Genomic DNA, 72089 nt, shown 5'->3' with positions numbered 1-72089 from the left:
CGAGATGTCTGAAATGCATAAGGCCTGGATAATGTGTAAAGAATTCTTTGAATGTTACTGGCTTTGCTGCTTTCCAAAATAAACTGCAACCTATTGAGAGTGCACTTTGTTTTGAATGTATATATATATATATATATATATATATATTACCTACTAGCAGCCGCCATGTTTCCATAGAAAAATTGTTTTTTGACTTGTCTATATCTTTAGCACCATTTAACAAATGTCTGTCAAAGAGCTCTCACTTGCTGGGAGCGGAGTTTTCTTCTGTTTTCCTGCTTGCCGATATGCAGAAATGATTGCTCTCACAGACAGAGAGCTGTATGTTTAGCAGTTCCCTGTCTGTGACAGCAATGCTAGCTCCCGCAGGAGGTGGGAAGATGGCTGGAATGGTAGGGGCCTTCATGCTCCCACACAGTCCTATTACACACTGGGTGCTCTGGAGAGTACACAGGACAGATGGCCAGGCCCCAGGGAAAGGGGCCCCATGGGCCAAAATCAGCCTGAGAAGGGGGAATCATGGCTCCTCCTTATAAAATATGTTAAGGCCCGGACCTAGGGGATGGGGTCCCCTCCTCCGAAAAGTAAATATTATATGACTGGGCCCTATGGGATGTGGTCCCCAGGGCCAAAATCAGCCTGAGGAAGGGCGCTGTGTGTCCCTTTTTCCATTTACTGAAGATCAGGCCACAGGGGATATGGTCACTGGGGCTGAATCAGTCGGAGACTGGGGCCACGTGGCCCACTTCCCAAAAAACAATATTTTAGAAGGCTTGGGCCCCCCATTGAATTGTAGTGGGCCTTGGGGGATGGGGTCCCTAGGACTGAAATTATCCTGTGGAGGCGGGACAGTGCAACCCTCCTCCCCACAGTGGCCGTTCACCAACTAAGGTAGCACTTACTAACTAGCCAGTAGAAAGTGCTCCAGTTGGATAGCCTTTTTGTGTGAAACTGTGGACTCTTGTTGGATAAACAAGCAGGTGAGCTTCTGTTCTGGCCATGATGCTCATTTCACAGAAATTAAACCTCGACAGGAAGAACTTACATATATAAATGCTGCACTTACCCCAGTTGAAGCTCCATTTCTTGAAAGGACACATGATCCTAACTCCTGGCTTGGCGAAGGCAAAGCAAGTGTGTTTACTCCATGATTCCATATTGAAAAATGATCTAAAACCCTTCTTAGTGGTGATTGCATCTTTCATCTATTGAAGTGCAATCAGACACTCTCACATCCCCTCTCACACCCACGTAGACCCTCTAACACCCACTCTCTCACACAGGCAGACACTCTCACTGGCACCCGCCCACCCAGAGACAACCTCTCACACCTATTCACACACCCAGAGAAGTAGGCTCTGTGCTCTTTGGCCGTGCACAGAGTGGGGTTGGGTGGTTAGAAGTGTGGCCGCAGGGGCTGGCCACAGGCAAGGCCCTGCAGCCAACCCCAGCCACGCACGGCCTTCAACAGTGGTTAGATTAACATGGTATTGTAAATTTCTTTCTGTAAAAAAAAATACAAAGTCACAGAAAAAACAAAGGTTATAGGGATATTATAGTTAGAAACTAGAATGAAAAAAACATAGAAATTCAATTAAAAAGTCAATTGTTACAGGGATGTTATAGTTAGGTCCTGAATTTACTCCCACAAAACCAGAGAAATTCATGAGATATAGTTAGAGTTATTTGAAGTAACTATAACTTGCAGCCTAAGGTAACTATAACTCAAGCCCTCACCACGAGCTGCTAATTACCCCAGGGATTACAGTACTCATGACAACTTTTATAATGTGAATACAATTAAATGGTAGAAGTGAAATTATTTAAAATAAAAATAAAAACTGTGCATGGCGGGGGCAGGATTTATAGTTTACACAGTAATTAATTTGAATCAACCCAGGATGCTTGTTTCTGGTTGAGCGAGGACCTAGCCTGGCAGTTCGGGCTGGACTCTTCCCATAGGGAGCATGGTTAAGACTGATTTGTATATGGATGGGTCCAAACTAGGTTTTTATGGTTGACAAAAAAATCAATGGATTAAACCCAGATCTTTGTGACTGGGGGTTAATGTGTGCATTGTTCAGCATTCCGTCCATCATCTGTTCTTTTTACCCTTGTAACCCTAAAAGGGAAGGGTATGCCCAGATGTGTGTCCCATGCTCACTGCACCACTGGATTCAAGCTAGCCTGGCTGATGAGTGGTGATACCCCAAACCCGGTCCGACGATGCTTGGTTCTGGTACAGGGTGGACCTGACCTGGCAATTCAGGCTGGATTGTTCCCATAGGGGGCAGGGTCAAGACTAAGTTGCATATGGATGGATTCAAACTGGGGTGGTGTGGTGGGCAAAAAAACTATGGATTATACCCAGATCCTTGTGACAGGGGGAGGAGGATTTTTGCATTGTGCACCATTCTGTCCATTAACTGTTTTTTTTTTTTGTTTTACTCATTGTCTCCTCACCCTTCGGAACAGGGAAGAAAAATGAATCTGATCCTGAAATTTAGAATTAGGGCCCAGACCTGGAGCAGATGGTAGCAAACAAAGATGGTTCTCTTTCCAGAAAGAGGAGAACTGAAATTAGGTTCTAGAATAGTTAGTTTCCAGTGCCCAATTTAGATGCTCATATCCAAACTTGGAAGATTGGATGAATCGTGAAGATTTGAAGGAGAGTTGTACATAGAAGTGTATGAGTGAGTATTAACAGAATTGCGGCAGCTGTGTTTAAGTTGGGGTAACTGTGTAAAAAAGTGTTGTCTTGCAGAAATGTCTTTTCATGTTGTGTGAGTCTGAAGATTTGTAAAGAAGTTGAAGAGATTATGGTGTTTTATGGGGCCTAAGATCTTGGGATAGTTTAAAAGGTGTAGAAGACACCATATTATATTCTCTGCTCAGAGGTTGTGTCGTTGTGAGACGTCATCAATGGCATAGTTTAGATAAGGACTTAATCTATGTAAACTTGAGGCGATTGGTATAGTGAATATTAATGTGCAAAGTGAAGCTATACTGGTGTTGGTGACACTCCATAGGTGAAGATGTCATCAGAAGTGGCTTTGAATGCTCTTGTGTGTTTGAAACTATTCATTTTAGTAGAGCAGAGATAGGTTTTGTATTCTGTGTGTGACTGCAGAGTAAACTCTTGCAGATTGTAAAGGAAGGGGAGGCTGCCACGAGCAGCGAGGTCTATGTCACAGTGTACTGCACTGGTAAAGGTCGGCAGGTGTAGTGCTGCGCTGCTATTGGTGGGCAACATCATATGGTGCCACACTGCAATTGGGAGTTACGTTAAATCAAGGAATTGTAGATGCAATATTGTCCTAATTCAACTGAAGTCTTGTGAAAATTGTTTAAAAATAAAATGTTTTAAAGTTTTGCGAGTCCTGTTCAAAGGTGATGTTCATATTCATAGTAGAGAGGGTGAAGTGGCCTCTACAGAATGTACTCCTGGTCATTATATGGTGATTAATGTAGGGCGTCATACATGTGTTTGGCTTGGTCATTTGTACAAGATCACGTAAAAAGATGGCCCATTGAGATTTCCACAATATGACATATTTAGAATGAGAATTATTGAAAATTTGAGGAGGGTGTTGTACCGAATGAAGCCACCTCCTTGACCTGCACAATATGAAACACATAATGCTTGTGAGCATGCTGCCCACAGGAAAAGAAAGCTATGCATCCTTAAGCAGATGCTGAATGGGATGTTGAACAGAAAAGTTGGAGAACAGATATGATACAGGGTGTTAAGCTGTATCCAGCTTTGACCACAGATGTGACTGAGGGAGAAGGGGAAAGTATGACGATTAGAAAGCAAAAGGAGAATAAACAAAAAGAGCATGAAGGCATGAGAGTAGATGATGACAATGATTCTGGAGATAGCCTTTTGGAGGTGCTATTATCTGAACATCCACCCCCATATGATGAAGATAGAGGTGAGGGCAGGAACAATGGTATTGGAGGAAGTGCGTTGATTACCGTTCTTACTACATGGGCAAGGAAGCTCTTAGTCCTGTGGGATCTATTCCTACTAACATTCACTGTGAACTAGGAAGTGAGGTTCTGAAAGAATGTGTCTCATTTGACCCCGCCATGAGTACTATTGATGCTCTTCAAGTTCCAGTAACTACTGAACCAGTAGTTCCTATGTGTAAATCAGAAGGCTCTAGGAGAATTGCAAACAATGTAGCAGTAACCAATAGAGTTGTGGGATCAACAAATGCTCCAAAAGATTAAAGTACTAGAAATAGTATTCCTTTAATCCCCACACATACAAGCACTCCATGTGCAGCAAGCACAGATACAACTCTGAATATGTCAGGATGCACCACCATAGGTTCATATCAGATGATGCCCACTCATGCCATTCCTGTATGGGAGCTGCCTTTGAATTTGGGAAATGGTGCTCGGGGAAATCATTCCACACCTAAGATTTGTGTCGTAACTTGATCTATTAGTACCAAAGAGATAGACGAATGGGTATGATTTCTCAATGGAAACACTCCATATAAAGAAAGCACAGAAGTGAGCCAGAGAATATTTCCCCTGACACTGAGAGTGAGAATTCTCGATGTGGAAAAGTTGACAGAAGAATTAGATGCAATGATCATTGGTAAGTTTGGTTTAGAACAGTTGTAGACTTACCAAGAGGATGAGCATGCATATATGTGTAGGGACATCACCAAGCGAGGAGCTCAAGTTCATGATAAATTGGCAGAATTGGTTAAAAAATATCAGGTTGATTTGAATAAAACTAAGGCTCTGCAAAGGAGCTATCGAATGTGCTTTAGTGAAGATGACCTTGAAGAGGTGAGAACTCCAGTGTTGAAAACTCAAATTAAAGAATTAATTCAGAATATTAGAAAATATAATTAATTAGATAAATGGGAGACTAAATGGGTTAAAAAGAAGGAGATAAAGAAACCTTCAGGTGTACCGCCACCGGTTGGAGCAGAGGGAGGCGTTGCAAACTTCCTTTTGAGAGAGTTACTTGGTGGAGGTTTTGTGCATATACCATGGAGCAGAAGTGATCTTGCATCATTTACCAATGATTTCCCTAAATTGGGAGGGAAGCCAATGAAATGGTATTGATAGGTTGAAAGGCTTGTGAAAATCTCACAGGATTGATTTGAATTCATTGTTTGACATTGTTGTTCCTAGTGACCTGTGGATGGAATGTAAGGTAGCTGTTAGATAGTCTGAGGTGGAACCGACTAGAAACACATTGACAAAGGGTCCTTATCCTTTGGTAATAAAGAAATATCAGGAGGTCGTGGCATTCCCGAAAGGGAAGGTGCCTACTCAGGATGTTGATTAGGTGAAAATGTATAGAACTACTCAATAATCAGAAGGGTTGATCCATGCCTACTATGAGAGGTTGTTGCAGGCATTCAAACAGTACAGTGGTATGGAGAATTTGTAGGCAACGAATATGGGACATTGTGTGTCGAGGTTTGTGACAAGGTTGAGGACAGAAATAAGTATGATGATCCAACAACATTTGATTTGTTGTCAGAATAACTCTATTGATGAGATCTTGCATTACACAAAATATTGCCATGAAAAGATAGAGATGAAACAGAAGAAGCTGAAGGAAAAAGTGATGGTTGCTCAAATGAAAGCTCTACAAAGGAATAACCAGTTGCCCCTAGCTGTAAATAATGTGAGCACTATGCAAGGTGTATACCAGCTACCAGAAAATACCATGCAAGTCAGAGGTCAAGGATTTACTATAGATCGGGGTACAGGAATAGATGTAAATAGTCTGAAATGATTAACACAGTGTCACATCTCCAAGAGAGTGGGACATTGGAAGTGGGAATGTCGTTTGAATCCAGCTAATCAAGATCAAAATACTGGGTTTCTACCTTCCAGAATACTAATTCCAATCATATGCAGGGTGTGCAGAGACCTAGAAGTCAAATGTGCCCCAAGCTCCCATAATGCAAGTTCCTCAACCTTTGATTCCACAGCAAAATTCTGTTGGATCACATCAGCATATGAATCAGGGTTTGAGAATAAATTTGAATCAGACATAGAGTAATAATCCCTTTTCAACATTCTCCCCTATTTAATTGAGCTGAAGGAAACAGCCCCGGTCATTCAGCCTGAGGGTGCCTGAGAGGGGAGGAAAACTGTGTACTTGGCGCAGCCTTAGAGGTGGACCAGAATGGACCATTTATAGACAGTGAGGTGGATGGCTGTCCAGTGTCATTCTTGGGGATACTGGTGCTACGCTTCTACTCTGAGAACAGTAGAAGTCCCAAACCTACCCCTCTCAGGGAAACAAATCCAAGTTGTTGGTGTAGGGAATAAATAAATGACTGCTGAAGAAACTGCCCCAGATAAAGTATAAAAAGGATCTTTTGAGGACAAACACAAGTTTATCAAATGTGATCGCAGTCCAGTGACCCTCTTGGGAAGAGATTTACTTACAAAATTAAACTGTGTTACGTTTTGCACTCCAGCAGAAATAAAAGTGCACACCCATAATGAGGATGCTGTTTTTAAGCTAATAAAAAAGAATCGAAATGAACTGTATTGCATGATGCTGACACTGCTAACATTTGATGATTTCCCTCCCCCCCCCAATTGATTGAAGTTGTTAAACATGAAGTTTGGGATTTTACAGCGAAATCAGACTGATCAATGGTGTAGAACCTGTCCAAATTTCCACCAACCCTAATGCTGAATTCACAAGAACCCCACAATGCAATTTGACACCAGAACCAATTGCTGGGATAACTCCTGTGATTGAATCTATGATACAGCATGGAATTCTGAAGAAGATAAGGGGAAGTTGTTAGAAATGGGGTCTCTAGTTGGCAGAGGTATTCACCTTTGCCGAAATAGGGACCACATTCCTAGTCAGGGTAAGTCACACACAATTCCAAATTATCCTGTGCCCACCCTCCAATTGCTTGGCACTGAGCAGTCAGGCTTAACTTAGAAGGCAATGTGTAAAGTATTTGTGCAATAAACCATGCAATAATACAGTAAAAACACCACACAAATACATCACACAGTTTTAGACAAATATGAGATATTTATCTGATTAAATTAAGTTAAAAACCATAAAGACTGGATAAGCACAAGTTGAAATATCACTTTTGCAATGTCAAGAAGAGTTTTGAGGTCTTAAAAATCAACAATTGTCTCTTGTGTGCACAAAGTACCTGGTTTGTGTCAAAATTACATGCACGGAAACTCCAGAGGAGGAGATGCGTGGAAAAAGGAATGTGTGCGTCGGATATTCTGATGAGGCACAGATGATGAGTCATTTCCCCCATGCTGCAAGGGCTGTGCGATGATTTCCGCTGCACAGTCTTGGGTTCTCACTGCGATGTAGGCTTCTTTCGATGCCGAAGGAAATCCTACGTGTGTAGGATGAACTCACAGTTGCTGCATCGATCTGGTGGGCGATCCGTCGGAGTTTCTGTCGCACGGCAGGCACTGCATCGATCCTTCACTTAGGAAGTCAGGCTGCATTGTTCCGGCTCGGCTGTGCTTCGATCCAGTAGGGCTGTGCATCGAAGTTCTGGTTGCAATGCAGGCTCTGAGTCGATCTTCACTCTGGAAGTTGGGCTGCGTCGTTCCAGTTCCTCGGTGCAGTGATTTTTTAATCGCAGGGCAGGTTGTGCATAGTTTCTGGCACGCTGTGCATCAATTATCAGCGCACAAGGAGTTTCCTTGAAGAGATGAAATGATGAGGTAAGCTTGATTGAAGCCCTTAGAGAGCACTTCTCAGCAGATTCAGAGGCCAGCAAGGCAGCAGGGCAAGAGCAAGGCAGCAGTCCTTCACAGCAAAGCAGTCCAGGTGAGTCCTTTGGGCAGCCAGGCAGTTCCTCTTGACAGGCTGCAGGGTCTGGTCCAGAAGTGTCTGATTTGGTGGGGTCAGGGACCCAGTTTATATACCCAAGCATGCCTTTGAAGTGGGGGAGACTTCAAAGAGTGGTTTTGAAGTGCACAAGGTCCCCTTTCAGAACAGGTTTGTCTCCAGGGTCCCATTATGGGATTTGGTAGTCCATTGTATGAGGGCAGGCAACTAGCCTTTGAAATGTAAGTGTGAGGCCCCTCCACCCTTCCAGCCCAGGAAGACCCATTCAGTATGCTGATGACTGCAGGTGTGACTGAGGATCCTGTGTTTGTGGTTGTCTGTGTGAGATGCACAAGGAAACTGTCAACCAGCCCAGCCCAGACGTTGATTGGAGACAGGCTGTAAGGCACACGTGGATTTCTAAAAGTGGCATTTTTAAAATAGTAATATAAAATCCAACCTCACCAATAAGCAGGATTTTCTATTACCATTCCGGTCATACTAAACATGACATGTTTATCCCTTTCTGATCAGAATCTACCACTCAAACAGTATATGAGGGTAGCCCTAATGCTAGCATATGAAAGGATCAGGCCTCACTGTAGTGTAAAATGAATTTAGGAGCTTTCCACTACCAGGACAGATAAAAACACACAGGTATATGTCCTGCCTTTTACCTACAAAGCACCCTGAGGTGACTTATATGTAGGAAAAGGGGAGTTTAAGGCTTGGTAATTACTTTTAAATGTCAAGTCAGAGTGGCAGGGAAACTGTACAAACAGGCCTTGCAATGGCAGGCCTGAGACATGGTTAAGCAGCTGCCTATGTGTGTGGCACAATCAGTGCTGCTGGCCAAATAGTAACATTGATTTACAGGCCCTGGCACATGCAGTGCAGTTTACTAGGGACTTACAAGTACATCAAATATGCCAATTGGGAATGAACCAATGTTACCATGTTTAAAGGAGGCAGCATATGTACTTTAGCACTGATTAACAGTGCGCAGAGTCCTAAACCCAGCAAAAACAGTGTCAGAAAAGTGGAGGGAGGCAGAAAAAAATTTGGGGAATGACCGCCCTAAGGCTTTCAGGTCTAACAGAAGTCATTGTAACTGTCCTATTATGGGCCTTCAGAAACCGAGTGGCAAATATAGGATTGAATAGGATTTGTGGACAATAAATAATGCTGTTGTTCCTTGTTGCCTTTTGATACCAGATCCATCTGTAATACTGTTTTAGATTCCATGTGAGGCTGAGTGCTTCACTATCATTGATTTATGTCAGGCCTTCTTTTCAATACCGTTGCATAAGGACTGTGAGTTCCTTTATGCATTCCAGCTGGGAAACAGGGTCTTAATGTGGTGTCGTGTCCCACAAGGGTAAATGGAATGGGCATCTATTTGTAATCAGATTTTAAAGCAGAATTTGGAATCTTTATTCATGCCTTGCAGTTCAGTCTTGATCCAATATATCAGTGACCTAATGATGGCATTGAATACCCAAGAAGCTTGTAAAGAAGACACTATTGCATTGTCACCAGGAAAGTTGCAATATTGACAAAAAACAGTCCAGTATCTAGGATTCCATATTGAAAATGAAAAGAGGAAAGTGTCACAACAGAGGATTTCAGCCATATGGACAATGAGTCTGCCAACCACACAGAGGGAAACCAGGATGTTTTCTGGGAATGATGGGGTACTCTAGACAGTGGATACTCAACTTTTCCCTGATGGCCAAGCCTTTACAGAGTCTGACATACAAGGATGTGTCTGATCCGGTACCATGGGATAACAACTGTCTTGTTGTTTTCTAGAGCTGAGAGAATGTCTCTGTCATGTCCTGGCTCTAGGGATCCTCAATTATAACAAATATTTTGTACTTTTCTGCAGTGAGACGGAAGTCTGTGCTCTCTCAGTGCTAACCCAAATGCATGGAAATGCTAAGAGGCATGTTGCATATTTTACCAGTATATTAGATCCTGTTGTTTCTCCTTTGCCTGGCTGCCTTAAATCTTTAGCCCCAGTCAGCAAAAGTATAGAGGGGTGTGAACATTTTGCTATGGGTCACCCATCAACTGTGTATGTTCACCACTCTGTAGAGCTTTTGTTGACTAGAACTAGGACACAGCATCTTACAAGCATTTGACTCAATAAGTACGAACAGATCATTCTAGCTGCAGAGAACGTAACTATCAAATGTTGTGGGATTTTGAATCCTGCCACCCTGATGCCAGTGCTGAATCAACAAGTTGTTGAAGATTGTGAAGGAGACCACAACTGTCTTGATGTCACTGAACTGTGCACCAAACCAAGACCAGACTTCTGAAATGAACCATTACCTGATTCTGATTATGTACTTTATGTTGATGCTTCATGCTTAAAACAATGGAGGAAGTCTGGGAGCAACCTATGCTGTTTGTACCCTTTCTCGATTCGTTGAAGCTTCTTGGCTGCAAGGAATATTCTCTGCCCAAGTGGTTGAGTTCATTCCTCTTACTCGAGCATGCTGTGTTTCTGATCAATTGAAAGTAACAATTTTAACCAATAGTCAGTACGGCTTTGGAGTCGTTCATGACTTCGGTCAGCTGCTGTCTCAGCGAGGCTTTTAGAAATCCTTTGGATCTATAATATGGAACGGCAAACAAGTGAGAAACCTCCTCGACGCACTACAAATGTCTAAGCAGATTGCAGCGGTTAAGTGCCCTGCACATCGTTCTGAAGATGATTATGTGACTTTGGGCAACAGGTATGCTGACAAGGTTGCACAATATTGTGCACCTAATGTTTGCACATTCAATGGTGAATTAAAAAATTAAGGAATGGATGGGACTAACCTCAACCTTTTTTTGACAACAGTTGATACCTGAGATGAGATAAAGAAGCTTCAGGAAGAAGCGTCTGAGGAAGAACAACTGGGTTGAGTCAAGCCGAATGTTTAACAAGAGATGATGACATTTGGGTTGCAATGGATGGACATCCAGTGTTACCCAATAGTCTGTTATCATCTATGGCTAGACATTCCATGAGTCTGCTCATTAGGATGGATGCCATGGTGAGATTGTTTAGACAGATTTGGTTAAATCCTAAATTAAGGCTGATGGCTGAAGCATTGTTTCATAAATGTGTTGTGTGTCAACAGAAAAATATGGGAAAAAAACTGCAGTTACACTGAATCATAACGGAAGGACAGGAGTACCTTTTAACAGGATAAAAAATGGATTTTATTGAGATGCCTGTTTGCAAGGGACTGAGGTATGTTTTGGTTACAATGCATACCTTTTCCTGTTTGGTCGAGGATTACCCAGCTAGGTAAAATTATAGTCTCACTGTAGCTAAACTGTTACTAGGGGAACTCATTCCTAGGTTTGGCATTCCAACCTCTTTGGAATCAGATTGATGAATTCATTTCAAGAAGTAGGTCCTGAAATTGTTGGGTGTAGCTTTGGAAATGGAGCAGAGACTACATTGCATTTACAGACCTGAGGCTTCTGTCTTGTGGAGAAAGTGAATGGCACGCTGAACTCCAGATTGGCAAACGTGTGTGCTTCCACATTGTTGAAATGGCTTGATTCTTTGCCTCATTTGTTAATAAGTTTGTGGAGTGTGCCTGATCGAAAGACTGGACTGTTTTCCCATGAAATCACAATTGTGAGAGCGATGAGTCTGCCAGTGACTCCTGTGAATGCCCTTATGAATATCACTGATGATAACGTCCTAGACTGTTGCAAAGGACTAGGTGATGTGGTGTGTTCTGTGGCTCATCAGGTTGGAGCAGCCACAACACTTCCACATCAAGACAATGCCATGGCCATAATCTAGGTGATTGGGTCTGAGTGAAGAAACACGTCAGTAAGACATGTTTAGAACCTTGCTGCTGTGGACCGTACCAGGTGATCCTAGTGACGACAACTGCTGTAAAGTGTGGAGGTCTCGCCAACTAGATACACGCTTCCCACATTCACAGAGTTAAGTGTCCGCTCCACACTATACCACCCGTCCCAGAAGTACCAGTTTTGCAAGGGAGATGGAAGAGCAGGATATACAGGCTGTTGGGCACCATACTGAGCCAGAAACAGCACTTGAACAAGCTGAAGGGTGTCTTGAACAAGTCACATCTGAGACTGAAACAGAGACAACTTAATCTTGCCCCATGGTGAGTGAGTTTGACTCAGAACCAGACACCAAAGAAGGAACTAGTGCTGGAAAAAAGTGAGTTGAAGCTGGAGACCGTTGGCCCAGAGGAATAGGAAGAGGGAACATAAGTCTGCCCAAAGAACATGTTCCACCAGTGATTACTGAAGAAGCAAAAAGCTCTGATCTGAGTGAAAGTAATGACAAAGGTATAGAATTGAGGAGATCAAAAAGAACAAGAGTGCCTAGTCATAGGTAGCCATCACCAGAGTGGACTAACTTTGCAAATCACACAGTCACAGATAAAGAGTTCTGGAAATGTTGGAGTGAATTTACTGGTTTGGCTGAAACTCTATGAACTGGTCATCGTGATTGAGTTGTGTTTTGAATTCTCGCTGCCCTCAATTAACTTGATTTCTGTAAATATTAGAGACAATTCTGCTGATTGAGATAGAGATTTTGGAAGATTTCCTAGGTCCCAGTAAAAAGAAGAAAGAGGGTTGCATTTTAGAAGAACACAGAGAGGGCAAGGGAAGTCTCAGGAAGATTTATATGCTGTTTCTCAATGAACTTTGAACTGTGAATTCTATTGTTGTTCACATTGGTGAAATCAACCAAGATATATTTTGCTGCTGCTGTATTTACTCTGTTAGTAGATCTGATTCTTAAGACGTAATGGAGCCAAACAAAAAGAAATAAGAGCAGATATATAATAGGTGCTTCATTGCCTATTTCCATTGTAGTATGAGTAAAGATATTAATAGGTGTGTTTTTTTATTTATCCATATTATCAGAAGATCTTTCATGCATATGGTGTTGACTAGGACAATACTTTTATCAAACTGACGTTCTTTACCCCCAGTGTCTCTTGTTTTGTTCTTTGTGCCACAATACATTGCAGGAGTTTCCTCAGAGTCTTTGCTGTTTTTTTGGGGCTTTTACCTTTCTGTGACTTTGTGTTTTGCCCATTCACAAAGGTCAGCAGTTGTAGGATCAATGACTTCATCACCTTCAGTCTCCTCCTACAAACCACTCAGAAGATCACTAAACACCCTATTGTGAGGTTCACACTCAGGTTGATCCCTTTGAGTATGCAGACCCTCTTTTACTCCCCAACAATCCTACACCCAACCTTCACCTGAGATAAAATACCGAAACAGTAGTGTCCTGTACTAAGCACTACGTTTCTTGCCCCACATAATCAACAATGCAATAGGGACACTCTGCTTGAAATTTGGACCACAAAAAGATCAGCATGAGATAGGCATAAGCTACTATATCCAGCATTCTTAAACAATCATCTTTGCTGATAGCCTAATACAAAGGGGCATTCTACCTGGACTTGAGTAAAATTAAATGACTTTTGCTCCAGGGTCAAAAATGATAGCACTCATTTGAAACCTAGAATTCAAACTCAGCATTGTCACCAATAGCAGCTGCTATGGTTTTTCTTTGTGACCATCCCTTGCGCATAATGCTGTAATGCAAATGCCAATGTTGCTCTAAGAAAATAGTTTTCTAATAGACAGTCAAGTATTCAGCATTTAACACACTGTCCCCAATAACACACATGTTCAACATTAACTAATAAATGTCACATGAGGGTTTAGGTTGTTCATGTGTTTGTCTGCTCATTTATCAGTAAGGTTCACACCTGTGTAGTATATATAACAATGACGTTCAGCTACAAAATCTTCAGTCTGTTTAAATGATTTTAGTGGTGTATTCTACCACCTGGCCTTTGTATTACTCGCACTGTTCCAACCTGCCTTGAAATGCCCCCTTTCGCTGATTAAAGGCCCACAATTGCTCATGTCTCACTTTAAATTATATCCATTGCTCCCCTCACTCTCTGTTTTGTAGATTACCCTGTTTATGGAGGCTTGTACTGTGCATCACTCATTGCTCATCATTGTCTCCGGCCTACGTCTCTATGGAATCAGACAAACTTTACTTATTTAAAGCATATACGTTAGAAAGGAAGCTTATTCAAATACAAATTAAACTTCAAACATCTAAAAAAACTGAATTTCATGCTTTGAATCTCATTTAAAAAAAGAGGCAAATTAAAACATTTATTCATATTTAGATCTGGTAAAAAAGGAGCACTGGTATATAGGGTGGCTAGTGCTAATGAGATAAATATATTGCTTGCGAGCAAAGCGGTATCACATGAAAGAATTCTCGAAGTAGGAGAAATACTCAACCTATTTTCAGTCACTAGTATAGACTGGAGGACGCATCAAAGCCTATTTGTTTTGTTGACCTCCATGCCACATATGACAGGAACCAGCTACACATAAACCAGCATTAATTGTGCTATAATAGGAACTGTGAGCCCTAACTGTTAGACAAGTTCCCCTCTTAACAGGAACACAAACGACCCCAGACCAGTTTGTGCCAACTGAACGTCATCAGTAGAGGGAAGTTGGGTTTCAGTGTCACTATGAGCATGGGACCCATGTATGGGCATACCTATAACTCATATTGCTTTACACTGAGGATTACAAAATAAATTATGGGTAGAATGTTAGAACGAAACTCAGCAACTGGTAATTACTCAGAGATGCATCACAGTCTACTGTTTCTTCCAAACCATGCCAACTCAAAGAAGAGCCTGGCCGTTGCAAATCAGCCTTGGTCATGCTCCAATAGGAATAGTCCAGCCCAAACTACCAAGTCAAGAACTCTCTGGAGTGGAACACAAACAACCCCAGAAAAGTTTCACCATATTTGGACCTCGTTAGTAGAGTACAGCTTGGTTAAGAGGAACAGTGAGTACAGACCTGTATCTAGGCATACCTGTCACATTTAGGGAGTCACACTGAAGAATACAAAAAAGTGATAGAGGAAATGCATTAGTTAATCTCAGCTACAGGCAATTACTCAAGACTGCAGCCAGTCCATGATGTTGTTGCCCACCAAGGTACCTGAGACAGGAACTAGGGTTATGCAAATCAGATGTGGTTGTACTCCAATAGAAACCATTAGTCTGAACTGTCAAACCAGCCAACCTCTTTGCTGGAATACTTGCTTCCCATGTTCCCATGAGCACAGGATGCCCATATAGGGTTACCTGTTACACTTAAGCCACCACACTGAGCAATAAAACAAATGTGATGGGTGGAATGCTTGTGTTAATCTTAGGTCCATGCAAATCAGCCTCGGTCTGGCTCCAATAGCAAGAGTCCATCCCAGGGATGTAATGCAAGCCACTGCAGTGTAGTGTGGGGGCATCCCTTCAGGAGACATCCATTCACCCCAAGGCCAATGAATAGCTTTAAAATATGAGAAACTAAGAGGGGTCTCTTCATATTTTGCAGGTGACGCATCATTTTATGATACGTCACTAGTCCAGCCCGAACTGTCCGACTAGGTTCCTTCAGCAGTAAAACACAAACAAGGCCAGACTGCTTTCAGCTTATTTAATACTGATTGATTCAAGCTTCAGTCCTCACAAATAAGCACCAAAATCATGTATTCTTCTAGTAAAACTTTTCTATCGAGTAGAAAGTAATGTGGAATACTCAGGCGGTACTCCAACTTTAACACGCTTCATTTCTGACATGATAGCGAAATTCTCTCTCCAAGTTTCATCACTGGCATCGACTGTGAAGAAGACCTAACTATGGCATCCCCGAATAGTCATGACACCAAGAACAGGCGGTAGGAAGAAACTTGGCTCTAGCTACAACTAGCTACATGCGTGCTGTTCCTCCGGTCTTTTCCTTCATTATCTCTGGGATGGCCGTGATGGTCCAGATCCTAATGGGCCTGACCTTTTCAATATTCGTGATTGTCCTTGTGATGGCTCGAGCCGGCTTCTTCCTCAGTGACTGCTGAAGTTGCAAACCCGACTGAATGGGAATAGTCAGCAAATTAAATTTCAGAGAAAGGTCAGAAAACAATGATATCGAATACAGCTATTTGTTAGAGACCACATGAAATTAATCTTGTGATTACTGTGACAGTGCTGCAAGTGTAAGGCTGTAATTTGAAATGTTCCAAGTGAGTTTTCTGTAAAATACATGGAGCGGTACCTTTATATCTGCAATCAAAAATCGGTGACTTAGATTCAAGGCGAAAAGTAGTAGTTCTAGCAAATTTCTGACTGCCCGACTGTCAACCAAATTTGCTAATTTGGAAAGGTTTCAGATTTACAGTAGTCACGAAAATGTGTAGACTGTAGAAGGCGAAAGCAAAAAGTAGATTTAAACAAAACTAAATCGCAGAAGCACTAATGAATGGAGTTCCCTGTTTTGGTTCAACAGGAATTGCAAGTTTTCTGGCTATTCGAGCTGCGAATCCAAAAGCTAAACCCTCGTGGATATCCAGCTGGAATCCAAAATCAGGTGGTTCTGTGGCCAGAAATAGGTCCAGAAAAAAGTGCCTAAATCATATCAGTAATACGATTCCTGCATGTCAATGCTCATTATATGGGCCAAGTTGGCGATAACTAATAAAACCAAGAGCCGTGACATTACTAATACAGTCCAGATCTTTTATCATCAACAAGACTTAAGGGACAGCTGCAGTGGGGAACATCAAGGCGGGATTTCATGAAATATATTGTCCAAACTAAAAGGATCGCAGTTCCATTTGTAATAGAAATTTGCCTCAAGCCTGCCACTGTCATGCTTCATAGACGTACATTGCTCTCAACAAAGTCCATCCCAGGTGACAAAAGGCTCAAAAAGCCAACTAACACTAATTACTGACTGGGTCTAGCTGCCAGTTCACAGCTTTCAAACCTGTACCTCGTGCTCAATTTGTTAAAAAAATAAAATAAAATAAAAACAAGAGTGTTGGTGCCCAAAGCTCTACTCCGACATCCTCAGCTAGTGCTAATAAATGTCAGAGCACTGAGTACTAAGGCTGCGTAGCTTTAAATCCACCTCATTCCTCTTTAATCCACTCCCATGTAATCCCTGCCTCTTTACCTCACCCTTCCTGGTTCCAGCTTTCCCCCTTTGTGACAATTTTCCATCTTCCTCATCCTCCGTCTTTCTACTGTGTGTGATTTTCCCTCTCTTGCTCTCTGTAAATGTCTGATTCAGAAAAATAAGAATTGGCCCCCAGAAATGAGTTCTGGAGGGACCCACCAGCTCGAATTAATCACTGCCTGGGCTTCTAGAGTAGTATTTCAAGTGATTTTGAAGAGCTTAGAAAAACTCCAGGGTAAAAGCCACAAGTATGAACCAACTTCCTTTTCCTATCTGGAGAATAATTAGATTTTGAACACTCCTGATGCTGACCTGCTTCTGGCAGACCAACGTCTGCTAATCTCAAGTACCTCAAGCAGAACCAGAAAAGATATCAAGCCACAGCACATGATCTGCCTGACCAGCTCTGCGAGATCCATAGAAAAAAGTTTACCAAAGGACCACCAAACTGTTGAGAAGATTAACCAATTGGACAAAAGATAATGAGCATGTGTGTCATGAGTACTGTTATGAAGGCTTGAGAGCTCATGGCCACCTGCATGAGAGCCAAAGAGTTTCTCACTCCTAGGTTACCAGAAAGGCCTGACAGGAACACCCTTGGTGGAATACTAGTCTGGAAACTCCATTGAGATATGTACTAGGCATCCCTCCCAAGTATTGAGACATAGCTAAGTGCCAATCTTACTGCACAAGTACTTAGCCAGATGGTAATGAAAAATACCTTGAAGTAGTAGCGGTATGAATTCACATAGTACAAGTGCCATGTGGTTCACTTTAAATCATGATTTGAGATGCTCAGACAGCCATCATAGCCAAGCAGTGTTACGAAAGGTAGCCTGACTCAAAATTACCAGAACTACCTAAATATGTATCAAAACATGTCCCCTGCCTTTTATGCAGAGCCTGAGTCACACTATGAGAATCTTGAGATATAATCCTAAGAGCAGAAGTAAAGTCTCAATCACAGACTTCTAGGATGGAGACAGAGACTTAAGGGGAGTCTGGTTACTTATGACCCATGAGTGACACCGCCAGCTGTGAGAAAACCTTGATTGCAATGATCAGGTTTAAGATATGGGGTTATATTCCTCATGAGTGGCTCCTACCTAATGTCTAGACCTATCCAAAGCAGAGGGGACAAAGGTTCTCCATAAACACTTGAAGCCAAAATGCAGAAAGCAAAGTAACAATATGAAAGTGCTTTTCCAGTATCCTATATCTTTACCACAGAGCTGTTGCAACAAGAAGTGCAGGACAGAATGAAAAGCTGGGCAAAGGGGGCAAATTTACACAACCTCCTTCAAGCCACACAAAGTCTTTTTATAAATAATTGCAGCAAAAGGGTAGCTCTATGGCCCACTCCCAGGAAACAGCTGTTTGCTCTGACTTGGTTGGAGCTTTGACAGCTCCCACCAAGTCAAAGTAAACATCCTGTTCCAGCAAGTGAGAACTGTCAAACAGCTCTCACTTGTTGGAGCTGAGGTTTCCTTTTTTCCATAGACATGGAGTTGCATTTTTATCCGCTCCCTCTCTGCGACTGTAACATTTTTATTAAAAAATATGTCCATGGCAGGCGGGTGAGTTATAGTTTCCTTAGGGCACAAGTTATTGTTACTTGCAATAACTATTTTTAAGAGGTGAATTTCTATGTTTTTTTTAATGTTAAAAATGTGAGCCTAACTATAACGTCCTTTTAACCTTTAGCTTTTTAAGTGAATATATTATATATATATTTTCCTCTTACTTCTAGGTAAGTCTGCGCCCTCACGGCCGACAGGGACGGGGTCGCGAATCCCTTAAATATTAGTCCTCGTATTTCCTCCTTTGGAAAAAAACATCTATGTCACTCGATGTAGCCTAACAGAATTAGTTTATTTCGGCAAGTACAAATATCTGATATCTATATATAAACTTCTTCTACTGGTTGGCACCAGTAGGTAGTCATAGTTAGGGCGTAGCTTCCATAAGCGTTTTTTGTTTTGCTAAGAAGATTGGCACAGTTTTACAAATCTTCACAAAATTACCAAAGTAGTGTGCCAGTCACTTGATCTGCTGTGCGGAAAGTTTCTTGGTGATTTGCCAAGTGGGGTTGAGAAAAAGGGGGTTTCTAAAACACATTTTTTCCATGCATTTTCCAAAAGGGATTTTAGACCCAACTAAAGCACGAAACGCTGAACAGAATTACACCAAATTTTAACTTGGTCCAGAAAGATCTCCTTTTGTTATTTAGTGTAAATCTATTCAGTAGTTTTGGAGTTATTAAAGAAAAAAATATTTATGTATATCTAGACATGTGGCAGATCCGCTGATCCATGCACCAATAGCAATTCTGAGAAATTCTGGCCACAACCTGAGAGAAAAGTTGCGTCTACCGTTTTATGAATCGGTGCATGGTTCCCACTGGGGTAGGAAATAAAGTGTAACTAGGATATCAGGGGCCAGGACAGAGGTATCATGACCCCTTGGGACTGATGGAGGGGCCTCTGAGGGATCCCTTATGGGCAAAAAAACTTTTGGGCTACGTGAGGATCCTCTGATCCTCCACATCAATCAGTGCTGCCCCCATGTAAATCAGCTATGGATCCTCTGATCCAGAGTCAAATTAAAAAAAAAAATGCAACCACTCACAGACTCACTCTCACACTCACTCACACACCCATTCAAATACACACACAATCACACACCCACAAAACCACTACCACACCCAGTCACAGACTTACACAGCCACTCACATACCCATTCATGTACTGTAGCAAGGGGTCAGTATGTAGGAGGCTGGCCTGGCATGTAGTGGGTACCTGATGATACTTACACTTTGTGCCAGGCCCAGTTATCCCTTATTAGTAGATTAGTGGTGTTCTAGCACCTTAGACTGATAGAGGTAGCTATAGCAGAGCAGCTTAGGCTGAACTAGGAGACATGCAAAGCTCCTACTATACCACTTATATCATATAGCACTTTGGCCCTCATTACAACATTGGCGGTAAAAGCCACTTACCGCCGTGCAGAAGACCGCCAACACACCGACGCGGCAGCGAAATTCCACCACAGTCATTATGACCCACTGCTCGGAATCCACCAAAATTGAGACACCCACACAAGTCCGCCACACCAAAGGTCAGTGATAAACTGGAGAAAACAAAACCTCCACCGTCATGCCAACAGAAATAACCCCACACTATCACGACCCACGAATCCACGCCGCGGTCTTTCAACCGAGGTATTCCATTGGCGGTACACACCGCCGCGCTCAGAATACACACACTCCTACAAAACACTACCACATTGGACAAATCGAAATACACACACCTGATACACATACACACACCACTCCCACACACCCATTACAATATAAAACACACACCCACATCACCAACAAACCCCTGCGACAAAACTTACAGAGAGAAGGCCAGAGAGAGACACTACAAACTACTACCAAGCATCCACAGGCATACAATACCATCACCCACATAACCTCCACGCACCTCACACAACACACCACTAAATATCATCCCACTTATCACTCCACACACACCACCCCACACATCACACACACAACCCCATGGCACAGAGAAGACACCCCAGGTTCTCTGAGGATGAGCTCAGAGTCATGGTGGAGGAAATCGTCCGGGTAGAGCCACAGCTATTCGGATCACAGGTGCAGCACACCTTCATAGCTAGGAAGATGGAGCTATGGCGCAGAATAGTGGACAGGGTCAATGCAGTGGGACAGCACCCAAGAAATAGGGATGACATCAGGAAGCAGTGGAACGACCTACGGAGGAAGGTGCGTTCCGTGGTCTCAAGACACCACCTTGCGGTTCAGCGGACTGGCGGCGGACCCCCACCTCCTCCCCCACAACTAACAACATGGGAGAAGCAGGTCTTGGCGATTCTGCATCATGAGGGCCTTGCAGGAGTAAATGGAGGAATGGACTCTGGTGAGTCAAATCTTAACTATTACATCCCCCACTGTACTTGCATGCTATCACATACCCTCACCCTCACCCCCATCACTCTAACTCCTCACAAATGACCCAACATCACAAACCACACATCCTAACACCAAGCCCTGCATGCAACAACAAAGCATGGACACCCATCACCAAAGCATGGCCACTGCACATACCCATACACCCCCCTAAACCACCATCACACAAGGACCTACACAGGAATGCAGGCACTGGGGTACATGGTCACCCACTCATTGCACACCATGGCACACACAGATGTAATAAACATCCTTTTATACCCCTGCAGGACCCCTACCCAACGTAACCGGACAGGAGGGTCCACACATGTCCACACCACCAACAGAAGAGGCCCACAGTGATGACAGCAGCTCTGTCCAACAGGATCTAGATGACCAGCCCGCCCCATCGGGGACCTCTGGACAGTCAGTCCCCCTGACACAGTCACAGGCCACCACAGAGCTTCCCCCCTCTGGAAACACCAGCACAGCACCCAGCGGGCCCATACCTCTGTCCCCAGGACACGTCAATCAGCAGTGTGTCCACCTCTACAGGGAACCCAGGCTAACCCCCCACCCCATCAACAACAGGGACCTGGGGACAGTGGCAGTGGGCACACGGTCCAGGGGACAGAGGCCCAGAAACACAGGAGAACTGGGAGGGCTGCTGTGCCACAGGGGGAGGACAGGCCAAGGGAACCCACTCTCCACGAGAACCTCTCCAACATCATGGGAGCCTACCACCATTCCCAGGAGACGATGGCAACGGTACTGGTCAAGTTCCAGGAGACCCAGCGCCTGCAGGAACAGTATTTGGGCTTCAGGGAGGAACTCAGATCCATCAATTCCACCCTGGGCACCATCGTAGGGGTGCTGAAGGAAGTCCTCAATACCAGGAGGGACACTGGGGCACAACAAGGGTTCCCTCACACTAGCCTGGACGATGAACTGCCCACCACCTCCGTCGGTGCTAGTGGACAGGAGGCACCGCCACAGGACCACCACACCAGCACAGCACCCCCTGCAGAGGGTGAACCACCCCAGAAACGGTCCCTGAGATCCAGGACAAAGACAGAGAACAATGCCAAGACCCCCGCCAAGAAATGAGACCATCCTGAATGTCATCCTTCTGTCCCACTTTATCACCCTGTCCATCCTCAAACTGCCCCAGCTCCACTTCTTATGCCCATTTGGGCAATGCACCTGTGAGACTAATAGACTGGACTCTGCCATGGACATTCCTCCACCATCACCCCTCACCATTTTACAACCCCTTCCACTATTGAGCACTTAAATAAACACCCTTGAAGCACAAAACAACCTGCAGTCAGTCTGTGATTTCGAAATAGTGTATTAGCAATTACAGTGTCAAAATGCTCTTTCAAATGTAATGTCAACATACCTATGTCACACAGCTCTAGTCCACGAGGAAACAAAGCAGATGTCACACAGTGGGACCCACATCTGTGAAATCGTAAGGGAAAGTAACAACTCAGTGACCATACACTAGGTGAAAACGACAGACAGTTGAGAGGTAGTAGCGTTAAAGTACATGTAGTAGGCAGGTTTGTATTCTAACCTGTGTCTCACTGGAAATATTGCAGGATCACCGAGTTCCTGTTGTCGATGTCCTCTTCTTCTGCTTCCTCGTCTTCACTGTCCACAGGCTCCACAGCTGCCAAAACACCGCCATCTGGACCATCCTCATGCAGAAAAGGCACTTGTCGTCGCAAAGCTAAGTTGTGAAGCATACAGCAGGCCATGATGATCTGGCACACCTTCTTTGGTGAGTAGAACAGGGATCCACCTGTCATATGGAGGCACCTGAACCTGGCCTTCAGGAGGCCAAAGGTCCGCTCTATAATCTGCCGAGTTCGCCCATGGGCCTCATTGTAGCGTTATTCTGCCCTTGTCCTGGGATTCCTCACTGGGGTCAGTAGCCATGACAGGTTGGGCTAACCAGAGTCACCTGCAAATGGCGAGGGCAACTGTTAGACACACACTAGCCTGTAGGGATATACCCAGACAACCATTCCCACTGACTTGCTTCCAGGTGCTCACCTAATAGCCACACACGGTGCCTCTGGAGTTGCCCCATCACATAAGGGATGCTGCTATTCTGCAGGATGTAAGCGTCATGCACTGAGCCAGGGAATTTGGCGTTCACATGGGAGATGTACTGGTCGGCCAAATACACCATCTGCACATTCATGTAATGATAACTCTTCTGGTTTCTGTACACCTGTTCACTCCAACGGGGGGTACCAAAGCCACATGTGTCCCATCAATGGCACCTATGATGTTGGGGATATGTCCCAGGGCATAGAAGTCACCTTTCACTGTAGGCAAATCCTCAACCTGAGGGAAAACGATGTAGCTCCGCATGTGTTTCAGCAGGGCAGACAACACTCTAGACAACACTTTGGAAAACATAGGCTGGGACATTCCTGATGCAATGGCCACTGTTGTTTGAAATGACCCACTTGCAAGGAAATGGAGTACTGACAGCACCTGCACTTGAGGGGGGATTCCTGTGGAATGGCGGATAGCTGACATCAGGTCTGGCTCCAGCTGGGCACACAGTTCCAAGATTGTGGCACAATCAAGCCTGTAGGTGATGATCCCATGTCTTTCCTCCATTGTCGACAGGTCCACCAGCGGTCTGTACACCGGAGGATGCCGCCATCTCCTTACATGTCTCAGCGAGCACAGAGTCAACCAACTCATAGGTACATACCCACAGCTTACACAGAACACAAAACATAATCCGAAAATTGGCCTGTATGATTGTTGAGGCAAGGCCTAGGTATGTGTGACGCAGTGATAAATTAAGCCATGTGGGCCTCTGAAATGGCAGCTGCCTGACCTGTAAAGTGGGACAATGGGATGTGAGGTAACTGTGCTGGCGTTGTACACCGTCGTGGTAGGTGGTCGAAGACCGCGGTGCAATTCTGCATTGGTTAACATTGGACCCTATGGGTCCCAGGAGCCAATAACGATGTACGCCGGCGGTGATGGTACACACCGCCGCGGACATCACCGCCATTTTCTATCTGTTCAATCACTCGATACCTGATCTTCGACAGGAGAGGACCTACACGGGAAGTGCTGCTGTGACCTTGGTCTGGAAGAGACAATGGCTCGTGCGTCTGGGGAAAAGGCCCCTGCCTTCACATCGGAGGATTTGGATAAACTTGTGGATGGGGTCCTCCCCCAGTACACGCTACTCTAATGTCCTCCAGACAAACAGGTAAGTACACTGGGAGCATGCTGTATGGGCTATGCCTGTGTGGAGTGGGGTGGATGAAAGATTGGGGGGTGGAGAATGAGGCGTGCATGAAACGACAGTGAGTGCATGTGCCACATGGCAAGAGTAGGGAAGGGGGCCAATGACTGTGACGGTGCGGACGGTTATATCTCCTCCTTTTCCCCTGTACTATTCCTGTAGATCAGCGCCCACCAGAAAAAGGATATTTGGCGTGCCATCGCCAAGGAAGTCCGGGGGTCTACCACAGACGGAGCACCCACTGCCGTATAAGATGTGAGGACATTCGCCGCTGGAGCAAGAAGACGGCGGAGACCCAGCTGGGGATAGCCTCCCAACGTGGGAGGGGTGCCCATTGCACCATGACCCCCCTGATATTCAGGATCCTGGCGGTGGTGTACCCAGAGTTGGATGGGCGCTTGAGGGCATCACAGCTGCCACAAGGGGGTGAGTACACTCTCATTCTGCTGATTTTGCACGCAGTGGAGGTGTTTGGGTGGGGGAGATGGGCTGTGGGTTTCCCTAGGCCAGGGAGAGTGTGCTAGTTAGGTCCCCTTGTTCTGGCAGACCCTATGGCAACCCACCCCACCTGTGTACAGTGCCAAGTACACCTAGTCAGGCTCCTGTGACATCCATGTGTGCAGATGTCGGCTATACCTTTGTAGGCCATGTCCCAGGGATTGAACCGTGGACCCCAAGTGCGCAGCGTAGTGCAGGGGGCTTCTGTGTCTGTCGTGTCCACCAACAGTAGCGGTAATGAATGCACTCAACATGTCTTTCTTCTGTCGCCCCACCTCCTTTTTGTAGTCTCCCTGTTCTTGTGTGCATTAGCATCATCAGGCGGAGGAGCAGTGGCACCGGAGCAGGAGGGAGCTGCATCCCACATGGCCCTGGAGGGCGAGACTACAGACTCTGAATTCACCAGTCGGACGGAGGGTGAGGGGAGCTCAACGGCGGGGACAGGAGCTGACACCAGCAATACGAACTCCTCCTCTGATGGGAGCTCCCTCGCGGTGGCGGGCCCATCTGTGCCCCCCGCATCTACAGGTACAGCCGCCACCCCCCCTACCAGCACTGCCCTCCCAGTAGCCCCTCAGCCTTTGCACCGTGCCCGCCCACCCAGGAGGGTGGGCATCACCTTCGCCCCAGACGCCTCAGGCCCAGCCCCAGTCACCCCTGCCGCCCTCAGTGAGGAGGCCATTGACCTCCTCAGGTCCCTCACTATTGGGCAGTCTACCATTTTGAATGCCATCCAGGGTGTAGAAAGGCAGTTGCAACAAACAAATGCATTCCTGGAGGGTATTCATTCTGGTCAGGCGGCCCTTCAGCGAGCTTTTCAGACTCTGGCCTCAGCACTGATGGCAGCTATTGTCCCTGTCTCTAGCCTCCCCCCCTCCAACTTCGTCCACGCAGACCCAATCCCCTCTACCTCAGCCTATCCCAAGCACACCTTCAGACCAGCATGCACACACGCCAACACACAAGGGAAGCTCTGACAAACATAAGCACCACACATCCCACAGGCACTCACGCAAGCATCACACACATGCAGACACACCAACATCCACTGCCTCCACTGTGTCCCCCTCCTCCTCGTCTCCCTCCTCCCTCCCAGTCTCATCTCCACTCACACCTGTATGCACTACATCTACAGCCACTACTTCCATCACCAGCACACACACCACCACACCCCGCTCACGTGCACTCACCACCCCCACTACCATTCACACGTCCCATGTGTCCTGTCCCAGAGTGTCTGTGATGCCACCTCCCAAGATACACAAACGCAGCCACACACACACCCAACAGCCATCCACCTCACGACAGCCTACATCGCATGCACCTTCACCCAAAGTCACCAAACAAACAGCTCCTACAACCACAACCTCTTCCTCCACTCCCAAACCCTCTCCAGCTACCCGTCCCAGTGTTCCCCAAAAACTTTTCCTGTCTACCCTTTACCTCTTTCCCTCACCTCCCCCACCCCGTCAATCTCCTAGGGCCCGACTCTCTAGGTCCCAACCTAGCACCTCAGCCACAACATCTCTGGGACCAGTGGTGCCTGTAGTCACTGGAATCTGGAGTGCACAGGCCACCAGGGCAGCCAGTGTGGCATGGAGCCACAGCACAGACAGTCCCCCACCTGTCAAGCATCAAAAGTTGGCCAGTGCCCGGCGGGAGAGGGGGAAGACTCCAGCCACCTAAGCCGCTCCCAGGGGTACAGGTGGGAGTGTGGATTCAGCTGTGACACCTTCCAAGGTGGGTAAGGGGGACAAAAAACTCAGCAAGTCTGGGAAGAGCAGCACGGCGGAGAACACCGCCATCATCCCTGCTGCCCAGGAGGCCACCGCCATCATCCTCGCTTCCCAGGAGTCCAACGCCACCATCAGCCCTGCTGCCGAGGAGGCCACCGCCATCTTCCCGCTGCCCAGGAGGCCACCGCCATCATCCCCGCTGCCCAGGAGGCCACTGCCAGCACCAGCCCTGCTGCCCAGGAGGCCACCGCCATCATCCCCGCTGCCCAGGAGGCCACCGCCAGCACCAGCCAAGCTGCCCAGGACAGGACCGCCAGCACCAGCCCTGCTGCCCAGGACAGGACCGCCAGCACCAGCCCTGCTGCCCAGGACAGGACCGCCAACACCAGCCCCGCTGGCCCAGACAGGACCACCAGCCCCGCTGGGCCATAAGGGACCGCCAGCACCAGCCCCGCTGGGCCATAAAGGACCGCTAGCACCAGTCCCGCTGGGGCAAAAGGGACCGCCAGCACCAGCCCCGCTGGGCCATAAAGGACCGCCAGCACCAGCCCCGCTGGGCCTGACAGGAGTCACTGCCAAAGGCCCCGCTGCCACAAGCACCGCTGAACAGGACACCTGCCGCCACAAGCACCACTGCCAAGGACACCGCCGCCTCAAGCACCGCTGAACAGGACACCACCGCAACAAGCACCGCTGAACAGCACACTGCCGCCACAAGCAACGCTGCCACGGACACCTCCGCAACAAGCACCGCTGGCCCATGAGCGCAAAGGGCACTGACGCTACTGAGTCCGTCACAAGCAGGATGAAGCAATGTGGGCACAAGGCCCCCTCCAGAACCAGTGGAGATATCCATCCACTACCTCTGTCCTTGGCAGGATGAAGCACTCTGGGCACAAGGCCCCCTCCAGAACCAGTGGAGAGATCCATCCACTACCTCTGTCCTTGGCAGGATGAAGCACTCTGGGCACAAGCCCCCCTCCAGAACCAGTGGAGAGCTACATTCACTATCTCTTTCCTTGGCAGGATGAAGCACTCTGGGCACAAGGCCCCCTCCAGAACCAGTGAAGAGATCCATCCACTACCTCTGTCCTTGGCAGGATGAAGCCCTCTGGGCACAAGGCCCCCTCCAGAACCAGTGGAGAGATCCATCCACTACCTCTGTCCTTGGCAGGATGAAGCACTCTGGGCACAAGGCTCCCTCCAGAACCAGTGGAGAAAGGCATCCATCTGAGAGACTGTGGCTTTGCACTCCCCAGGATGAAGCAGTGGGCAACCCACCCACTATAGAGACTTGAGACACTGTGGCTTTGCACTCCCCAGGATTGAACAGTGGGCAACCCACCCACTGTAGAGACTTGGAAGACTGTGGCTTTGCACTCTCCAGGATTGAACAGTGGGGAACCCACCCACTGGAGAGACTTGAGAGACTGTGGCTTTGCACTCCCCAGAATTGAACAGTGGGCAACCCACCCACTGGAGAGACTTGAGAGACTGTGGCTTTGCACTCTCCAGGATTGATCAGTAGGCATGTGGCCCCCTCGTGGATTTGGCGTTGTGCACTCAACCGGCTGAGGTGCCCCCCTTTTCCTTCCCCCTGAGGTGCCTGTTTTATTGCTATCTGATGCCCCTGCAGTGTTCTCTCCGTCATGTTCAGTGATTGAGTGTGGGCCTCGCCCATGCCGTGTGGGCCCAGTGTTCCAAGGACTTCAATGAAGCACTACCTGGACTACTATTCTTGGTGTATATATTTGTTAATAGTGTATATATATTTTTGCGTCCTGGATTTTAATATATTACAATGGTTACACTCATTTGCTTTTGTCTTTGCATTCTTCCGGAGGGTTTGGGGGGTGTAACTGTAATGTATCATGCTGTATTAGTGTGTGTGTTATAGTGGGTGAGGGTGGGGGTGGGGGTGTTGCGTGTGTGTGTTCCTGTTTTTTCCCTCCTCCCTCCCGTGTGTCGTAGGTGCAGTACTCACTGTTGTCTTTGCCGCCGGCGTTCGTGCTCCTGGTAGAGGAGCAAGAAGATAAGGGCTGGCAGGATGTGGAGCTCGGCTTCTATGGCGTCCGGATTCCTCGTGGGGTGTGTAGAGGTGAGCGTTTTCCATTCGAAGTCCTATTTCTGCTGTGTTTTTGCTCGCAGTGAATCCGCCCCGGAAAAGGTGGCGGATTGGTAGGTTGTGATACTGTGGGCAGTACATTGTCCTCCGCCTGTCTGTTGGCGGTGACCGCCACAGTCGTAATTCCAATTATTTTACCACCGGCCTGTTGGCTGTCTTACCGCCGCTTTAACACCAACCGCCAGGGTTGTAATGACCACCTATATCATAAGGATCACAATACTCATGGCTACTAAAAATAAAGGTACTTTATTTTAGTGACAATGTGCCAAAAATATCTCAGAGGATATACTCCCTTAGGAGGTAAGTAAAATACACAAAAATCAGGTAAGTAAACAGAAAAGTAGTGCAAACACTGTAGAGTACATTAGGATGCAAAAGGCCTGGGGGCAACACAAACAATATACTCTAAAAGTGGAATGCGAACCACGAATGGACCCCAGGCCTAGTGTAGTGTGTAGAGGGTCACTGGGAGTGTAAGAAAACACTAAGGGTGTCCAAGATACCCCATCCCAAGACCCTGAAAAATAGGAGTAAAGTATCCCTACTTCCCCAGAAACACACTAAAGTCATGATAGGAGATTCTGCAAAGGCAACAACTGACTGCAAAGCACTGAAGACAGATTGCTGGACCTGAGGACCTGTAAAGGAAGGGGACCAAGTTCAAGAGTCACGCAAGTGTCCAGGAGGGGCAGGAGCCCACTAAACCCCGGATGAAGGTGCAAAAGGGCTGCCTCTGGGTGGAAGAAGCTGAAGATTTTGCAACAACGGAAAGAGCCAGGAACTTCTCCTTTGCACAGAAGATGCCCCACGGCTTGCTGGAGGACACAGAGTTGTTTCCACACAGAAAGACAGCAAACAAGCCTTCCTAGCTGCAAGAAGTGTGGTTGAAGAAAATGGGTGCTGCCCGGGCCCAGGAAGGACCAGGAGGTCGCCCCTTTGAGGAGGAGACAGAAGGGCTGCTCAGCAGCACAGAGAGCCCATGCAAAAGCAGTCAGCACCCGCAAAAGCACTTGAACAGGCATACAAGATATCTGAGCATGGCGGTCATCTCAATACTACAAAGGAGGGCCCCACGAAGTCGGTGGTCAACTCAGTGAGTTGAGCAATGCAGAATGGAGTGCTGGGGACCTGGGCTAATCTGTGCATGAAGGATTCCTTTGAAAAGTTCACCAAAGCCCTAGCAGCTGCAGTTCATGCAGTACACAGGATTACTGTCTGGCGTGGGGAGGCAAGGACTTACCTCCACCAAATTTGGACAGAAGGACCACTAGACTATCGGGGTCTCTTGGATCCAGCTCCTGTGTACCAGGGACCAGGCTCGTCAAGAGGAGAGGGGACCCAGAGGACCAGTGAAGCAGTAGTCTGGTGCCTGCGTTAGCAGGGGGAAGATTCTGTCGACCCACAGGAGATTTCTTCTTGGCTTCCAGTGCAGGGTGAAGGCAGACAGCCCTCAGAGCATGCACCACCAGGAAACAGTCAAGAAAGCCGCATGATTAGGCACTACAATGTTGCTGGTAGTCATCTTGCTACTTTGTTGCAGTTTTGCAGGCGTCCTGGAGCAGTCAGCAGTCGATCTTTGGCAGAAGTTGAAGAGAGAGATGCAGAGGAACTCTGGTGTGCTCTTGCATTTGTTATCTGATGAGAAGCCCACAGGAGAGACCCTAAATAGCCCTCAGAGGAGGATTGGCCACCTAACCAGGTAAGCACCTATCAGGAGGGGTCTCTGACGTTACCTGCTGGCACCAGCCACTCGGAGGCCTCCATTGTGCCCTCACACAGCAGCATTCAAGATGGCAGAGGTCTGGGACACACTGGAGGAGCTCTGGGCACCATCCCTGGGGTGGTGATGGACAGGGGAGTGGTCACTCCCATTTCCTTTGTCCAGTTTCGTGCCAGAGCAGGGGCTGGTGGATCCCTGAACTGGTGCAGACTGGCCCATGCAAGGAGGGCACCATCTGTGCCCTTCAAAGCATTTCCAGAGGCTGGGGGAGGCTACTCCTCCCCAGCCCTTAACACCTATTTCCAAAGGGAGAGGGTGTAACACCCTCTCTCAGAGAAAATCCTTTGTTCTGTCTTCCTGGGACTGTGCTGCCCAGACCCCAGGAGGGCAGAAGCCTGTCTGTGGGTTTGCAGCAGCAGTAGCTGCAGTGAAAACCCCAGAGAGCTAGTGGTCCATGCTGGAGCCTCGGGATGCATGGGATGGGCACCCCAATACCAGATTTGGCATGGGGGGACATTTCCATGATCCTAGACATATTACGTGGCCATATTCAGAGTTACCATTGTGAAGCTACATATAGGTATTCACCTATATGTAGTGCACATGTGTAAAGGTGTTCCCACACTCACAAAGTCTGGGGAAATTGCCCTGAACATTGTGGGGGCACCTTGGCTAGTGCCAGGGTGCCCTCACACTTAGTAACTTTGCATCTAACCTTCTCTAAGTGAGGGTTAGACATATAGGTGACTTATAAGTTACATAAGTGCAGTGTAAAATGGCTGTGAAATAATGTGGACGTTAGTTCACTCAGGCTGCAGTGGCAGTCCTGTGTAAGAATTGTCTGAGCTCCCTATGGGTGGCAAAATAAATGCTGCAGCCCATAGGGATCTCCTGGAACCCCAATACACTGGGTACCTAGGTACCATATACTAGAGAATTATAAGGGTGTTCCAGTGTGCCAATGAGAATTGGTGAAAATAGTCACTAGCCTGCTGTGACAATTTTAAAAGCAAAGAGAGCATAAGCACTGATATTCTGGTTAGCAGAGCCTCTGTGACACAGTTGGGGACCACACATGGAACACATGCAGGCCACGACCTATGAGCACTGGGGCCCTGGCTAGCAGGGTCCCAGTCAGACATATAAAACACACTGACAAATAGGGTTTTCACTATGAGCACTGGGGTCCTGGCTAGCAGGATCCCATCAAGGCAGTAAAAACACCATGACATATACTCAAAAACAGGCCAAAATCGGGGTAACAAGGCTAGAAAGAGGCTACCTTCCTACACAGTATTACATGGTATGAATTACCATGTAATACTAAACATTACCCAGATGTGGACCTCAAGTTCAAATCAGTAAACCTTAGCATGTTATAGTAGAGTGACAAAGAGCAGTCAGGCTACTTAGAGCAACATGTGTAAAGCATTTCACAAAACCAACATGGATGATTAGTAACTGTCACGACTTGAAAGAAATCCAGCACCAATACAGAAAAATAAAGCAGGTTTTTATCTTAATTTAGACAACCTTTGTATCTTACATACAACAGGAGGTGTGGATTTTCAAAGCGTTTTAAAATATAGGCACTTTTAGTAGTCAAATGAATACTAATCAAGCCAATGGGGGAAAGCACAGTGTCCAATCAGTCACTTGTGAGGTGAGTTCCGTAGAACCCACTTGGAGTTAAAGTCTGAGGGGTCCTTAGACTACATTTCTATAGACAGAACCTTTTTATCTTTCCCAGGAAGTCTGGGTGGAGAGGTAGCCTTGCTGTCCTTAAAAAAGCCCAGGAGTCTTGAGTTCTGTCAATTTAAGATACAGCATTCTGCAAACCACACTTAGAGAGGGAGTTACGCTCTATCCTAGAAAGTAGAGGTCTTGGGGGACCTGGGACCTGCATTCCACAGCTGGCAATCCGCCACCACATCCGGTGGCTCAGGGTGCAGAGGTGGCCTTTCAGCAGTCAATCACTGGAGGGTCACACCAAAGATGCTTCGCCACTTATTTGAAGTTGCCTTTTTCAGGATGCAAGATCTCATAAGCAGGGTCATTGCTGACATCAGTCACTATTGCTGGAAGTTGCTCAGAACCACACCTGTGTTGTTCACGCAAGCGGAATGACGCTTGCCTGAACAGCGGAGGACTTTTTCTCTGCCAAAGGCAGAGAAAAAGGAAGATCCATCAGTAAAGGATGCAGTCAGGTAAGTGGGGCCGGGATAGGGAGAAGTTTTTAGGGTTGGGGTGAAGGAGTTGGGGTAGTTAGGTTACTTTATTTTTTTAAGGGTTGGGGTGGGGGGGCTAGTACTATGGTTTTTAGGGTGGGGGTGGGGAGTTGAGGTAGTTTTGTATTGGGGTGGTTTTTTAGGGGCAGGTGTCGGGGTAATTTTGTATTTAGAGTGGGTGGGGAGGTCTGGGTTTTTAGTGGTGGGGGGTCAGGGTAATTTTGTATTTGGGGGTTTGGGGTAATTATGTTTTTAGTGTGGGGGTAGGTTTTTAGGGGTGGGGATAATTTTGTATTTAAGGTGGGTGGGGGGGTCGGGTTTTTAGGGGTGGGGTGTGGGGGTTGTGGTAATTTTGTACTTAGTGCAGGTGGGGGGCGAGTTATTAGGGGTGGGGGTGAGGAGGTTGGAGTAATTTTGTATTTAGGGCAGGGGTGGGTTTTTAGGGTTGGGGGTCAGGGTAATTTTGTATTCATGGCGAGTAGGGGGCATTGGGTTTTTAGTGCTGGGGGTTGGGGTAATTTTGTATTCAGAACAGGTAAGAGGTTGGGGTTTTAGTGGCAGGGGCTGGGGTAATTTTGTATTCAGCGCAGGTGGGGGGGTCGGGTTTTAGGGGTGGGGGTTGGGTAATTTTGTATTTAGGGTGGGTTTTTGGGGGTGGGGTTCGGGGTAATTTTATATTTTTTTTCAGGTTTTTAGTGGCGGAGTTAGAGAAATTATGTATTCAGGGCAGGCTGTGGTCGAGTTTTTAGGGATGCGGTGGGGGTTGGGATAATTTTGTTTCTAGGGGTTTGGGTAGTTTTATTTTGGGGGTTGGGGGTTGGTTTTAGGGCTCAGGGTGGGTGGGGTTTTGGGCTAGTTTTTAAAAGTAGGGATCAGGGTACTTCTGTTTTTAGGGGTGGGGTGGTGGTCAGGGTAATTTAGTTTTTAGGGGTTTGGTCATTTTATTTTGGGGGTGGGGGGTCAGTTTTAGGGCTCAGGGTGTGTGGGGGTATGGGGTAGTTTTTAAGGATGGGGGGGTCAGGGTACTTCTGCTTTTAGGGTGAGAGTTGGTGTGCGACAACCACGCATGCCTTTTCCAAAACATCTCTTTACTAGGCATGCCTTTACAATGAAAAATTGTTGTAAAGTCATGCGTGGTAAAGGCATGCAGTCATTGTTTCGACCACTTTGTTCAGGCATGTGTGTTTGCCGCATGCGTGGTTCCATCATACAACCTCCGTGGGAGCCCCTTAAATCCTAGTTTAAGGGCTGTTAAGGGTGTGAGGGGCAATGGCCAAAGGGCTACTGGTCCTTGTGGCTGGTGTGCCCATGAGGTGACAATTTACAGTGGGAGTACATCACTTTTCTACCTAGCACCCATTAATTCAGGGTTAACCAAGATGGCCGAACCTTTCTTTGGCTGTTCAGACCTCCTACCCACCCTGCAGGTGTGCCTAGCCTCTCTGAGGTGTATGCCTCCTATATAACTAATTTTCCCAACTGTCAGCCTGGAGAGGATGGGAAGGGCTTTGTCCTTGGGTGCGGGACAGGAGATTACATATCAAGGGTGGTGAAAGCCTTTGAGTTTCACATCCTCAATTACTGTAAGCAATAGCCATCCTGGGAGGGTTAAGGTGTGACCGCCTCCCTGTCCAGGTCCTTTGTCTAGATCCGGGGGGAAGTGTTAGCACATCAGCAGTAGGGCAGACTCATGTCTTGACTGCAAATGCTCAGGGGAGCCAGCCGAGGCAAGTGAAAACTGGCAACTTGGTTGGCATCTTCTAAGGATGCCACCATGGTATATTCTAGATATCCCTGGGCACAAGAATCATGCTCAGGGTTAAAAAGCACAATGTTTGTTACCACACACAGGGAAAATCAGTCGAACCATCATGGATCTGGATATCTGGGGTCTGACCAGGTGCCTGCCTATGTTATCCTCTGTACCACCAGTCAGATGCAGTAGCATTGAGTTTAAAATGCAATCACAGGGTCATACTGCTCTAGCATATATGTCCTCACTCATAACAAAGTGCACCCTGCTTCTTGGGCTATGGAAGACCTTCCATAGGGGGTATCTGACCTGTTCTAGGGGCAGTGTGGTGACTCTGCCAACACTTAGGGGGTCATTCTGACCCTGGCGGGCGGTGGCCGCCAGGGCCACCGACCACGGGAGCACCGCCAACAGGCTGGCGGTGCTCCCACGAGCATTCTGACCGCAGCGGTTCAGCCGCGGTCAGAAGCGGCAAGTCGGCGGGCTCCCGCCGACTTACCGCTGCTCGGGGGAATCCTTCATGGCGGCGGAGCGCGCTCCGCTGCCATGAGGATTCTGACCCCCCCTACCGCCATCCTGTTCATGGCGGGAAAGCCGCCATGAACAGGATGGCGGTAGGGGGGGTCGCGGGGCCCCTGGGGGCCCCTGCCGTGCCCATGCCAGTGGCATGGGCACGGCAGGGGCCCCCGTAAGAGGGCCCCGCAAAGTATTTCAGTGTCTGCCTTGCAGACACTGAAATGTGCGACTGGTGCCACTGCACCCGTCGCACCTTCCCACTCCGCCGGCTCGATTACGAGCCGGCATCCTCATGGGAAGGGAGTTTTTCCCTGGGCTGGCGGGAGGTCTTTTGGAGACCGCCCGCCAGCCCAGGGAAAAACTCATAATACCCTCCGCGGTCTTCTGACCGCGGAGCGGTATAATGGGGGCGGAATTCTGGCGGGCGGCCTCCGCCGCCCGCCAGAATCAGAATCACCCCCTTAGTGTGGGCAGAGTTGACCTCGAGCAGAGAAGCTGCTCATGCATGTTAAGATGACCGCTCTGCAGATTTTGCTTTTACTTGGGTCAAGAAGGGTAGCGCAATCAGTACGGAAGCCATGATTACCCCTTTAACATCACTGCCCTGGGTACCACTGGTACCATTTACTACGGCCTTACAGGGGTGGTAAAGTCCTTGGCAATTGCATTTACAAAATCACAGTACAATTTAAAGAAAAGAGCACTGGCACTAAGGTCTGATTAGCAGGCCTCAGTGCACTTTCCGATCAAAAACAGTGTCAGTTGTCTAAATGGGGCAAAAGTGAGGGGGGACATCTGCAAAGATCCCATTTTCTTACACACACCACTTACAGACCCACAAAACCACTCACAACCCTACTCACACACCCATACAGCCTCTCACACACCCACTCACAGACCCACAAAAACACTCAAGCACTGACTTGCAGACCCATTCTCTCTCTCTCTCTCTCTCTCTCTCTCTCGCACATTCACACACACACACAAAACCACTCAGATACCTACTGTTGGAAAATGACACTCTCTAAAGCATCACCTATCCCATTTCTGACATTGTTTTTGTTGAGCTTAGGACTCTGTGCACTTTACCACTTCTAGTGCTATAATGCTACACTCAATTGGCATATTTAATGTACTTATAAGTCCCTACTGAACTGTACTATGTGTACCCAGGGCCTGTGCATTAAATGTTATGAATGGGCCTCCAGCACCACCTGTGCACCCATTTAAGCGCTTTAAAACATGTCCCAAAACTCCCAATTCATTTTTCATAGATGTGAGGCCTGTCCCTATTATAGGATAACTTTGGGGATTCCTTATTACATTTAATAAGCTGTAATGCCTAATTGAGAAGGAGTAGATATGTTATGTTTAATACCTACGGATTTGAAAGACAAATCCTCCTTAACGGTAGGCGGATTTATTGTTAACATTTTGAAAATGCCACTTTTGGAAAGTTGGAATTTTCCTGCTTTTAACCCTGAGTGCCTGCAGCATGCCTTCATTAGATGTCTGGGCTGGGGTGACAGCTGGAATTGTGCATTCCCTCTTCACATCCACACACAAAAGACTTTAAAGTGTGACTGATAGGCCACCAACATCCTGATGGGCCATCAATATATTGATGGGCAGCCAACATACTGATGACCCATCCTGGGTATGATGGGAGGGAAGAGGTGACATTTATACCTGAATAGGCCGTGTCCTGCTTCAACACAAAAGGCTGCATAACCCCCTGTAGTGAGTCTAGAGCCAGGGCAGCAAGAAAAGACCTCTATGATCTTCAAAATCCCTCTTTGAAATCACCCCCACTTCAAAGGCACAACTGGGTATAGGTACTGGACCTCTGACCTTACCAAATCTGTAGACTGCTGCACATGTGAAGAACTCTGCTAGGGAGAAGGACTGCTGCGCTGCTACAAGGAGTGCCACTCTGGACTGCTACTCTGGAAGAGCCACTTTCCTGATGTGATGCCCTACAGCCCTCTTCGCTGCGGAGGAATGACTAGACTATCTCATATGATACCATAGTGACTCCAAGGGCTTTATGGGTTGTCTCCTGCTCTGAAGTCTCAGGGACATCAAAATCTTCTATTCAATCTACAAACGAGCACCTGGACTTTGCTTGCTGCAAGTCTTGCTTTGCCAAGTGGTGCCAAGCCAGTTCACAGCCCTAGAAAGTGAGTATAAAGTGCTGCAACCACCAGAACTCACGTATATTCATCTGAAGTGGCACATCTTTGGTGTTGCGTGGGAAAACTCAGTGCATCACACTCGGAACCGCTGCATCACCTCCAGAACCAATGCATTACGTGAAGATCAACACATTGCCCTTCCAGCGTGAAATATCCCAGCGCATCACACTCAAAACCACTACACTCAGAACCGGTGCTTCACTCAAAGGAATTGATGCAATACTGCAGTTGTGAAGAGAAATCTGACTCAATATCCCAACTTCTTGGGGACCATTGACACATCTCATGCTGCAACAAAGATTAAGATACCTTTGCTCAGTGGGCCCTCCGTGGGTCCAGTAGCTGGCCTGTGCTAAATTAAGGGCAGCGTGAACGCTTGACTTTATCCCAGCCCAGCTTGGGAAGATACCCTAACAGGCACCTATTGATTTTTTTCTGCTGATTGGATTTTTGTTGTTTTGGTCTTGATTTGATTTATAAAAATATAATCTATTTGTCTAACTTGGTGTGGAGTCTTTCTGTGGTGTTTTCACAGTGTTACTGTTTTAAGTGTTGGACAAATACTTTATGAATTTCCTCTTATGTTAAGCCTGACTGCTCTGTGCCAAGCTACCAGAGAATGAGCACAGGTTACTTTATGGTGTTCATCTGACTTACCCTGACTAGGATTGTGGTTCCTGCTTGGACAGGGTGCTTGCTTCTGCCAACCAGTAACCCAATTTCTACCACCCACATATCCACTCACACTGCCAGTCATGCACCCACTCATGCACTCACTCACAGACCCCCAAAACTGCTATCACATCCAGTCACAGACCGATACAATCACTCACACACCTGCTCACACACCCACTTACACACCCACACAACCACTTACACACTCATACAGCCTCTCACACACCCACTCACAGACCCATAAAACCAATACCACACTCAGTCACAGAACCACACAGCCACTCATATGCACACTCAAACCCACTCACAAACACACAAAACCACTCACACATCCACAGAGACACTCATATACCCACTCACACAGCCCCTGACCCACACCCACTCACAGTCCCACAAAACCACTACCTCACACAGTCAGAGACCCACACAGCCACTCACACCCCTGCTCAAAGTCCCACAAAACTACTCACAGGTCCACTCACACACTCCCTCACACATTGAGAGCCACTCACACACCTACTGACATACCGATACAGTCACTGATACATCCAGTCGGAAACCCAAAGAACCACTCACACGCATAGTACACATTAGTCTTTAAGATACAATGTAGCTTTCTTTACCTTATTTATATTCAGTAGTTCCTGACAGATTTTTTTTTTTGTGAGCACACCATTCACTAGAATAAGGAGTGTTTTTTCCAAATCTCTCTTTACACCCACACTTTGAGTATAGAATTTCAAATCTAAAGGTAAATACACAACTATACATTTAAGCCCTTTGTGATGCTCAGTGGATGGTACTCATACACCCAGGTACTCATAAACCCACTCAAACACACACACACTCACACACTGAATCACAGATCCACACAGACTCTCACACACCCACTGGCATACACACAGCCACTTAAACACTCACTCACAGACCCACACAGCCACTTACATACCCACTTACACACCTATAGACCAAAATCACTGACACACCCACTTGTAGAACCACTTGCACACTCATACTCCCACACAACCACTCACACACCCACTCACAAATTCATACAGCCAAAGACACACCCACTGACACACCCATACAGTCACAGATACATCCACTCCAATACCCAGAGAACCACTCATGTATCCACTCACAACCAATCACAGACCCACACAGGCACTCACACACTGACTCACACTCCCATACAGTCAGTCATACATCCAGTCAGAGACCCACAGAACCAGTCACACACTCACTGACACACTCACAGACCCACACAGGCACTCACACACCTACTTACACAACTACACAATCGCTCACACACTGACTCAAAGACCTATACTGGCACTCCCACACCCACTCACACAAACACACAGCCATGTTAAAGAAGTTAATATCAATAGGAGTAAAGGTTTTTAAACCACCATGAGCTATCAAGATAAGGCCACAGTGAATTAGAATTATGAATATGTACAAGAGTCAATAGAAAGTACCTTGGTTAAATAATACCTGTAAAACAGACGACTCATCAACGCAAAGTGTCTGCATCCAGGTATACGAATACCTTAAAAGAGATTAAAACTAACCTTAGAAAACTATTCAGAAAATTACAAGTTGATACAACGAAAGGTACTAAACAACTACAAAATCGAAATTAGAAAAGCTAAAGAGAGCTAATATATTAAAGCTATCGTGGATGCCACATATAAGCCCAGAAAGACATTCAATATAATAAGCTTTTAGTTAATCCTGATTGTGTAAAGCAAACAATAACACAGGAACTCTGCAACAAGCTGTTGGATTTCTTTAAGAAGACAATTGAGACAATCATTGAGGATACAAACAATCTCACTCAGACACTCACTACTCCTTCTGATGAGGTACATACCAGTAGAATACAAACAGCAAGCAGTACTACATTCTAAATTAGAACATGTTAAGTCAATGAATTTTGAAAAATGTACAACCTTGGCCTGGACAATTTATTTTGGTTCCCACTTACCCAATCTCCCCCAGTACATGGAAAATTTGTTCAGATGATTTATGTTTTAGTTTATTAAGGATCTATAATAATTCCCTATTGACAGGCACAGTACCTCAAGTTTGGAAGCAAGCTTTAGTTGCTCCTTTTCTAAAACAATCCTACTGCCAATAGAAATGATCTCAACAACTACAGTCCCGTCTTATTACTCACTTATCTAGCAAATGTAATTGAGAAATATGTAAAGTTATAAAGCTAGCTAGCTACCTTGAAAATTACAATATGCTGGAGAATGAACAGATGGGCTTTAGACAAGCACTGGCACCGAATCCGTGTTGATCTTGACCTTGGATGAATAGAAGATGACTGCGGTTAAGGACCAAATGGCAGTCATTATATTACTTGATCTCTGTTGCATTTGACACCATCAACCATCAAATACTGTCATCTATATTGAGAGAGATAGGTGTGGAAGGCAAAATACTGGAATGGTTTGAATCCTATCTGAAAAAGAGGACCCCAGCTGTTTCACAACCTGATTTCTGCTCAGACTTCAAGAAAATAGCATATGGTGTTCCACAGGGATCGACCTTAAGCCCCATCCTTTTGAATTTTTATCTTTTCCCATTTCTGACCTTAATCAGGTCATATGAGATATCTTTTGTCAATCACGCAGAGAGTACACAGTTGATTTTATCACTGAATAAGAACAGTCTTATTCCACCTGAGGGTTTTCAAATCTGTCTGAAAGAGATGGTAGACTGACTGAGAGTGAATTCATTAAAGTGAAACGAAAGAAAAACAGAGTTTTTATGCGTCCCCCTCCAAGGAATCTTACTCCCTTCCCAACAATTTCTGGCCTTGGGCTAACAACGAAAATCCTAAAATGGTAAGGTGATAAGGAATCTAGGAGTGCAGGCAGATACGATATCCATGGAGAGTTATGTTAATAAAATTGCAGCTACCTGTCTTAGGTTACTCCAGAACCTTTGGAAGATTGTTACTTTGCTATCTCAGCCAGCAAGAAAATTTGTGGTTCAGAGTATCATACTAAGGAGGATTGGCAATTGGAATGCACTCCTATTGGGTGAACCTGGCTACTTCATTAAAGAACTGTTCAGATTCCAAACAATGGCGGCCAACCTTTCACTGAATACATTGAAATACCATTCTTCCATAAGCACTTAGGGAGAAATCCATTGGCCCCCAGTAAAAGAGCATACACTTTTTGAATCAATGTGTATGGCTTATAAAGCTCTGAATAAGTTAGGACCTTTTGTTGGTACAACACAAATTCCGACCCTGCAGGCCTCAGAGGAATTTGTGGTCAGCTTTTACTAACATCCTAAGTCTTCCAAACTTTACAAAAATACAGTCTGGTGGTAAATCCTTCCGGGTTCAGGCAGCACAACTGAGGACAAGCTCCCAGCCAGCCTCCCAGCAAGTGCTAACATTACCTGCTTTAGAAAGTAGTTAAAAACCTGTCTCTTTCTAAAAACCAGTGAAAACCAGTGTTCAGTTGAGATGTTGAGATAGGCTGGCAAATAATCTTTTTGCTTAAATTGTGTCTTGTAAGATAGTGATAGTTCCAAGATACTTGTAAGATGTACATTGAGCTTTACAAGTGACTGTCACATTCTATTACATTATATATAAACACACCCATACAGCCACTTACACACCCACTCACACACCTATATAACCACTTACACCCACTCACAGGTACAGAACACCACTCACACACCCATACAGGCATTAGACAGCTACTCACATACCCACACAGCCACTTACACAGCTATTCATACCCCCACACACAGACAGTGATACAATTATGCAAAATGCAATTAGGATATGTTTCTATTAAATCGGTTGTTCTTTTCTTTTGAATGAGTGCTTTTGGTTGGGAACAGATCTGCTGATTCCTAATGGATCCCCCAAAACATAGCTAGCGGACCCTTTATTTGGCCGGGAACCCACGGCAGATCCACAGATCGGCGTGAGAACTTAGAAAAAAAGGATTTAAAAACAAAAAGAACCAGTGTTTGGGAAAAGGGCTGGCTCTGAAAAGAGCCTTTGTGTTTACGGTGTGTGGAGATGATAAGTTCACAAAGAACAGGATGCAGTCTTTTAAGTTGTTGAGGAATACCCTGTTGCCTCTGTCTGTGTACTGGACTTCATCTTTTTAATGTCCATGTTGAAGGGTAAGTTGTTATGGTATATAGAGCCCATGCTGTGGTTTTGGAGAACTGCAGAAACAGCTTTAGTGACATGTTTCCTGGATTTCTCTATCTGGGGACAAAACTGGGTTGACCACTGCCAATTCTGTGTTTGGCATCTGTTGCAGAACATCAAGGCAGGATGTGGGCAAAGTGACATTAATGTATCAAAGGTGTCCTTTATTCGGATTTCTAGTCCTACCCAGTAATTATTCCTAGGTCATTGCCACCACAGTGCACAACCATAATGTTTGAGTGTTCTTAATTCACAATGCTTTCAACCAAAACCAGCAATTGATACAACTTTAACCCTCACTGACCAACCTGAGTAATGTCTACAATAGGTAAACTTAGATCCTTATCAAACCCACTCTTTTTTGCACTCTCTCCTGGTCAAAACACAGAACTATGGCCCACAATCCAAACTCTGGCCACTTTGGAGACACGCAGGAGTAACACACAGGAAAAAGCTGCAGCAGAATTATATAGTTTTGAAGGTGAAAGGAAGTTGAAATAGAGGAAAGCAAGTGAAATATAAAAGTACACATTTGATTGGATGGCAGAGAATTGCAGGGAACTAAAACTATGTGGTGCCTTAATGAAAAAAGTAACCAACTCTGTGATTGACTTTAGAAAACAAAATTGTGTTGTTTGGGATGTGCTTGAAATTGCAAACAGTCAACCAAACCAGCTACAGTTACAGGGAGGCTAGTATGCTGTTGAGAGAAAGTCTTGTGAAAGTCTAGCCTATTGGTAAGCACAGACTATAGGAAACTTGGTTACTATGAAAACAGAGCTAGAAGAGAGTGGGAGAAGGGAATTAAAGAGACAGAGATTGTATGTCCTGTAAGTGACAATATTGTACAAAATAAAATCAAAATCAGTGGCAGTAGGTTGTTGAATGCTTTTAAGAGCTGTCATGTGGATCTGTCGATCCAGCATGGACCACACTGGGCCCTGTGGTGGATCAGTAGATCCCTTCCAAATTGGGCTTCTTTACAGGAAACATGGAAAGGGTGAAAAATAAAGATCATTTAGAAGTGGCATAACAAAAATTAAGGAAGTCTGTGATTTAGTAAGTACAGAAGTGAAAGCACAGTGGGAAGCGTAGCATTATTGGAAATGTTGTACTAAGGGTGGTGGAGCATTGCCATATTTATGACTTGAGATTTGCAGTGCATAACAGATATTAACAATTGTTTAAATGAAAGGTGTACAATAACAAAGAGATTTTACAGGTATGTTAATACATTTGTACTATGAAAAATATATAAAAAATAAAATATATGAATGCATGCAAGGTGAAAGGAAATGTGTAGTTTTTAATCACTACAGAGAATTACAAAATTGAAGGGAGGTTTGATGAAAACATTACAAATATAGTGAGCAGCTAGAATTGCTATCCTGAAAATATAATTGTTTTATTAAGGAAGTATGAATAAATGTGTTTGAAATTATAGTATGGAGTGAAATAGTATATAATTTGTACCCAGTCACAAGGTCAGGCAGGCACTTAAACACCCAGTTACACTACCACAAAAGTACATATGTATCCACCATTTATGTAGCTAGAGGGTGACAGACGCTTTAAGTCACACACCCATAAGAACATTCACACCTCCATTTACTCACCTATACATCACACATATAGGGCCTCATTACAACCTCGGCGGTCTTCCGTGAAGACCGCGGAGGCTGCGAGCGCCAGACTACTGCCAGTGCTGGCGGTATTACTGGCTCCCTATTTAGACTTTTCCCCTGGGCCAGTGGACGGTAATAGTGTTACCGTCCGCTGGCCCAGCGGAAAAGTCACATCAACATTGCTGCCTGCTCGTAATAGAGCCGGCAGCAATGCTGATGTGCAGTGGTCGGAGTAACACCCATCACGCATTTCACTGACCGAAATTCGGGCAGTGAAATGTGCAATGAGGCTATACCTGGGGGCCCCTGCACTGCCCATGCCAAGTGCAGTGGCCGTGCAGGGGCCCCCAGGGGCACCCCAAGTCCCGTTACCACCAGCCTTCCCATGGCAGTGTCTACCGCCATGGACAGGCTGGCGGTAAGGGGAGTCGAAATCCCAAGGGCAGTGCTGCTTGCAGCACTACCCTGGTGGATTACGACCGCCGGGCCTGCCATGGCAGTATACTGCCGGTCCCGACGGTATTACCATGGCGGAAGCGCCACGGTCGTGATAAAGCAGGCAGTACCACCAGGCTGCTGGCCATACTACCACCACTATAGCCCTGGCGGTCACCGACCACCAGGGTTACATTGAGGGCCATAGTCAATCACATACCCATATAGGCACTGTCATACCCACTCATACATCTTTACAGCCATTCATGTACCCAGCTCTAAGACTTTCAGTTACACACACATTGAAACACCCTTACATCCAGCTATACACCTAGTCATCTACCCATATAGCCACTCACATCCCTATTTATAAAACCATAGAGCCACTCTCACACACACAGCATTTATGTATCACTACTAACAGAGTCACTTGCACACACACTTACACACCCAAAAACTCACTAACACAGCCAGTTACCAGTCCATACAGTCACTTATATACCCATTTAAACACCCATCCAGTCACTAACATATCCAGTCACACACCCACACATGTAATTACACATCCACAAAGGCACTGATACACTACACTCACTTACATATCCACTCAACACTCACACAACCACCTACCCATACAGCCACTCACATACTCATTTATACACCCATATTGAAACACCTACACATACTCTTTCACCCTGACATAACCACATGAATAGCAATTCTCTTGCTTATAGTATGCACTCTAATAGTATGCAATGTAAACATAACTGCAGTCCATATTCGCTTTTCAGACATCTACTTGTGGTTAAAGAGTAGGATTTAAAATGCAAAGAAAGACAGAAAGGAGAAAAACAGAAAGAAAATAGTACTATCTGTCTAAAAGAGTAAAAAAGGGCATGACTGGGAGAAAGTTCTGAGAAAAAAGAGCTGCTGGTAGGAGAACTAAGAAGTTTGTTAAAAAACCACACATGGAAAAGTGCAAGTTTCCTATATAAAATGAGTTTTAAAATTAACTCACAAAGGAGAAGAAGTAAGTTAGACTGAAAGTGAAAACAGCTACTTTGACAAGGAGGCAGAAGCAATTTAAAGAAATACTTTGGAGGATGTTTCAGAGTAGGGTAATACAGACTTTGATATGAAACATGAAGCAATATAATAGAAGAAGGACAGCAATTAAACAAAAACAGTATATTGAGAGTGTGGTTGACAGAGCGTTTGCCTTGAAGCGCAAACTATTTATTTTGATTCTAAACATAATGAGAACACTGGATAAAACAGTATTGTCTGTGAAGAAAAAAAGACAAAAAAGGCTTATTAACTAAATAACTTTTTGCAAGAAGGAGAATGGATGCATACATCTAGTACTGAGGCTTTCATTAATGAAGAAAGCTATTTATGACAGAACGCATTGGTGCATGCAGTTAATACAACTGGCCAATGCTGTGAAGTAAAAGACAGTACTCCCATTGCAAAAGAGGAGATGGATCTTACAAATGTAGTGGAAAAAATAGGTGAAGAGGTACAAGGAAGGTATAGACCTCCCCCTGTGTATACGTGGGACTGTAGTAGTATTTGTAAGGAATCATTTGATACCTTAAGATTTTTCCCATGTCAATTTCCATCTAAAAGTGTGAAGCAGAAAATTGCAATGGTAAATACATTAGATCCATGGAAAGTGAGGAAATATTCTAATTTACAAGGACATTAATTGGCATGTCTATTGAGGAAAGTGTGCAAAAGTACTTTTCAACATTTTCAAGTATTGTCTGTTCATCATTCAAAATGTTAAATTTAGTCAGAAGACTTTACTTGTAAAAAGTCCTGCATTGTGTTTAGGTAAAATGAACAAAGCACTTCTGTATGGTATAGTTTCAGAGATTGAAAATGTTTGTGAAGATATGTATTTGTTTTTCTTTGGTCCTGAAATGCAGTCTGGGTAAAATTAAGAGTTGGTATGTTCAGATGTAGAGGAACCAATCACAGATATTAGTACTGATGTCTTTAGACAAGAAATAGCAAATGTTAATGCAGTTTCTTCAAAGGAACCAAATGAAATTAGTATTTTTTGTTGGCACACCCACTACAAAGGCCAAGTTTGAAAATGTTGATGTGTGCTTGAAAACTGAAGAAAAAAAACTGAAATTCTTGGCTAGAACTTGCAGCATATTTATTTGCGGAGGAACATTTTGATTTGTCGACATACCAGATCATGTACAAGTATTGCTAAGACAAATTAGAGGACAACAAATTGCCTGCCACAGCAATACAGAATAAGGTAGAATTGGTTGAAATTCCAGAGGAACTTCGATATCTGAATGTTTATGAAGCAAATGTCATACGCTCTAAATACCCTTTTCAGGCAATAGTTCATATGAAACTAAAGACTGGCAAATTACCATCCACTGAGTGTCTCAGAAAGGGCTTAAATGTATAGGTGCGTATTTACCTCTAGATTCTAAATCCTATATTTAAACTGTGGGTGTAATAAGAGATTCAGAAAAAAAACACTTATTATTCTAGAGAATGGTGTGCTAAAAAAACAATTTGGCAGAAACTACTGATTATAAATAAGGTAAAGAAAGCTAGATTGTATCTTAAGGAGAATAATGTGTACTGTAAAGATATAGATGCTGTCAAACATAGAAGTTGCATGGAGGAACAAATGTTGCCTTCAACTGGCCAACTTGAAAAGGTGGATAGAAGTAGATCTAAAGAAATATATGAGCACTACTGTGTCTATTCACTGCATTTAGAAGAGGATACGGGGAATTCCTTGAACTGTATCAGATGAAACAAGCTAATGGAGCTCCAAAAAGTGCGTGGGAGGAACTTTTAGAGGCTTGAATTTTTCTCAACTATTTCCAGTTGAAATCTGTGGATAGTATGATGACTACCCTGTACAAAAACCTACATCTGAGTAGAGGTCAGCAAATGTATACTCAGATTTTGAGCATTTCGTTAGAAATTCGGCTCCTAGTTGACAGAAGTATGTACCCTCTCCAATTAGGGACCCCAATCCTAGTCAAGACATGTCAGATACACACCCTACATTAACCTGTGTTCACTGTCCTTTAGCTTGGCACAGAGTGGTCAGGCTTAACATAAGAGGCAATGTGTAAAGTAATAAAGATATTGCTCCCCTTTGTGTCATTCTCACGCTACCCCTGAAGTGGCATAGGAATCTGACTTATTCCCAGACTTGTAAATATGGGACTGAGTCAAATTCATTCAGGTTCCATGGGTGTGGCATGGAAAAAGCCCAAGCTACATCAATGGAATGTCCCTTTCATGGAGTGGTATGCGTGAAAGGGTCCCATATTTACAAGCCCATGAAAAGACGTGAAAGGTGGCTTTGCATGGCTTTGTAAATATGGGCTGGCATACTGTGCCACAGGAGCATCAAAAAACATGACACTCCAGTGGTACAGTGTGCCGGTAGGGCTTCGTAAATGAGGCCCTTAATGTGTAATCAAATGGATTACACTATCATATAATATATTGAGAGAAGGTGTTTCTCCCTGCCCCTCGGGATTCCTAAACACATTTATTGGACCTAGAAAGAGAAAGAAGGGACACCACTGGATCATCGCTGTTGGGCTGTGCAGAGCATTGTTGTTGGGCAGCACAGTTTGTGAATCTGCTGTCATCAGGCAGCAGCTGCATCACTGGCACCAAGCGATGTGATGATCTTTCTCCTGCATTCGGGGTGATGCATTAATTATTTTGGATTTTAGCTGCAGAACCCAATTCTGAGGTCCAAGCCTCAAGGGGGTATCTCAGGCAAGAGAAGAACTCACAGATGGCAGAGTCCAGCATCACCATCAGAGTTGCAAGAAGTCTTTGATGTCCCTGAGACTGCAGAAGAACATGGGACAAGCCCCTGGATAATTTTGGGTTCAAGGATGGAGAGAGCAAGCTCAGTCCTTCTCAATGCAGGCAAGAAGCAGCAGGCAACAGGCCAACACAGCAAAGCAAGTGGCAAAGTGGCAGTCCCTCCTACTGTACAACAAGCTGTAGACCAAAACAGCAATGCAGTTGCAGAATGACAGTCCCTCCTGGTAGCACAGTAGTCCTTCCTCCTGTCAGAGTGTAATTGGCTTTAGTAGAGATCTGATATGCTGGGATTTGGGGTCCAGTACTTATACCCAAATGACCGTTTTGAAGTGAGGGAGATTTAAAAGATTCCTTTGAAGATCATAAGGTCCCTGCCCTTCCTTCCCTGGCTTCACACACTCTACAGGGGGATATGCAGCCCTTTGTTTGATCCATAATCAGGTGTAAGTGTAAGTTCTTCCCACCCATCTAGCCCAGGAAGACCCATCAACATGGCGATGGGTCATCAGGATGCAAATATCACACCCAAGATCCCTTTTTGTGTGATTGTCTAGAGGGAATGCACAAAGCCTAATAAACCCAGACGTGTATTCAGAGCAGTTAGACGCACAGAATAGTTAATATACGAAAATGGCAAATATCTAGAAGTTTATTGTGATGGGAAATTATCCTGTTGAGCTAATGGGGCAAGATCCTTAAATCGATTAATATACAGAAAAAACCCCTTAACCATAAATTATGTGTGTTCTTTATGTAGGCAACATAATCATACTGTTTCTTGCAACACCAATATTTCATGAATTCTTTTCATGTAACACTACTTAATGAAAGGTATCCTCCCACTATTGTACCTTTGGTACTCACATAACTTCTTGTACATAAATGAAAATAAACACCAAAAGGAATTCTTTGTGGTGGATTATTTGATCTATCTACAACACTGTATTCATAGAACAGTACAACACATGATAACATGTAAACAGTAAAAAAACTTGACGGCATGCCAATGGAGGACCAATGAGTACATGAGAAGCTCAAGCTTATGTCACAAACTGTTGGAACTCTAAATTGGATTGTAGTACTGTGTTGTGCAGAGTATGTGCAGGATGTTTTACATGAGTTCTTGAGAGAATCAAAGTATAACATTAAAGGTATCAAATTGAAGATGCCAGGAGAACAGTGCTCTTTGGATCCTGCAAATGCTTGCAGATACTTTAACCACAGATTTGAAGCTATGTTGTCCTCTATCTGCAATAAAAGAATCCACCTCTTGGAGAAATTACTGATTTATTTTGGCATTCTGAGTATAACCAAAAGGTGTTCATCAGATTAATATGCTGTTGTGAGTAAAAGATGCACCTAAACCTTCAACAGACACAGATGAGTCTGTACTTTCTTTCATATAACAGTATACCACATGCAGCATTACAAAAGACACTGAGGGAAAAAAGTCTAAAATAGGAAGTACTGTGTTTCCAGTCACATAAATGTGGAATGTAATGTCGGTGGAAATACAGAGCAAAATGAACATTTTGTACAAAATGGTGTTATGGATTTCCAAGACCTTTTATTTCAAAAGGAAGAGTGAACAGTTTTATGTCTTCAATGAGACATGCACTTGCTTGTAAATCACCCAAAAAAGACCAACAATCTCAGGAGAACAGAAGTTTTAAAATATATTATTGACTACAATCCTGCCATTTTGAAAATTTGGAATGTCAATAGGGATATTCACTTTGTGGCAGGCAGCTCTACGCTAAGGAATTGTTTTGGTGAGTCAAGGCCTAGCATCAAATCGAAACAGATATTTGAAATCTTTTCCAGAAATTGAATATCTTGCCAAATTTGAGGCAGCTAGCATATACATTGTAAAAACAAACATGTTAGACACTTAGGTGTTCAATCCAAGTTTAGCAGTCATACCCAAAGACGGGCATGCAAAAGGCAGCCGAAACACTGCCAGCTATGGCAGAGTTAAGCCTGCGGTATCACGAGTAACCAACACAACACCACCAAATTTGGAATGGAACAACAACACCGTCGGCCCAAACGATGGAAAGAAGGAGGTGGTTGCCCCACCACCATCGCCATGCCAAGAAAATGCCACCTGCCAAATTCCGATACACAAATAAGCACTGCAGAAACCAACACGGCGATAATCCATTGGCGGTCCAAACCGCCTCAGGAAAATAAATAGCCACCACCGCAGCAACACTGCCCCAGATAGGACAACACCAATAGCAACACCTGAAACACATACACACACCTGTCCACAGCACTACAAAACACACCCCTACACATACCCAAAACCCTTTGCAAATGGAAACCCAGATAGAGCTAGGGACAGACACACTGGAAGGAGGCATTGCACCTAGATATCACAGGCACCATCACACAAAGCACGCAGTACACAACACACCACTGCACACAAACACCACAGAGCACACGCACATATCATTACACATACCTACAACTACAAACAGCACACCCACAGTCCATGCACACCATACACCCCCACCCACAACACAACCACCATGGCACCACAACAAAAAAAAATGATTTACTGAAGAGGAGCTCAGGGTAATGGAATAGTCAAAGTGGAGCCAAGACTGTTTGGAGCACTGGTCCAGCAGACATCCACAGCCTGGAAGAACGACCTATGACAACAGGGTGAATGCAGTGGGGAACCATCCACGTACAAGGGAGGACATTAGGAAAAGGTGGAATGACCTGAGGAGGAAGGTACGTGCCATGGCCTCCAGGCACCAAGTGGCCGTCATGAGGACTGGTGGCGGACCCCCACCACCTGCCCCAGAAATGGCAGAGTGGGAGGGGATGGTCCTGGCCATACTACATCCGGAAGGGCTGACAAGAATTGCTACTGGACTAGACACTGGTAAGTCCACTGTACTCACTGGTCACCATGTCCCTGTGCACAACATGTACCCCCACCACCTTCTCACCCCCTCAAACCACCCAAATGTGCACAATCTAATCATTGGCCCAAATCCACACTTGCATGTCACATCTCACCACTGACGCCATTCCCTCACAGCCCAACCTAGTGCATGTATGCCTCACACAGCAGAAAGTATCACAACTACCACAATACAACACTCCCTACCCTTGCATGACTGCTACGCCCCTATCACATCTCTTCAATTGCATGATAATCCATGTCACTCCCCATCACTAATATGTTGTAGGAATGCAAATCAGTACATGGCAATGACAGTAGCAAAACAAATGTAAACTGTACTGCAAATTAGTACCATTACAACCTTCCACTGATAGGAACACTAGTAGTGGACTGCAAACTGTCAATGCCAGTACTGCCCTGCAAATACAGTGAATGAGGGTACACAACCATGTGTTTCACCACATAAATAACATCATCTGACACAATACCTCTCATCTCACAGGTCCCAAGTACTGACACACAACAGAGGAGCCCAGTGACAGTAACCCCAGGCCTGGATGAAGCACCAATAGAGGAGGATCCACATGCAAGTTTGGATTCAGACAATGAACCTGGCCCATCAGGCATGAATGGTCAGTCCACCACCACCAGCCTTACCCTGCTCACAATCCAAACCACCTCCCCCGTGGCAGCCAGTGCTCAGCATAGCCCACCTTCTCATACCCGTGTCCCAGGTCACATCAATCATCAGTGTGCCCCACAGGATAGGACAGAAGTCAACAGTGCAAACCCAAGACAATGACTGTCCTGGTGTCAGTCGGAGGGGCTCACTGCACCAGGGCCTCAGGCACAGGGGGCAAGGGCCAGTGGGAGGACAATATTGGGACAAGGGACGAGGCAGGGCCAGGACACCACTGGCCAGGAGGCTGTATCCAAGGTCCTGGGAGCTTACCAGCAAACCCAGGACAAGTTGGGCCAGATACTCACAACCTTGCAAGACACACAGAGGCTGCAGGAGGAACACCACCAGGAGGCCAGGTAGCAGTGGCAGGCACACAATGCCACCATGGCCTCCATATTAGGGGAGTTCAAGGAACTCAACTGCATCCTGCGGACATTCTCAACCCAACAGCAGGCCCCATCCAGTGGTCAGTCAACACCACTGCCCTCAACATTAGCACCTGCTACTGGGCTGGAGGCACAGCAGGAGGACCCACAAGACAACACCACCCCTACCCCTGCATCTGAGGAACCCCCCGTAAAAGAGGTCACCCATCCAGGCATCCTGCAAGACCCCAAGCCAAGACCAATCCCCCCACCAGGATGTGATCCCTCTTCAGATATGTCATCCTTGTGTGCCACTGTACCACCCTGTTGGCTGTCCAAAACCAAGATCACCTCATTCTGAGGCTAAAGGTCACAAGACCTATAAACCTAACAGCTGGACCACCCACTCTGATCATCACCTAGACCACTATCCCACTCCTCTGGACTGTGTAATTCAACACTAAATAAACACCTATCATCACAAGTCATGGTGCATGTCTCTTTATTGTTAGTATTGGCAAATATGTTGAAGAACAAAAACATAATACACAGGTCTAAAAAACACAGAATCCGAAGTTACACATGTATTGTGATACTCCAGCAGGTGTGTAAGTACATCCATTTTGTTTTCATATCCACTGTCAACTACACCAACATGCAAATACAGCCATCAGACTGCAAACAGAGATGTCACCTGAAGTGGGATAAATAAATGGAATGAGGTACAAGGTGGTAGGAATGTAAACTACAGTCATACTTCAACAGCAGTTGAGCACAAACACAGGATGAGTGACCCATCAGCTATGTTGCACCATAAATGAGGGACTGCATTGGCATTTACACACATGGGACGGGAAAGATGGTACATAGGTAATGTCTTCAAATGCATAACTCCCTGAGTAGTCACAAACGGGTATCTAACACCCAGCAGATGTCAAAGCATGACATGCCCACCCAGTAGGACAAGGGTGAGAAGTCCCCCAAACATAACCCCAAATGGGCAATCTGAGGACCCTAAACCTTCAAACAGTCACCAACCCTTCAAGGTCGTCAACCAATATGTAAGGCTCCAGTCCCCACACATATATTGATGCATGCAAATATTGCCGACAGACTGCCTTCAACAAAGCATCTCCCGTGTGAAGATGATATGTAAGCAGACATACCTGTACATCAAGGAAAGTAGTGACGAATCATGTCAGTCCTGTTGTCATGTGACTCATCTTCATCTGCCTCCCCCCCAGCATCAGAGTCAATGGCCACAAAAACAGCTCCAGCATTAACGTCCCCCTCCTTCAACAGTAGAATGTGCCTTCTGAGGGGCAGATTATTGAGAATGCAGCTTGCAACTATGATCTTGCAGACTTTCCCTGGATTGTAGTGTAGTGCACCACCAGACACATGGAGACAACGAAATCTGACTTTCAAGAGACCGAAAATAAGTTCAATCACACACCTCATCTGGCCATGTGCCTCATTGTACCTGCTCTCCCCTAAGGTAGTTGGATGTCTCACAGGTGTCAGAAGGCAGGGCAGGTTGGGGTATCCAAGGTCACCTGTGTGGAAAAGGAAACATGGCCATGGGTTACACTGCTAGGTGGAGTGCTGACTGGGTCACAAGGGGTATAGATGTCTGACATGGAGAGCAGTACACATGCCTATGAGCCAGGCCCTTTCGCCCTGTAGCTTTGACATATTGCAGGTACACTACTGTTCCTCAGACATAGGAATCATGTACAGATCCAGGGAATTTAGCGTTCACATGTGTAATGTATTGGTCTGCTAGACACACCACTTGTACTTTGAGTGAATATGTACCTTTCCTGTTTCTGTAGACCTGTTCATTGATCCTCAGAGGTACCAGGGCAATGTGAGTCCCATCAATGGCCCAAGTGATATGTGGGACATTTGAGATGTTGTAGAAGGCTGCTTTCACAGTGGGAAAATCTGGAGGTAGTGGGAACCTACTGTACCTGTGCACATGCTTGAGTTGGGCATCAAACACATCCTGCAACACCTTACAGAACTGGGGCTGTGAAAAGCCTGCAGCCAATCCCACTGTGCTCTGAAATGAGCCACTCACCAGGAAATGCAGGCCTGACAACACCTGGACTTTTGGAGGGATGGCATGGGGATTCCTCAAACCCGGCAGGAGGTCTGCCTTCAACTGGGTGACCAGTTTCCTGATGCACAAACAGTTCAGTCGATAGGTCAAGATGATATGGTGCTCTTCCATGGTTTCCAGATCAACGAGTGGCCGGGAAATTGGTGCATTCCTCCTCAGTCAATTCTGGCCAAATATGTGCGGGGATGCAAACCACAATCAGGATGTCTGTCACAATGTAGGCTATACAATATGATACACAACAGTCATTATGCACTACTCATGCAAGTTGCATTTAATGTGTCAGTACACATTACTCTACCATCCATACCTAACGAGATGATGGCACATGATTACTGTGTGGATGGACATACACAGGACAATGTACACCTACACCTTTCCTTTGTTTTACCTCACTGGTCAAATGTGCTGACAATTGTTGGGCCAAATCTGTACATTTCACTAGACACTCACTACAAGTGTCCATATTAACCATGTCAGACTTGAAATATGTTTATGTGTTGAGAGGCAGGTAGTGAAGCTGTGTAAACTCAGGACAGTAATGTCACAAACAAAAAAGGCTTCCGTGTATCTGGCATGCATTGGACTGCTGGAAGTGACCTAGTTCCGCCGGCAGAAGTTATCATGATGGAATGAGGTCAGAACCGCTGTGCAACTCATCAATGGTTAACATTGATGTCAATGGGAAACTAGGACCAATGACGATCACCGCCGGCAGTGACGGTCATGACCGCTGTGGTCGTAACCGCCATTTTGTGTGAGACATCTCACTTGACTCCTGGCATTCGGGCAATACAGACCTCCACTTTGTGTGCTGCTGCATCCTGTCCCTTGGAGCAACGATGGCACGCACTGCAGGGGAAAGGGCCCCAGCCTTCTCAACAGAGGAGCTGGAAAAACTGGTGGAAGGGGTCCTACCCCTGTATGGGCGGTTGTATGGAGCTTCAGGGCAACAGGTCAGTACAACGTCCATGATTCCACAGGTTGTGTGATGTTTGATGATGTATGTGTGTGCTCATTCTCATGTTGTTAGAAATTGTTTTTTTGGTTGACAGTCAGGTTACCCCCTGTTCAAGCAAGGACCCTCACTCTAGTCAGAATAAAAGAGAATCACCCTCAGCTAACTCCTGCTTACCCCCTTGTTAGCTTGGCAGAGCAGAAGGCTTAACCTCAGAGTGTTAGGTGTAAAGTATTTGTACCAACACACACGGTACCTTAATGAAAACACTACAAAATGACACAACACAGGTTTAGGAAAATAGGGAATATTCATCTAAACAAAATAAAACCAAAACGACAAAAATCCACAATACACAAGTCAAGTTATCAATAAAAATGCAAAACAAGTCTTTAAGTAGTTTTAAACACACACTAACACTGTTAGCGTGATAAAGTACCTTGGGTGCGTCAAAAATAACCCTGCACGGGCGAGTGGGCGTCAAAAAGGGCTTGCGATGCATTGATTCCACTCACGAGCGGTACCTTCCGTCTTTTCTCCTTTCCCTGGGCCTGGCACGTCGTTTCTTCTCTCCACAGGAGAGCGATGCGTTGATCCGGTCAGCACTCTCTGGTCCGGGCAGGCCTTGCATTGTTTTTACACGCCCAGTGGTGCATGAGTCAGAAATCTAGCTGCACAATGATATGAAAACCACGCAGGGTGGGTTACGATCTCCCAGCCTCCATCAGCGATACTTTGCGTTGTTTCCCCTGCTCTGTGCGTCGATTCTTCGGTCATGTTTCCAGATAGCATTGATTCTTAGCAGTGGAGCTGGTGACGCGCCGTTTCTTCAGCCGAAGATCGGAGTCGTGTCGATCTTTTCCCCGCACGGCGCTCTGTGCGTGGATTTCCTTTCCTTTAGGCTGCCAGATTCTCCTTTCAGGGTCCCAGGAACTGGATGGGCACCACAGGGCAGAGTAGGCGTCTCTCCAGAGACTCCAGGTGCTGGCAGAGAGAAGTCTTTGCTGTCCCTGAGACTTCAAACAACAGGAGGCAAGCTCTGAATCAAGCCCATGGAGATTTCTTCTCAAGATGGAAGGCACACAAATTCCAGTCTTTGCCCTCTTACTCTGACAGAAGCAGCAACTGCAGGATAGCTCCACAAAGCACAGTCACAGGCAGAGCAACTCTTCTTCCTCAGCTCTTCAGCTCTTCTCCAGGCAGAGGTTCCTCTTGGTTCCAGAAGGGTTTCTAAAGTCTGTGGATTTGGGTGCCCTTCATATACCCAATTTCTCCTTTGAAGTAGGCCTACTTCAAAGTAAAGTCTCTTTTGAATGTGAAATCCTGCCTTACCCAAGCCAGGCCCCAGACACTCACCAGGGGGCTAGAGACTGCATTGTGTGAGGGCAGGCACAGCCCTTTCAGGTGTGAGTGACCACTCCTCCCCTTCCTCCTAGCACAGATGGCTCATCAGCATATGCAGGCTACACCCCAGCTCTCTTTATGTCACTATCTAGTGTGAGGTGCAACCAGCCCAACTGTCAAACTGACCAAGACAGGGAATCCACAAACAGGCAGAGACACACAAATGGTTTAAGCAAGACAATGCTCACTTTCTAAAAGTGGTATTTTCAAACACACAATCTTAAAATCAACTTTACTAAAAAATGTATTTTTAAATTGTGAGCTCAGAGACCCCAAACTCCAGATGTCCATCCGCTCCCAAAGGGAATCTACACTTTAATCAGATTTAAAGGTAGCCCCCATATTAACCTATGAGATTGACAGGCCTTGCAACAGTGAAAAACGAATTTAGCAATATTTCACTGTCAGGACACATAAACCACATTACTAGATGTCCTACCTCAACCATTCACTGCCCCCTGCCCTTGGGGCTACCTAGGGCCTACCTTAGGGGTGTCTGACATGTAAAAAAAGGGAAGGCTTAGGCCTGGCAAGTGGGTACACTTGCCAAGTCGAATTTACAGTTAAAACTGCACACACAGACACTGCAGTGGCAAGTCTGAGACTTGAATATGGAGCTACTTATGTGGGTAGCACCACCAGTGCTGCAGGCCCACTAGTAGCATTTGATTTACAGGCCCTGGCACCTCTAGTGCACTTTACTAGCGACTTACTAGTAAACCAAATATGCCTACCATGGATAAGCCAATTACATACACAGTTTGTAAAGGTGCGCTAGCACAATAGCTCTGGTTAGCAGTGGTAAAGTGCCCAGAGTAACGAAAACAGCAAAATCAGAGTCCAGCACACATCAACCACCTTGGGAACAGAGGCAAAAAGTTAAGGGAGACCACGCCAAGGATGAAAACTCTGATACATGTCATGACTGATGTGTAGCATGCACATGATATGTGTCGGACATGGCCAGTGTGCATGAGCAGTGTTCGGTCGCCTGCGCTCACTGCTGGATTGTTATCTTTGACATCATGTCCCCCCTTTGCTCATTGTTTCCCAAACAGGTCAGCGCCCACCAGAAGAAAGACTTGTGGCGAGCCATCGCCAAGGAAGTGAGGACCCTGGGGGTCCATCGATGGTGGAGCACCCACTGCAGGAAGCAGTGGGAGGACCTGAGTCGCTGGCTGGGCCCGGAAGACTGCAGAGGCCCAGCTGGGGACAGCCTCCCAACGTGGGAGGGGTACACATCGGACCCTGACCCCCCAAATGGCCCGCATACTGGCAGATTTCTTATCCTGAGTTGGATGGGCGCTTAAAGGCAGCACAGTAGCCACAAGGGGGTAAGTGTTGACTGTCAGGTCACTACTGCATGGTTGTACACTGTCACCCTCCTTGGACTTGGAATGAATGTAGTCAGATATGATATAAGGAATGTACAGTCTTGGTTGCCACATCCATCAGGTAGGAGTGTCTGCTCAATGCTATGTTGAATGCAAAAAGAACAGATGATGGACGGAATGCAAAGCAAATCAAACATTCACCCCCAGTCACAGAGACCTGGGTTTAATCCATCATTTGTTTGCTCACCACGCCACCCCAGGTTGCTTGGTTCCAGTCCAGGGAGGACCTGGCTTTGCAGTTCGGGAACAGGGTCATGACTGATTAGCATATAGCTGGGTCCAAACTGGAATGGCATGGGTGGCAAAAAAAAGATGGATTTATGCCCAGATCTCTGTACTGGGGTGAATGTTTGACATTGTTCAGCATTCTGTCCATCACTTGTTCTTTTTGCATTTGTTGCCCCAAGTGAGAAGGGTATGCCCAGACGTGGGTCTCATGCTCCCCATGCCACTGGAATCAAGTTAGCTTGGCTGATGAAGGGTGATACCCTGAAACTGGTCCTGGGATGCTTGGTTCCAGTCCAGGGAGGACCTGGCTTGGCAGTTCGGGCTGGACTGTTCCCATGGGGAACAGGGTCAAGACTGATTTGCATATAGCTGGGTCCAAACTGGAACTGCATGTGTGGCAAAAAAACGATGGATTTAGGCCCAGATCTCTGTACTGGGGTGAATGTTTGACATTGTTGAGCATTCTGTCCATCACTTGTTCTTTTTGCATTTGTTGCCCCAAGTGGGAAGGGTATGCCCAGACCTGGGTCCCGTGCTCCCCATGCCACTGGAATCAAGCTAGCCTGGCTGATGAAGGGTGATACCCTGAAACCACTCATAGGATTCTTGGGCCCATATTTATACTTTTTGACGCTAAACTGCGCTAACGCAGTTTAGCGTCAAAAAATTTAGCGCCGTCTAACGCCATTCTGAAGCGCCATGCGGGCGCCGTATTTATGGAATGGCGTTAGCCGGCGCAAGCAGACCGGCGCTGCCTGGTTTGCGTGGAAAAAAACCACGTACACCAGACAGCGCCGGCGTAGGGGGAAAATGGCGTATGGGCGTCTTAAAATGGGGCAAGTCAGGTTACGTCGAAAAAATCGTCGTAACCCGACTTGCGCCATTTTTTAACGACGCCCATCCCCCATCAACATGACTCCTATCATTGTAAAGATAGGAGTCATGCCCCCTTGCCCAATGGCCATGCCCAGGGGACTTATGTCCCCTGGGCATGGTCATTGGGCATAGTGGCATGTAGGGGGGCACAAATCAGGCCCCCCTATGCCAAAAAAAATTATAAAAAAAAAAAAAAAAAAATACTTACCTGAACTTACCTGAATGTCCCTGGGGTGGGTCCCTCCGTCCTTGGGTGTCCTCCTGGGGTGGGCAAGGGTGGCAGGGGGGGTCCCTGGGGGCAGGGGAGGGCACTCTGGGCTCATTTTGAGCCCACTTGTCCCTTAACACCATGCCTGACCCAGGCGTTAAAAAGCGGCGCAAATGCGCCCTTTTTGGCCACGCCCACTCCCGGGCGTCATTTTTGCCCGGGAGTATAAATACCACGTAAAGGCCTGGGAGTCATTTTTTAAGACGGGAACGCCTCCCTTGCATATCATTAACGCAAGGAAGGGGTTCACGCTAAAAAATGACGCCCACTCCGGGCACTTTGGCGCCCGAAGCGTCTAACGCCATAGTATAAATATGGCGTTAGTTTGCGTTAGTTTAGCGTCGAATTTGCGTCGAAAAAAACAACGCAAATTCGGCGCAACCAGAGTATAAATACGGCCCTTGGTCCCAGTCCAGGGAGGACCTGGCTTGGCAGTTTGGGTTGAACTGTTCCCATGGGGAACAGGGTCAAGACTGATATTCATGTAGCTGTGTCCAAACTGGAACGGCATGGGTGGCAAATAAACAATGGATTTAGGCCCAAATCTCTGTACTGGGGTGAATGTTTGACATTGCTCAGCATTCTGTCCATCACTTGTTCTTTTAGCATTTGTTGCCCCAAGTGAGAAGGGTATGCCCAGACGTGGGTCCCATGCTCCCAATGTCACTGGAATAAAGCTAGCTTGGCTGATGAAGGGTGATACCCTGAAACCGGTCCTAAGATGCTTGGTTCCAGTCCAGGGAGGACCTGGCTTGGCAGTTTGGGCTGGACTGTTCCCATGGGGAACAGGGTCAAGACTGATTTGCATATAGCTGGGTCCAAACTGGAACGGCATGTGTGGCAAAAAAACAATGGATTTAGGCCCAGATCTCTGTACTGGGGTGAATGTATGACATTGTTGAGCATTCTGTCCATCACTTGTTCTTTTTGCATTTGTTGCCCCAAGTGGGAAGGGTATGCCCAGACGTGGGTCCTGTGCCCCCCCATGCCACTGGAATCAAGCAAGCCTGGCTGATGAAGGGTGATACCCTGAAACTGGTCCTAGGATTCTTGGTTCCAGTCCAGGGAGGACCTGGCTTGGCAGTTTGGGCTGAATTGTTCCCATGGGGAACAGGGTCAAGACTGATATTCATGTAGCTGTGTCCAAACTGGAACGGCATGGGTGGCAAATAAACAATGGATTTAGGCCCAGATCTCTGTACTGGGGTGAATGTTTGACATTGTTCAGCATTCTGTCCATCACTTGTTCTTTTTGCATTTGTTGCCCCAAGTGAGAAGGATGTGCCCAGTCGCGGGTCTCGTGCTCCCCATGCCACTGGAATCAAGCTAGCCAGGCTGATGAAGGGTGATACCCTGAAACCGGTCATAGGATGCTTGGTTCCAGTCAGGGAGGACCTGGCTTGGCAGTTCGGGCTGAACTGTTCCCATGGGGAACAGGGTCAAGACTGATTTGCATATAGCTGGGTCCAAACTGGAACCGCATGGGTGGCAAAAAAAACGATGGATTTAGGCCCAGATCTCTGTACTGGGGTGAATGTTTGACATTGTTCAGCATTCTGTCCATCACTTGTTCTTTTTGCATTTGTTGCCCCAAGTGGGAAGGGTGTGCCCATACGTGTGTCCCGTGCTACCCATGCCACTGGAATCAAGCTAGCCTGGCCGATGAAGGTTGATCCTCTGAAACCGGTCCTAGGATGCTTGGTTCCAGTCCAGGGAGGACCTGGCTTGTTAGTTTGGGCTGGACAGTTCCCATGGGGAACAGGGTCATGACTGATTTGCATATAGGTGGGTCCAAACTGGAACGGCATGTGTGGCAAAAAAAATGATGGACTTAGGCCCAGATCTCTGTACTGGGGTGAATGTTTGACATTGTTCAGCATTCTGTCCATTACGTGTTCTTTTTGCATTGGATGCTATGTTGAGGCATATAGGATGAGCGATGGTGGTACAGTGACACATGTTCTGCTGTAGGTATGGGTCTCTCTAGTCTGCTATCATGTAAATGGCTGCACCCTCTCTCTTTATGTGTACTGTAGTAGTTTGTTGGCACTGTATATGGGTAATGACAGGCATGTTACATGAGGGTTGCAGTTGCATCACTTCCTACATCAATTGATCCTTGTACCTCATGTACTCCTCACATTCCTGTCCATTAGTTAGTGTCCGAGCCACTCTCTGCTTAGATCAATTTCATCCTGAAGTGGATGACATGTGATTGGTTATAGTCCTGGGCATGATTCTAGGAGTGGTCACTTTGGCAATGATGGTCATGTAGGAGTCTCCATGCAGGGGTTTGGTCTGCAGGGTTGGGATGGGTTTGGACATAGCTTGCATGACTCTTTTGGTAATAACTGCTAAATTGTCCAATGTTTGGCAGGCAGGGACTGTCACCTCCATTGTTAGTATGTGAAGTAGTTGGTTGTGTTCCAAAAATTTGCTCTCTTTCTGTTTCTGCCACCCTCCTTTTCTCTCTCCTCCTCTGTCTATGTGTGCATTAGCATCATCTGGCAAGGGAGGAAGGGCACCGACGAGTGGGGATGCTGCAGCCCACAGGACCCAGGAGGTGTCAGCAGGGAAGCCGAGGGAACCAGTGGTACGGAGCGTGAGAGAAGCACCACGGCGGAGACTGGACCTACCACAACATCTGACTCAGAATCCTCCCCGATGGTGGCTACCTACTAGTGGCAGACCCTTCTAGTATCACACCAACACCATTGTTGTACACCACCCCCCTTTTCAGCACCACCCTCCCTGTAGCACCCCACCCAGTTGCCTGTTTCCACTCACCCAGGAGGGTGGGCGTCTCCTTCGCCACAGGCAAATCTGCCTCTGCCCCAGTCAGCCCTGCTGCCCTTAATGAGGAGGCCATTGGCCTCCTGAGGTCTATCTCTGTGGGGCAGACAACGATCGTGAATGCCACCTAGGCACTGGCATCGCAGATACAGCAGACCATTGCGTTCCTGGAAGGTTTTCACGGTTCCTTGTCTGGCCTTCAGAGATTGTTTCAGGCTCTGGCCTCCTTGTTGATGGCAGCCAGTGCCCTCTCCTTTCACCTTTGCAAAGCACTCCAACACACACGCATACATCCAGTACAACAGACAAGGTGCGCAAAGACAACCATGGGCATCACAGACGTTCACACAGGCATGCACACACACAACACACATCTGCAGACAAAACAACAGTCACTTCTCCCACCACCTCCTCCTGTACAGTCACATCTCCACTCATACCTGCCAACACAGCATCAACACACACTGGCACTGCTGCCATTCCTGTCATTCCCATAATCACCACAACAACTGACTCACAGTCACACACACCACATCCGCACTCACCACGACTACCGTCTCTGCCACCTGCAGCACATCCACCTCACTTGCACACACCACTTCAACATTCACTCACACATCACTCATTCCCTCTCCCTTTGTCTCTGTCCCCCTCCCAAGAGATGCATATATACCCACTCACCCACCCAACATTCAGCCACCACACACATGCAGACACTGCACACACCAGCATCCATGTACAGCACACAGACATGTCAGACGAGCACTCCCTCGACCTCCAATCCAACCCTCAATCATGTGATCACCCCGTGTACCTAAGAGAGTTTTCCTTGCCACCCTGGAACTCTTCCCTACTCCTCTCCCACCCTGTATTTCCCGTATACAACATGTCCCCCTGCCCCTCTCAGGCCCTTCCACCTCCCATTCCTTGGGTCCCCCCTCTGGTGTTCCCCCTGCTCCTCCACCCAGCAAAACATCCACCCTTCCCAGTGCTAAAATCACCCCTACCAAGCCCAAGGCAAAACGTATCCCTTCCACTTCCAAGCCTCCCCCACCAACCCCACACCCCTGAGGTGCCTGCCTGTCCCATTGCTGCCCCTATGTAGTGGAGGCCTAGCTTCAGTCAGGAATCAGGTTGGGCCATTCTTCATGGACAATGTGTCCTGCAAAATTGGACATTTGAACTTGCCATTGGCACCTTTGTATATACTTTTTTGTTTAAATACATCTGCCCACATTGCTGTGGTTGGCAAGTTGAGATACTTGTCCTGGTTTCCTTCGACATTGTGGGGTGACATTTGTATACAAGGCTGTGTGTGGAATGTGTCTGTGTGTGGAATATGTCTGTGTTGTTGCATGCACTTCGTAGATGGCTTGGGCCATGGGGATGTTGTGATGTGTGCGTCTGCCTGCTTGTGTGTTTGTATGGGATGTTGTGTGCATCCGTTTGTCTACTGCTGGATGTGTGTATTTCCTTCATTGTTGGTTCTACGTGTTGTGTCAGCTGTATAATTGTTTAGATGTGTGTTCACAGCTATTGTTTGTGGTTCATTGCTACATGGAGTTCATGGTGTGTGTGTATGTGTAGTGTTGCACAACATGCCCGTCTATGCCATGGTTGAGGTGTTTGTGGGGTGTAATGGTGGTGTTGTTCGTTGTTCTGTGTGTTTGGCACATATCTGCATGGCTTTGTGTGTGTATTAGGTATTTTGTATTGAGGTATGCTGTGTGTGCGTGAGCTTGGCCTGCACTGTGTTTGGGGTATGTATGTGTGTGTGGGTGTGTATCACTGTCATTTCCCTCCCCTCTGTGCAAGGTATCGTCTTTGGCGGTAGTCCTGAAGGTGTGTGGCAAGATACAATGCTGGGAAGACTAGCAGTTAATTTGCCATGGCGGCCATGGCACGTCTCTGTGCCTGGGGGTGGGGGTTTCCTTTTATACTTTCTGTTTCTGCCAGGTTTTTCATGGCGGGATGGCACCATCGGATATCCTGGTGGAGTGGTTACTCAGAATATGGAGAGTGGGACGTTGTGTGCCTCCTGCCTGATGTTGTCATGCGCCAGCGGTTGTGGCTCCTCGGTGGTGGTGTGGCTGGCAGTGAGTTGGCTGTATTGCGTTGGATTCACCACGTTACTTGTTATTTGGCGGTCTGTACTGCCACCCTGCCGGCGGTCACAAGACTGCCATCGGCGTGGCGGTTCTGTTACCGCCAAACTCAGAATGAGCACCTCACTAATCAAAAAGGATTGTATATCTAACAAAATGATTGTTTCTATGAAGTACCCCAGTACTACAGATATAGAAACAATGTGACAAAAAATATAGATGAAGGCAGATTTGCAGTATTTGGTTTTAATGGGTGTTTGGTGTAACACAACAAAAGTAATTACCATAGAAAACTGAGTTTCCAGACTGCTGAAAAGAAGATTTTTGAATTTGGAATGTTTGCAGCTTTTTAGACCTCTGTGTTGTGAAACTGAATTACTAGGAGAGTTGATAGCTTTGAAGAAGCTTTCAATGCTCAAAGGATGATATCCTCTGCTCAGTATTTGCAAACTACTTGAAAATATTGAATAAAGAAATTCAACAGGAAGATACAATTGCTTCTGAGGTAGCTAAGGATAGTTTGCAAGGTAGCCAATGTTCAGGTCCTCTAAGTCGGGACTCACTTGGACAGCCAATAATTGAAAATGAGGCTGCTATCACAATTAATGAGGTGGAGACTGCAATAAAGCAAGCAAGACAGAAAACAATTGATTTGGCAGATTTAGTTGCACAGCTAAATGATGAACAAATGCAAATATGTATGGAGATGAAGGCTGCATTTGAGAATGGATTGCTTCATGACAAAAAAAGATTGTGAATGCTCAATATTTAAAACTATACTGTTGTTTGTCAGTGGTCAAGGAGGCATTGGTAAAAGTTTCTTAATACTAGTTCTTACTGCTTTTCCAAAAAAGACTACTAAGTGTAATTTATCACATATGGTTACAGCACATACTGTATTAGCTGCACACAGTATCAAAGGTACAACTTTTGATGCTGTCTATCAAACATGACAACACGTTATCTGGTGAAGCTTGTCATGAAGTGTCAAGAGTGTTAAAAAAGTTGAAACTTTAAATCATTGATTAGGTGAGCATGGCTTCGAACTTAGTGCATGCCTTTGTGCATTTGAGAATGCAAAAGGTTCTGAGAATGGATTATGAGGTCCTATTTGGAAGAAAACATTTGATTGTTTTTGGAGATCTACTGCAATTTTCTCCTGTGAAATGTCAGCTTGTGTTCAAAACACTGCTGCATGATGAAACTAGGTATTTTTGGGAAGCATTGCAAATATGAATATTTAGTTATATTTCCAATAGAAAGAATTAAACAGGAATATGTGACAAGCACCTGGTAATATTTTGAAAGATCTTAGAATAGGCGTTCTTTCAGAAGAACGTAGGTGTGTTCTACAAAGTTGTCTTCTTAAAAAACGTTATCCAACATTGAATACAGCAGCAGAACTAATGTTCATCATTATACAAGATGGTAAACATATTGTGTGCCTAATGCCTATAATGGATGAATGTTCATCTTTCAGCAATGATTTGCTGGAACTGGAGAAAGAAGTCATTTTGCAACTGAAGACACTAGATAAAATGTAACACCAGGATGTCACTGTATTTCTAAATGAAATGTTGGAAGCAAAACTGGATTAATTACAAAAGTCTGTTTCATGAACTGCAGGATTGGAGAAATGTTTAAATCTATGCAAACGCCGTAGGGTGACTTTGTACTGAAATTTCAATGTTGAAAAATATTTGGTTAATGGTGCTATGGGTAAAGTTATTGATTTTTACTAATTTTCCTAATAGGAATGAGGTGGAATAACTTGTAATTAAATTTGATCAAATTGATAATACAAAGTAAACTGGACAAGCTATTGGAAATTTTCTGTTTGTAAAAGATATATATGTTCGATGGAAACAGTTACCAGTTTCTCAAGCATATGCTGTTACTATTCATATGTAACAAGGGTTAAGATTAGATGCACAATTTGTTAACATTGGTAGTACAGTGCTTAAGGAAGGTGTGTCATATATAGCTTTGTCTTGAGTTCAGACATTGTCTGTTTGGCATCTAGTTGCATTTGATGAGACCAGAGTAAATGCACTCAAGTTGTGTTAAAGAATACAACCCATTAAGAAGTCTATGCTCTTCATTTAGGACAGCATTCGCTTTGTGAGAAATGTTCCATCTGTCCAAATCGGAAAGTTTCATAGCACTGTAGTGATGTTGTTGCAAGGAAGGAAATGAAAGAGAAGAAGAAGTTGTTAAGAAACCAAAATTTGAAAATGAGGGTGATATTGTCGATTATTGATTGTCAACTCCCTCTGGTGTAAACTGCTATGCTAATGTTGTGGCGAACATATTGTTTGTGTTATCTTGTGTTATATATGCAACTCAAGAGAAAAACAGAGGATATTGTGTTCTGTCCTGTATGTTTTGTTGGACTGTCTGCACAGTGAGAGAACTAAAATACATTCTGCATCAGTAATTTGAGAATCTGTACATGTATGTCTTGGATCTGTACAATTTACTCAGAATGCTCAAGAGAATGCATGGGCTTTTTTTAATGCTGATGTCTTCTGTTTTAGAAGAAAAGAAGATACCAGTTAATGAGTTATTTGGCCTTAGTTACTTGTACCACTATGAGTGTGACGACTGCTCACACACATCAGCTAAAAAAATAGAATTGGAGCATTATATTTATTTAACATGTCCAGATTCCAAAATCATATGAGATGATTTCCATACCCCAACTTTGCACAATTAAAGTTAACGAGGCCAGATAGATATTACAGAGGGTTGGGTTTAGTGAAGATATCTGAGGGACAACGCAACGTATGATTCTAAACTAGGAGGTGAAGGGAGAAAGGAATACCTGCTCTTGTCTATCAGCTTGAGAGGAGTAGACCCACTTCAGAGAGTAGCCCATAATTCCCGCTGCTCCGATCTTTGTAGAAGACACTTGTTTGACACAGTGTTAAAAGCAGCAGAAAAATCTAATACGATGACCACCGCTTTCTGTCAAGGTTTCCTCTGATAAATTTAGTGACTCTGAGCAGGGCTAATTCAGTGCTGAAGCCAGAAGAGAAGCCTACTCATGCTCTGTTCCACATATCTGGTGATCTGATGATTTGCCAGGGTTTCTAACATCTTACCAAGGTGAGGAATGAGAGATATGGGCCTATATTTACTGAGAGTGCACATGCTGTGTTGGCCTTTTTTAAGAGATGGATTACTAGTGCTTTCTTCAGTTAAGAGGCACAATGCCACATTCTAAAGACAGGTTTAAAAGGGAATTGATTTCAGGATTGATGGCGTTAGCTGTCTTACTGAGCAACGGGATTCAGGGGACAGGGTTCAAGTGGTGAGCCGAATTTGATTTTATCGATTATAAGCTCTGATTCAACTAACGATATTGGCTTGACTGGCTCAAACCAATGCACCATCTTGTCTGGAAAAGTGGTGGCAGTAATCTCATGGCTGTATTTGTTGGTTGGGCTATTTAAGTTGGAATAGATTTGTTTCACTTCAGTATGGAAAAACAGAAAAATATCCTCTGTCAGTAACTGGAATGAGGGAACATTTTGTTTGAGAGCCTCAGGCTGCAAAAATGTTTTGACAATTTTGAAAAACATTTTAGGGGTGTTGTCGGCAGATGCAATTTGTATTGAAAAAAAGACAATTATAGCTTTTTTGATGCTTCTCCGGAACTGTTTGAGGGCAGTGCTATGAGACAACTTGTCCACAATGTCATAGTTTCTTCACTACTTTTGTACCAAGTGTTTGCAATTGAGTCTTCCTTCCTGAAGACTCAGTGTAAACCAGTTTGTTGAAGGTGCAGTATGCTTACTGGGATATGGTTTTTTTGGGGGGGAAAGATTAGCAAAGCCTTGTAATAGGGAGTTGTAGTTGGACGTGGTTTCACCCTTCATTCCCTCTGAGGTTTTCACCAAAATGTGAGAAATCATAGATGATAGACTAGACTCTGGAATATTCCATCAGGGACTGCAGATACTTTTGGACTTTGTTGAACTCAGTCTGGTATTAGAGAAGGATATAAGGATGGGGCACTCAACAATGATCTGTCCAGACTAGTGCAAGGAGATAGCCAACTATGAGGAAGGGATCATTAGAAAATATCAGATCCAGAGTATGTCCACCACTATCAGTGGCACCCCTACTAATTGGGATAGGTTAAGATCACACATTGCCTCCCTAAACTGCTCCGCTGGTCTGCAGTTTGGGTCATCTACATTGACACTAAAATCTCCCAAATCTACAAAATTAGAGTAATGAAGATGGAAGGTGGTAAGTGCATTGATAAGAGCATCGAGGGAAGAGAGACCATTTGTATTGTGTAAGTATAAAGTCTGAGAACAGTAAAAAAGGGAAAATGAAATGTTGATTTGTATTATAACATAGCATTAGATCATGGGAAATATGAAGTGATTTATTGCTATTAGAAAGATATGAATTACTAAAATTTCTAAGTTCAATTTATACTTTTATAAACTATAAAATCATTTATATTTGTGTTTTCCTATTTATACAGATAACTGGCACCATCTATTGAAGTAAAGTTGTTTACAAATTAGTTCTTCCAGTGTTGTATTAGATTATATTGTGAGGGTGTTTTGCCCTCCAATGAAAAAACATACACCCACTTGCAAAGTCAGACACCCACTTAAAGTGGCACAGAGCTACTCATGCACCTATGCACTCACTTCTCACAGACCCCCACATGTCATTCAGAGACCCACTTGCAGACCCATACAGACACACAGCTCCTCACACACCCACACACTCACTTGCATACCCACTAATATACCCATACAGGTGCTCACACACCCACACAGACACTCGCACACCAACTGTTAGAAATCGGGTCTATGGTTGGCAGTCAGTTTGTACCCTGTCCAAGCAGAGACCCTCACTTTTGATACAGCAAGGACAATACTCACTTAAGATAACCCCTTTTCACCCCCTTGGTAGCCTGGCATAAGCAGTCAAGCTTATGTCAAAGGCAATGTGTAAAGTATTTGTAACAACACACACAATAATAAAATGAAAACACTACTTAATGGACACCACACCAGTTTAGAACAATAGCCAATATTTACTTAAATCAAACAAGACCAAAATAACAAAAATCCAACATACACAAGCAATGTTATGAACTTTTAAAGATTAATCTTCAATATAGCACTTAGAAACACAAATGCTTCAATTTGGTGATATTACGGCATCGTGACAGAGTCGTTCCCAACAATCTGATGTTAATGGCACCAGTATCGGAGTCACAAGAACCCCAAGGTACAATACCTTGTGAAAATGAGGAAACAAGCCAGTGCACTGAGTTGGGGATTGAGGCGTCACTGGATCCTGTGTGGCATTGGTTCCAGTGCGGCTGAACGAAGGAGCGGAGGTGTCAGTGTGAGGTGTTGAGTCCTTCCTGTGGAGCTGTGGAGGTGAGGTGGTGTTGGTGCGATATTGCTTGAACTGAGACTGAAAACCTAACAATTATTGTGCAGGACTGTGTCATGAGGAGGGTTATATCCCCTTCCTGGATCTTCTGTTGGGATTCGATTTTGTGATCTGGGCGGGGTTATATGTAGTGTTGTTGTTTATGAGATGGACGTTCGCTGGATTTGTTGTACATTTGTTTTGAACTTCCTGAATCCTTTTTGAGTAATACATTGGATTTTAACAGCACTGAGTTGTCTTATTCATTAATTGAAGAATGGATCATATGTACACACACTATGGGGGTCATTCTGACCTCGGCGGTAAAAGTCGCTTACCGCCGGCCAGAAGGCCGCCATAAAACCGCCGCGGCAAACCGCCACGGTCATTCTGACCCGCAACTGGCAAACCGCCAAAAACCCGACATCCACAAAAATCCGCCACACCAAAGGTCAGCGAAAAAATGGCGCTGACCAAACTCCACCGTCACGCCAACAGAAAAACGCCCATACCATTCCGACCCACAAATCCACGCGGCGGTCTTTCAAACGCGGTATTCCATTGGCGGTACACACCGCCGCGGTCAAAATACACACACACATAGAAAACTCAGCAACATTGGTCAATTCGAAATAGGCACACCTGATACACATACTAACACCACTCCCACACACCCAACACAATATAAAGCACTCACCCACATAACCCACAAGCCCCTACGACCTGAAATCATTGATGAAGGCGAGAGACAGAGCACAGAATAGAAAATCCCACAACACAGAGGCACACAACACCATCACCCACACAGAATCCACGCACCAAACACCACACACCACCACACGCACCACACTCATCACCACAAACGCCACCCCACACCTCAACCACACCACCCCATGGCACCCCAAAGACACCCCAGGTTCAGTGACACCGAACTCAGGGTCATGGTGGAGGAAATAGTCCGTGTAGAGCCCCAGCTCTTCCGGGCACAGGTGCAGCACACCACAATTGCCAGGAAGATGGAGCTATGGCAAAGGATAGTGGACAGGGTTAACGCGGTGGGACAGCATCCACGCAATTGGGAGGACATCAGGAAGAGATGGAACGACCTACGGGGGAAGGTGCGTTCCATGGTATCAAGGCACAACATTGCGGTGCAGAAGACTGGCGGCGGACCCCCACCTACTCCCCCAGAATTTACTGCGTGGGAGGAGGAAGTCTTGCACATCCTGCATCCTGAGGGCCTCGCAGGAGTAGCCGGAGGAATGGACTCTGGTAAGGCAAATCTTCACTACTGCTTCCCACCCCCACCCCACCTGCATGCCAAATCATACCCCCACCCTCACCCCCTCCCCCATCACACCAACCCCTAGCAAAAGGCTCACCATCACAACCCACCCATCCCAACACCAAGCCCTGCATGCGACCACAAAGCATGGACACCCATCACCAAAGCATGCCCACTGCACACACACATCACCCCCACAAGCCACCCTCACAAAAGCCCCCACAAGGAAATGCCTGCACATGGGTACACGGACACCCACCCATCACACGAAATGCCACACACAGAAGCAATAACCATACCTTTATACCCCTGCAGGACCCGAACGCCACCACACCGCCACGGAGGGTCCATAGATGTCCATCCCACCCCCAGAAGAGGCACCCAGCGATGACAGCAGCTCTGTCTCCCTGGAGCCAGACGACCAGCCCGGCCCATCGGGGACCTCTGGACAGTCGGTTCCCCACAGACAGCCACAGGCTACACCAGACCCAACCCCCTCTGGGAACACCAGCACAGCTCCCACCCAGCGGGCCCATGCCTCTGTCTCCAGGACACGTCAATCAGCGGTGTGTCCACCACTGCAGGGCACCCAGGTTGACCTACCACCCCAACAACAACAGGGACCTGGGGGCAGTGGTAGTGGGCACACCGTCCAGGGGACAGAGGCCCAGGAACACAGGGGAACTGGGAGGGCTGCTCTGCGACAGGGGGGGGACAGGCCCGGGGAACCGACTCTCCAAGAGGCCCTCTCCACCATCATGGGAGCATACAACCGCTCCCAGGAGACGATGGCGACGGTACTGGCCCGGTTCCAGGAGATCCAGGAACTGCAGGAGGAACGGTACATGGGGTTCAGGGAGGAACTGAGGAACATCGGTTCCGCAATGGGGACCATCGTCCTGGCCCTTACCCAGATCGTCACCACATTGCGGGACCATGTGGCACCCCAAAGGGCCCCTGTCACTAGCCCAGGCCAGGAACAGCCTACCACCTCCGCCGGCGCTAGTGGACAGGAGGCCCCCACACAACGACAGGCCACCAGAACCCCACCTCCTGCAGAAGAAGAACCACCCCGCAAGCGGAACCTGAGATCTCACAAGAAGACAGAGTAGGATTGCAAGACCCCCGCCAGCCTAAGATACCCCCTGATGTCATCCCACTGTCCCACATTGTCACCCTGTCCAACCTTGAACTGCCCTTGCTCCATCCTTCCACAGGCATATGGACAATGCACCTGTGCGACTGAGAACTGGACTCTGCCATGGACATTACTCCACCCCCACCCATCCCCGCTTCCCAATCATTTACCTATATGTAGCACTTAAAATAAATCACTTATTCCACTTAAAAAACAGGAGTCTGCTTGTATTCTTAACAAATGTATTACACATAACGGTGCAATAATGGCCAGTTACTTTGTGATGACAACATAGCAATTTCAATAAGCTTTAGTCCATGGGCAAACAAAGCTGAAGTCAGGCAGTGGGTCTTACAGCTCTGAAAAGGGAAGGGAAAGTCACAAATCAGTTAACAGGAACTGGGGGAAACACAGACAGTGGAGACGCATGAGGCCTCAAGTAAATGTA

The sequence above is a fragment of the Pleurodeles waltl genome, chromosome 10 (genome assembly GCF_031143425.1).
Source record: "Pleurodeles waltl isolate 20211129_DDA chromosome 10, aPleWal1.hap1.20221129, whole genome shotgun sequence".
NCBI classification, from domain to species: domain Eukaryota; kingdom Metazoa; phylum Chordata; class Amphibia; order Caudata; family Salamandridae; genus Pleurodeles; species Pleurodeles waltl.
This window is presented reverse-complemented; position numbering follows the sequence as displayed.